Here is a 72,089-nt window from a genome sequence, read left to right as displayed (position 1 = left end):
TATAAGCATTGAATAAAGCAATAGCATTCAATAGATGGTTAATCAAGATAATCAATTACAACATTTTACAGTCTCATAACTCTAATGTCAATGACATGTTCCACTTTCCAACATTATCAATATGGCTCAGAACTTGGCCAAACTTACAACAGTGCATTATAAATATCATATTCACATTCTTCCAATGCCAACAAACAAATGAGACTCAAGCTCAAATCAAAACACTTCATACTTCCAGATTGATACACATTTTAGTGCTGTATCAATAAAACACTTCTATATAATAAGCACGCATAAAAGTGATGCTAATGGAGTCCATCCCCTATCTCCTCCCAAACAAAATCCGGTTTAGAGGTCCATCCCCTATCTTCCCCTAAACCGTGGAGTACATCCCCTATCTCCTCCCACACAAAACAATGTATGCAAATGCAATGCTCAAACAATACACATATTTTCTGTATCAATGCAATAGTCAAAATTAATGACTTAACCAATGTGATTAGTTTCAGTTATTCCTAATCCACATGCAATGTCTACAACAATCACGACTATCCTCCACCGATAGCCCAAAACAGTTATTTCTAAACTGAAAATAACTATGTCAACAATTCAATAGACAAATGATTCAAATTATCCAACTACGCCATTTAAACAATGAATTCCCCAATTTCATGAATTTAACCATCTTTTCCCAATTCCATGAATTAATTATACAAATTAATTTAATAATACAATTAGGGTTTTTCCCAAAATTTACCAAAGTATCCCCAACATATCGAAATACCAAAACTTAGAACAAAACCTATAAAATGGAGTAGGAAATCCCTACCTCGAAGAAAACAACCCAAATGGTGAAGACAGAGATGAGTGCCCAAATACCAATGTGCTCCAAATCACCAAATGTTCAGATTAAATGGAAGCCCTCGACTCCCTCTATCTTTTTAATAAAGCAACTAGGGTAGAAACACACTCTAAATAGATCAAACCTAAGAGAGAATATGAGTAGGGAGAGAGAAAAGTCGGACCTTAGGGTTTGGAATCTAAAAAGATGATAAAAAACTGATTAAAACCCGCTGCTACGTATATAAACTGGACAGGCTCGCTCGAGCGAAGACTTGGTCGCTCGAGCGACCAGACACAGAGAAGCTATGCTCGAGCCAAGGAAGCCTTGCTCGAGCCAACAACCCAAAAGCTCGCTCGAGCGAAAGAAAACTTGATCGAGTGAAGAACTCAGACCTTCAGGTCTGTAACCAGACTCACGCTCGAGCGAAGGAACTATTGCTCGAGCGAAGAACGAACTAACTCGCTCGAGCGAAGAAAAGCTCGCTCGAGCCAAGAATGCAAAGCTACAGGTCCAAACCAGACGCAAACTCTCGCTCGAGCTACCAAACCCCGGCTCGAGCGAAGAACCAAAACAACATCTCGCTCGAGCGACAAACTCCTCGCTCGAGCGAAGATCCAAAATTCTGGACAGCAACACTTGGTTTCTAAACCCAACCAACCTGAAACAAACCTGCCCAACACATCCTATAAGTCCAAATGAGCAAATAAGGGACAACAACAACAATTATACAATGACAGAATCTACGGAACCTAAGTCCGGATACAATAATCAAATGGGAGAAGACCGGGGTCGCTATATTGGTGGTGGAGGAGCAAAACCTCCACCCATCCCAGGTCCTCCGATTCCAGGCACTGGTGGTGAAGGCAAAGCAAGAGGTAGCAACTGAGCGTACATATTCTGCAGCCAAAGTAATTAAAGTTAACATGACCGTGTTACCATCTCAGGTATTGCAGCAGAAAAAGTGATGGCACATATTTCGATTATGTCAAAAATATATTCATGCAAGTATATTACATCTAACAGACTATCAGGAAACACGTATGTAACCTCAATAAATTATGCAGATCAAGCTTGACAAATGCCTTGGGCTATCATGTTATGTATATTCCTCTCTTACTATAATTTGTCTTTACAATTTGTACCTATATTAAAGAGCGTCTATTGCACACTCAACTTATGGTGGCCACGTGTATAATGTAAAATTCTCTTGGGGGAAAAAAAAGTGGCACTTCAAGTCATGCTCATCTTGTTCCTGCGAGTGTTGAACATGGTTCCAACCAAGATGCATTTACGTTACACAGGTCATTTGTTGAGGATTGTGCTAGATGTATGTCAAGCGTCCCAAACATGAAATTTATATTTGAATTATGGACACTTCCTCACATTGTGTCATACACGGCTTTACAAGTGAAGCAGTGTTTCACTTGTGTGGGTAGCCAACACGTCACCTTGTACAAAGAGGCCATATAATTCTTAAAAGTCGGTTTTGTTTTACACCATGAAGCATAAACATGGACATGGGAAACGGATGTGATCTATCGTAGTCATAGATAGATAAAATTGCAATGAAAACACAGAAATGCAAGAAAATGTAATCACCCTGAAAAATAAAACAGATGTGATCTATCGTAGTCATAGATAGATAAAATTGCAATGAAAACACAGAAATGCAAGAAAATGTAACATGAAAACACAATAATACTAAATGTTCTCCAAATATTTAGCATTCCTAACACTGTTGTATTCAGTTGCGCACTACTCTCTCCACTTTCACCCATGACCTTCCAGGGCAATTTCAATTACACACGTTAGTGTGCACAAGGCTTCTAGTATATATATACACGAAAAATTTATGATATAGTTGGCAAAAGAAAGGAATTAAATGAAAAAGAGGAGAGGGAGAGGGAGAGGGGCCTTGGTAACAGCATTGCAGACAAATTTGCAGCCAAGAACAATGTGATTGAGCAAGATTGTGAAGTCGCCGTGAGCTTCAGGGTGCTTCGACTGCTCATTAAGAACATGTCTAGTAATCGTCATTAGGTCTGTCCTCTGTGCTTCGCCTGCGTGATCCATTAATCATGCTTCATTACTGCATCTACGAACAGGTTCCAAAGAAAGGAAAGATCTATTCAACAAATGAAGGAAATGCCCAGTATTGGGATGAACCAACCACAAAGTAAATGTAGCTAAATTTGGCAATTGTCATCTTTCTATTACCTTTAAAAGGCTAATAAATTTTCTTATATTCATTTAATTTCAGGTATGTTGAAAATAGCAAGTTCCCTAAGGATGGTTCATCACCAAAGTCCCTAAGATACATTGGAAGGTATACAGTTTTTTGGCATTACAAGTTTTATCGCCATGTCAGCATGTCAATCTTGTGTCACGTCTCCTTGTCTTTGTTACTTAGTTTCCCAACCTACATAATAGTCTTAAATGAATTCTATCGCATGAGGAACTTTTTCTTCTTTTTCCTTTTCCTTTCACTATTTCTTTTTCTTTTTTTTTCTTCTCATTCCCCCCCCCCCGGGAACCATATCAAACTAGTAAACTTTCCTCACTTTATGGGACTCGTAAAGTTTTTAGTAAATTGCTCAACTTCATGCAGTATGGTAGCAGATGTTCACCGTACTCTGCTTTATGGAGGAATCTTCTTGTACCCGGCTGACAAGAAAAGCCCAAATGGGAAGTTGCGGTATGCCACCTTTAAGATTAACCAACTTGTTTTTGTTTCCATTTTTCAAAATTTTTTAAAACAAAAAACAGAAAAACAAAAGACATTACCAAATAGGCCCTATTTCCACATGAGAAGTTACGTTTTTGGTAGGATAAATTAGATTTTACCGTCTCCGCAAACACAATTCTTTCAAGTGATCCTTTTGAGAAGGCAGTACACCTTGAATTGCGGCAAGCCTGCAAGAATGTTCAGTTATTATCTGATATGTTGCTACATAATGTCTTGAAAGCATTTAAATTAGCCTACAAAAGACATATCATTTAACCCAACTCCATAATGTCTTGAAAGCATTTAAATTAGCCTACATGTTTTTCTTAGGCTTCAAAAAATGGAGAAAAACTCCCTACTTAAGCACTCAAAAACTACGTAGGCATAGAAAACTGTTTATGTCAATGTGTTGAGTGTGAGTATTTTCTGAGACAAGTCAAGTAGCTAAGCTGTCCAAATTCTGAAAGCCAGATAGGAATGGAGTGATCTGATTTAGGAAAGTTCAAAATCAGGTGCAGTATTAACATCCCTAAATTTTCCTTTTATCTTCTTTAATCTCTTGGAACTTCTTTTTTGATGACGAGGAACCCCGACACCAATCTTCGATGAGACCTGAGGTAAAACCCCAAATATGTGCAACCACCTGCTACTCTAGGATCTTCTTTGCACTCACACAGGTTTGTCTGTTGTTGTTATGAGAATTTGGACCATGAATTAGAGTGTCTAAATGAGAAAAGACATTTAACACTCCCATAATTGTCGACTTTTTGATGCATGAAAAACAAATTATTATTTCCTTCAATTTTTAAAAAGAGACTCAAAATTCTCATTAAAGTGCTATAAAAATAGTTTTAGGAGCTGTTGGTCAAGATAAAATCATGAGAACTCAAAAGCAACATCCAAAAGCTTCTTATTGAAGAAGAGGGGGAAAAAGGATTCCAAACAAACTGAAGAGATAGACACAATATTACCTTGACATGATTCTTGAAATAATGCCGAATTGATGGATCAAAGAAGAATGAATCATTCAAAGAGTTCAAACCTATACCTTCTTCCCATGCCCACTTGACATATTGAGTCTTCCCACCATATGCCTGCAAGTTATTAACTAAGCTAAGTAGCAGCCGAACTCCGTGTTGCCTGGCTTCCGCAATGACATGATCCAATGCCTGCCATACTCTTTTGTCATTAAAATGAAAAAAAGAAATTTGGGACAATAATAATAAATGATCATGCAACATGATGATATTAACCAAAGTAAAAGAATTCAAGTATTGGCAACAGTTTGGCAATTTTATTTAATCTGGGATAAATTAAACAGATTCAACAATCCATGGGCCATTGGGCCATGTTCATGACTCGGTACAATTTAAGAAATACTTGAATGAATGAATGCTGAGATTTATTGTGTGATACGTCAACAAAGTTCAGTAAGTTTTACGGATTTACAGGATTGATGGGTGAAACCAGAAAAAATGAAAAAAAAAAAAAAAAAAAAAACTAAAATTAAAAAAAAAACAAAAAAAGCAATGTGCCAACAAACCAAATTGTTCTCAACGATTTATCAAGAGGGCTACTAAATGGCCCCATCATATTAATTTGAAACCCCCACTTCTTTGGAACCCCATGACCAAAATTGATCCCCACCATTTTTTCCGAGAACACCCACCATAATCCCAATCTTACCCTTCTTTCTTAGACCTCCACCCCTACCATGTCCGTCCTCTGGCAGCCTCCTTTCCATAAGCCTCTCCCTGCCACTTCTCCACCTCCAACAGTCGCTTCCTAGCTACCCCCCTCTCTAAATGCCTCTACAATATTTGTTGAATTTATTGGGATGGTTGTTTAGTAGTATCTATATCTAAATCTTACTGATGCAGCACTACAATGGTAAGCCTGACAAACCAAGACAGTGCTATTGTACTCTTATATATGACTCGACCTGAATGTGTGGAAAATCATAAAGCATGGAAAGAAGAGATAAATTCCCCAATGATTGAATGCAATGGGGATGGAATTTATAGAACTAATGTGATCAAAAACTCAAAATGTACATATTCAACTCCACGAGACATCCAAATCAAACACCAGTTTCGAGCTAGAGAGAAACTACAGCCAAACTAATAGCATGTAAAAATGCAGTCAAACGAAAGGACAATTTGTCGACATGAACAAACCGAGAAGAGAGAGAGAGAGAGTACCGATTAAAGTTCAGAAACAAAGTAGACTATTCGCCGCCATCGGAGCTTGAAATACGAGTAATCGAGGGGTCAGAGTTCAGATCTGAGCTTCTGGAAATCACTGAATCTCTGTAAATGAGATGGTGGAGCTCGCTACCTCGCCGGTTCAGCTTCAAAATCGCTTCGGTGTAGCTTCGATCTGAATCTTCGATGGAGATTCGAAATCGCTTTGATCTGAATCTTTGATGGAGCTCAAAATCGCTTCGATCTGAATCTTCGATGGATCTCGAAATCGCTTCGATCTGAGTCTTCGAAATCACTGAGAGAGAGAGATGTGTGGCTTCAATCTTCAAAATGTTGAGAGATGTGTGGCTTCAATCTTCGATCTGAATTTATAGAACTAACCATTTTGAAGATGGTTTGTAAGAATACGCTTCGATCTGAATGTTGAGAGAGATAGATCTGAATCTTCGTTTTGTGTAATATGCTGTAATATGCTTAGAGAGGGTCCCGATTCAAAATAAAGTTTCACAAAACGAGGCGCGTGCGGCTACCGCATTTGGAGGCATTTCCTATTATAAAACGGTGCCGTTTTGTGTAATAGAATATGCGGTGTTTATAAAACGCCGTTAAATGTTAATAACAGTGACGTTTAAGAAAACGTCGTTAAAAAAACGCCACTATAACCCTTTTTTCCTGTAGTGTTAAGGCCAAAATATATTCAATTCACATCCAACATCTATATAAAAAAAATAAAACAAAGTTCTGAGACATTTAAACTTCAAAATCTCCCACCAAATATCCCAAAATCTGTCTCAACCGTTCTAAATTATCCAAACAAAATTCTAAAAACCTTCAATTTGAATCCTCAAAACAAAAACTACAAAGTGGATCCCCATGTCAATTTTTTGGAGGCGGTTGGGAATAAATAGAAAAATCAAAAGAACTCTCATTTCTAAATTCGGTCTCCATTAGATTATGCCCCACTGGATTAAGTGATATTCCCTATAAAAAAAAAAAAGAAAAGAAAAGAAAGAAAATTCATTAGAATAAATTTTATGGACTAAATTACATTACAAACATATATATATATATATATATATATTACTTACTTGAGAACTTTGTGGACTATGTGATGCTTGGAAAGACAAAGGTTGTGATTGTAGATACCTTGGTGAGTATGAATTAGTATCATGTGTGAGAAGATTATGCCCATAAGTTATCAATTGTGGCCAATAGAAACTCCCACCATCCTACTCCATAAAACACCATGAAAAGTAAATACACTAATACAATGTAGTCTAAAAAATAAACAAAATAACATAAAACAAGAGCTAACCTGTGGTTGACTTAAAGATGAATTTTGAACATTTGTGATATTGCTTGATTGACCAATAATCTACATAAGTTGTTAAATTTATCAATACATTACACAATTTATAAAAAAAAAATAATAATAAATAAATAAATAACATAAAACAATAGCTAACCTGTTGTTGGCTTGAGGATGAATTTTGAACATTTGTAGTGTTGATTGATTGACCAATAGTCTAAAGAAATTCAAAAAGTTATCAATACTTTACATAATTTATAAAAATAAATGCATGTCATTTGAAATTTCAAAAGTACGTAGGTAATACCTTACTAAGGTGGGTAGGTTGTGAAATAACTTTTGTCTTCTTATTCATCATCTCATGCCAAGGTTTTAATCTACCCCTCCCTTTGTGTCCAACATCTTTCTTCTTTATGCCCTTAACTTGTGCAATGTTGGGGTCGTCCACATCTAATTCATTGGTACCAAAACTTCCAACTCCCTTCATCATATTATTTACTTTTACACACAATTCCTTAATTCCTTCATCAACCAATTGATAGGCAGGTTTGTGCATAGATGCTTGAGTTGCTAGTTTCACCATTCTTGGACAAAGATCTCTATAACATGCTAATATTAACAACTTCGGATCATCCTCATCCATTACAACATTTTTCTCTTCAACTTCACAATCTTTTGCATCCAATCTCCATCGGCCTAATATATACCTTTCGGGAATTTTCATAACATTCATTCTATCAAGTGCTTTGATTGCATGACTACATAAAATTCCAAAGTTCTCAAATTTCTTACAAGTACAATGTATTTCTTGACAGCTTTTTTCTCCTCTTAGCCCAATAACTTCCACCCTACCCTCCACAATATACTCTTTACCATTACCATACAAGCCAATCACACACCTAACTTCTCCTTCTAACTCATGGAATTGCTTCACTTGACAACAAAGGGACGTATCCAACTCACAATGAAATAAATCAAAGATAGGAGGGGTGTACAAACTCGCAACTTGGATTAAAATGGGACACTTTTTCAATTTCATTCTTGGCAACTTTTGTCTAGAATCATATATTGCGGAAATTTCCTCATACCGCTTATCTACAATAATCCGATTGAAGTGAGTAAAGAATTGAACAATGTTATGATCACCCTTCAAATATCCCCTTAATGTTCCATTTAGACTTTCACTAAGTTGTGTGCTTCGCATTCCTCCAGTAAATACCCACTTCATATACACATGCGCCCACTGCTCTCTTTTTCTCCAAGTTCTTTTCATCCACTCATTCTCTTGCAAGTTGTATTTATCAATCAAAGAATTCCAAACTTCAATTAATTCATGCTCATTCTCGTAGTCATAAATGCAAGCTTTTAAATCGCTACTAAATTTTGAACCACTCTTGAACAAGTAACCTAAATGTTTCAAAGCATTTTGCATTAGGTGAAAAGTGCACAACCCATGAAAAACCTCAGGCATGATTTGTGAAATTGCCTTAGCCATTGCTTGATCTTGATCTGTGAAAACACTAACAGGTTTTTTTCCTGACATTGCATCCAAAAATGTTTCAAATAACCATTCAAATGACTCTGCAGTTTCATCATATAATAATGCTACACCAAAAATCACTGTCATTCTAAAGTGGTTAAAGCCACAAAATAAAGCAAGTGGACGGTACTCCTTATTTGTTCGAAAAGTTGTGTCAAATGACACCGCATCACCGAAAAGCCCATAATCTGTTATCATCTGATGATCAGCCCAAAAAATATTAGTAATCATCTCATCTACATCCAACTGAATGGCATAGTAAAAATATGGATTTTCTGCCACTTGCTGCTGGAAATATCTTAACAAACTCCCCGCTTCACCATACTGCAAGTTTCGCTGTCTTTTTGCACGTAAGTAGGTTTTCTGATCCTCTCGCGTGAACCCTACAAATTCCTTCCCTCCTGCTATAGCACTAATAAGATCATGTGAAGCCTTAAGAGATATTCCATTCTCATCAGCTATGTCAATATTTATACCCTGAGCATCACATACCTTTCTCTGAGATGGCATCAAATGAGTACATTGAGGAAGATGCAAAGGGTGGTTGTGGTTGCTATCAAACTTCGACACAATCCACTTCGACAAGTCCCGCTTAAAAGATATATGCATAAATGCTTTACAATTTGTTCTTGTCTCACTTCGAGGATTTTTTATCATCGTGTACCGTTTATCTTTTTCCCTCTCTCCCTCCTTACAACAAACAAACTTTCTACTAGTCATAACACCATCTTTCTGACTTTTGGTACAATAATCTCTTCTAATACTAAACCCCACAATTCTTCCGTATTCATTATAAAACTCATATGCAGCTTCTTCTGATGGAAACTCCATACCAAGATATGGTGATTTATCCTTGGCCAACTCTCCCATTTCTTCGATGCATCCCTCAAGTCCACCATCATCCATTATACTATTCTCCATTTCAACACTAACAAATATGGGGGAAAAATATATATATATATATATATATATATATTAAACGAAACAAGAATTTGAGTTAAAAAGTTATTAATTAATTTTAAATGCTGAGTAATTAAACAATTCAATGAAATCTAATAAATCAATTAATAATGTAAATTAATTAAAAGGATAGGGGAGAGGGAAAAAAAAGATGTGTAATTTGTACAATAACATTGGAAATTTATTGTATCTGAGTAGATTATAATATACAATTGCAAAATTATATTAGAATTAGTATATTATATAATATAGGGAATCTTTTGGCAGACACGCTTAAAGATGTGAATCATATGCCCTCTTATTATATAAATTTTTGATATATGTTTTGTATTTTTGTTACAAATGTTATGTCATCATTTATTGAGTTATAACAATTTATGATTAAAAAATTAAATTCGCATTTTATAGTAAGATTAGAGATTTTTTTATTGAAACTTTTTTTAGACCACAAAATGCATAACATTATTACAAAAATAAATAACATTGTTATAAAAATGTGTAATATTTCCACAAAAATACATAACATTGCTATAAAAAAAATAATTATGAATTACAAATTATCGTAACTCCTTAAAAAAATTATATAATATTTATACAAAAATACATAATATGTACAAAACAAATTACATAATAAAAATTTTTTTCTTGTAATATACAATTGTGTTTCTCAATCCATTCACAAAAAAAAACCAAACTATTATACTTGTTCAACCCACTAACATACTGTACAAAACAAAATACAAAACATATATACATATAATATATATAGATATACACACCAGTTTGTTGAACAATAATGGTCTGTAAATCCAGCAGAAGAACGGTGAAGCAAAAATAAAGAACACTGTTCAATCTGTTTGAGAGAAGACAAAAATGTTAGAAAATAAAAAAATAAAAAATAAAAGCTAACTTTTAGAAAATAAAAAAATAAAAAATAAAAACTAACTTTTCAATCCATGTCAATAGAGACTTTTGCTAACCGTGAAGATGGCGTCGGCCCTGTACAAAAATGTTTTGGCAGACAAATAAAAATAAAATAAATAAAAACTAACCTTTCAATCCATGTCAATAGAGAACCTTTGCTTACGGATTAGACGGCGGCGGCCCTAGGTTTATTGTTTTGTTTGTTATAGTGAGAGAAGAATTAATAAACCCTCAGATTAATTAAAAAAAAAAAAAAAAACATTAAAACGGTGGCGTTTTACGTCACAGCAGTCACGGCTGTGGATTCTCCATAGCAGGGACCCCCAATCCTGGTTGACAATGTTCAACGATGGTGGTGACTGTGGTCATTAAAGCGGCGGTGTTGCAATGGTGGACGATAACCGTCGTGACCAAACCGACGGCGGTGCAATGGCTCTGGCGGTGTAAGTCAGAGGTACTGGGCAAAATAACAATAACAGAGAGAGAATATGTGAGGGAAAATGAAGGGCTTGTTTTGTTTGTATCTCAAAATATAGGGTGTGTTTGGTTTGATTTTGTGAGATAATTTTTATAAAAAAAAATCTTAAAGAAAGAGTTTAGAAATTTTTTTTGATTTATTTGGTTGTATATTTTGAAAATAGTTTTGGAGTATGGGAGTTTAAGATGATCTGATATTTTGTTGTAGTTGAGTAGATGTGTGTGAAAAAAAAAGTGATTGAGAAAGAGAGAGGGGAGAGAAAAAGTAATCGATTGATGTATAGGAGAAAGAAAGTGGTTTTGAAAACATTTTAAAAAAATTTCTAGCCAAACAAAATTTTAATTTTTTATTTTCAAAAATTATATTTTGAGAGTTAAACCAAACAAGGACATAATTTTTGAGAAAAATTTTCAAAATTTTGTTTAGTTCAAATTTTTTGAAAAAAAAATTCAAAATTACTTTCTCTCTTTCAAATCAATCAATCACTTTTTCTTCCTCCTCTCACATTTTCAATCACTTTTTCTCTCAGATACATCTACTCAATTACAACAAATATAAAATCATCCCAACTCCCAAATTTCAAAACTATTTTCAAAATATATAACCAAATGAACTAAAAAAATTTCTAAACTCACTCCTCAATTTTTATTTTTTTTTGAAAATTTATCTCAAAACACAAACCAAACACACCCGAAATGTCTAATTTTCTTTGTTTCTTCATATAGTGATCCCGATTTTGACCCGACCTTTGTTGTATTCCGGACTTGGGCCTCGTGGCTTAGTATTGCATCCATGTCTTGCTTTCCTTCTTTAACTCTTTGAATTCGAGTTTTGGAATATGTTGGGCGTGTTTGGAATAAGTTGGTTGCTAGTTGGTTTAGATTGTTGCTGCCTAGATTTTGGCTTCTTCACTCAAACGAGGCTTCTTGCGCTCAAGCGAGCCTTGTGTAATTTGCTTCTTCGCTCGAGCAAGGTTTCTTGCGCTCGAGCAAGTATTGACGGTTCTTAAGTTTCCTTTCCAGATGCAGCATTTCTGGGAAGATGAAGCTCTTCGCTCGAGCAAGGCTTCTTGCGCTTGAGCAAGGGTATGCGTCTGTGAAATACCTGAAGGTATGTATTCTACGCTCGGGTGACACTTCTTGCGCTCGAGCGAGGTCACTTCTTGTGTCTTGTCACTCGAGCGACCATTCCTTCGATCGAGCGAGGATCGCGTATATCAGTTCACGGTAGAGCTTGTCTGTATCACTTTTTGTATTTCTTTTCACTCAAAACACTAATCGGACACTCTCTCTCACTAAAACTCTCTCTCTCTCTCTCTCTCTACAAATACTCTTTGATCTAAGGGTCTCTCCACCCTAGTCCCTTTGTTAAAGAGTTAGAGCATTTTGTGGGCTTCCTTTCTATCCGAGCAAAGCTAGGTTTTGTGCACTTTTGAAGATCTCTTTCTTCTCCTTTGAGCTTCTATACTTGAGGTAGGAATATTCTACAGCTTGTTATGATTTTTAACCTAAGTATTTTTCATTTTGTATAAATGGAGGGATTTGGTGAGATTTGAGAAGGTTTGGTGAAGTTAGGGTTTGGATTCAAAATTGAAAGAGGGGTTTTTATGTTGGGTTCCATGAATATATATGTGGGGTATTGAATATGAGATTACATGGGTTAAAATGATAAAATTTGGACTTGGGTTTGAGATTTGGAAAAGGGGGAAAATTGCCCTAATTTGTGTTAAATAATTATTTTGTATAAATAATGAAATTGATATGGGGAATATGAAATTGGGAGGATGTGTGAATGAATGGTGTAGTTGGATTTGATAAATCACTCACCTATGAAAATTTGATAATTTATCTGTTGATAGATTGTATACCTGTTTTGGGCTATCGGTAGATGATAGCTATGATTGTTGTAGAAATTGTATGAGGACTAGGTGAATCAAAACAGATCATTTGAATTATGTTATTGAATATGACTGTTTGATTAAACCATTGGATATGTGAGTTGGATAGTCATTGTATATGACAACGTTTTTAAATACATTGTATATGTATCATTGTTTGGGAGCAGATAGAGGACGGACTCCATTTTAAATTAAGTTGGCTGGAGTGTCCAGAGTGAAAGTCCTGAAACCTTATATGTGTATCTTTGGGTGCTGATTCCTCTGGACAAGAATCCGTAAAATGGAAAGAAGATTAAAGTGTTTGAATAATGAATGTTATTGAATTGTGAATGAATGAGTTGTAGTCTAATTTGGGATGGTTTAGATGATAAGGAACTATACTTATGCATTGATTGAAATGAATGAATGGAAATGGATTAAGATGTGGTTATTAATATTGAATGGTAATGGAAAGTATGTAAGTTGGTCACGAATGTTAAACATTTAACTGATGCATATATCTTAGTTAAACTTCATATATTGTGTTAGTATATCTCTACTGGGCTTTGACTCACCCTATTTGGGAAAACTATTTTCAGGTATAGGTGACATGCCTCCTCCAAGAGGGTAGCTTGGGAGGACTTAGAGGCTGGAGGCTTTGTTTTGTTAATTTTGTGTTTAAATGTTAATTCAAGCCAAGGGCTTTAAATGTATAGAGCTTAGGACTCTTTTGTTGTAACCAAGTGATATCTTGGAAAGATGTAAGCCCGTAGCCCGTAGCCCGTAGCGCGTTTATTTTGTTGTAATCACTTAGTGTTACATGCTGTAGTTTCAGAATGAACATTTTTGAAAGTATAATGAATGTAATATCTCTTGTAATATAAACTCGGATGAATGAAAGTATAACATTTTCTATTATGCTCATGAATCTCTTGGGTTGATTTATCCTCTTTATTTTGAGGGTGTTAAAACTTGGTATCAGAGCGTACCGGGTTTAAATACTTTGGGTACGTAGGAAGTGGTTAGTACCACATTGGGTTTGTCTCACTTGTTAGAGACTTAACTATGGATGCTATGTGTTTATATGATAACATGCTTATGTGACTATATGGGTATGAGATTTAATTTCTCGAATGTTGATCGGGTCCATGGGTTTCTGGGAGTCCTGTTGGAAAGGCACTTGATCACTGCCGTTTCTAACTAGAACTCTAGCAACGCCACGGGACGGTCATTATCTGGAAATAAAATTCATATGTATTTATGTTATTATATGCTTACGTGGAGTGAATTACTATTGTTCACCGTATTAGGACGCGAGTAAATTAGCTTCGGCACATTTGTAAATGTGCTAATCTCTTTGTTATCTTTATTAGGATGTCAGGACGAGGTCATGGTGGTAGGCGGGGTAGGCTTCGGAGGCATGAGATGCCCATACTGGATGAAATTTTGGCGCAAGAGGAACGAGTTTGTCAGGCCAATGTGGCCGAACCGGTTAGTCAACAGGCCATGGGCGCCTTAGCCCTTGAAATGACCGGAGCATTGAAGGAATCTATGGACATTCTCAGAGCTGAGAATCAAGTCCAGGCCCAGGTGGCTAAAGTTGGGCCGTCCTTTCTGAAGAGGGAGTTCTTCCGGTCGAATCCGGACGAGTTTTTAGGTGACCCTAAAGAGCCAGCGAAGGCTGATGAGTGGCTAGAACAGACGACGATGACGTTTAAGATGCTCGGCATCGAAGACGAAGGTTTGAGAGTGAACTTGGCGTCTTTCTAGTTGAAGAGAGACACGGGTCAGTGGTGGAAATATGCGCGGGGGCGCATTGGAGGGACTTGGGAAGCCTTCGTTGAAACTTTCCAGGACAAGTACGTACCTACTACAGTAATGAAGAAGTTGAGAGATCAGTTCTCCAAGTTGGTGCCGTTGAATACACCAGTGGCTGTGTTTGAAGCCATATTCACTAGTTTGTCGAGGTTTGCACCGGAATTAGTGGCGACCGAAGAGCACTGAAGTTTGGAGTTTGAGAAGAGGTTGCGGTCCGGACTCATATTTAGAGTGGCCGGGTCTATGATTAGGGACTATGGGCGCCTTATGGAGGCTGCAGCCCATCTTGAGACCATCATGCATGCGAAGGAGGAGAGGATGAGGGGCTCTAGGAGGAGTCAGGATGGACAGGGGGACAATAAGAGGCAGGGAGGTTCTAACCCTCAGTAGTCCCAGGAAGCACATTCGAGGTCTACCTTTCTAGTGCCGAGTTCGGGTTCTGGGAGAGGTGGTTAAGGAGACATCACTTGTTTCAAGTGTGGCTAGCTGGGCCACAAGTCTCCAGCTTGCCCATAGAGGGAAGGAGGGCAGTGAGCAGTATCATCTTCTGCTCGTTCTCAAGGCTAGAGTAAGGGCAGAGGCCAGCCACCCACTTGTTATCAATGCGGGTAGGCGGGGCACCTGAAGAGGTTTTGCCCACAATTGGGTGGCACATCTGGTGCGTATGGTTCGAGGCAGACACAGAGTCACCAACCAACGCAGTCAGTACAGGCCTCGAGGACCAATCAAGGAGCCTCTTCGGCTCAGTCAGTGCAAAGGTCTTATGCTCTGAGGGGTGAGCATGTAGATCAGAGACCTACGGGGTGCGTATATGCTGTTACCGCGCCAGATCTTGTACCGGCTCCATCTGTTGTGAGAGGTACCTTTTTGTTTTGCAACTTGGTTGCTAATGTGTTGATTAATACGGATGCATCCCATTCATTTATTTCGTTTGCATTTGCATCTATTTTAGGGTTGGAGTTGGCACAATTAGCATCTCCTATACGTGTTGTGTCACTTATTGGGGTTGAGATGATTTTGAAGCAGGGGTGTCGGGGCTGTGACATAGAGGTCGCCGACCGCCGACTTTCTTTTTCTTTTGTATTGATGGACATGTCTGGTTTTGATGTTATTTTGGGTATGGACTGGTTATCGTCATACTTGGGCTGTTATAGATTGCTTCCGTCAGAGGGTTATTATGTATACCTTGAGCAGTGATTGTTTTACTTCTTGGGGGACCGGATAAGTAGAGTCTTATCACCGGTGTACGACCTGCATAGGCGGAGTGAACTTTGCTATCTTCTTGCTAGCTTTCTAAGTAGTGAATGTGATGAGGCCCGGGTTGAGTTGCCAAGAGTGGTTTGTGAGTACTCCGATGTCTTTTCCGAGGATCTTGTTAGTTTACCACCTCACCGAGAGATCGAGTTCTCTATTGATCTAGTGCTTGGCACGGCACCAATTTCTATGGCACCGTATCGGTTTGCGCCAGCTGAGTTGAGTAAGTTAAAGATTTAGCTCCTAGAACTACTAGATGAGGGCTTTATTCGCCCTAAGTACCGGCCCTCTTTGCTAAAAAGAAAGATGGAGCCTTGTGACTTTGTATTGATTATCGAAAGTTGAACCGGGTTACAGTTAAGAACAAGTATCCAATGCCCCGTATAGATGACCTGTTTGATCAGTTGAAAGGGTCTCGTTGTTTCTCCAAGATAGACTTAAGATCGGGTTACCACTAGTTGAGGGTCAGGGAGGAGGATATCCTGAAGATGGCATTCCGTACGCCGTATGGCCATTATGAGTTTCTAGTGATGCCTTTTAGGCTAACCAACGCCCCAACTGTGTTTATGGACCTGATGCACCGAATCTTCCGAGAATTTTTAGACCGTTTTGTGGTTGTCTTTGTGGACGATATTTTGATTTACTCACCCTCTAAGGATGAGCACGAGGAACACTTGCGAGTGGTGCTTGAGTTGCTTAGAGCCCCTAAGCTGTATGCTAAGTTCGGGAAGTATGAGTTCTGGCTAAGAGAGGTTAAGTTCTTAGGCCATATAGTATCTGGGGAAGGGGTGACTGTAGATTCATCCAAAATTGAGGCAGTGCAAAATTGGGCACAACCTATGAATGCTTTCGAAATTCGTAGTTTCTTGGGGTTGGCAAGGTATTACCATCGGTTTGTGAAGGATTTCTCTAGATTAGCTTCGCCTTTGACTAAATTGACAAGGAAAGGGGTCAAATTTGTGTGGAGTTAGACTTATGAAAAGTCGTTCCAAGAGCTTAAGGTTAGACTTACCACCGCTCCAGTCTTGATTATTCCAAAGAGGGGTTTGGGCTATTTAGTGTATTGTGATGCCTCACGAGAGGGTTTAGGTTGTGTATTGATGCAAGAAGGGAAAGTATTAGCCCATGGCTCATGGCAGTTGAAAACACACGAGAGGAACTACCCTACCCACGATTTAGAGTTAGCAGCTGTGATTTTTGCCTTAAAGATTTGGAGGCACTATCTGTATAGTGAGAGATTTGAGGTGTTTTCTGATCATAAGAGTCTGAAGTATATGTTTACATAGAAGGACTTGAATTTCAGGCAGAGAAGGTGGATGGAGTTCATAGGGGATTATGACTTCAAGTTACATTACCATCCGGGAAAGGCCAATGTTGTGGCCGATGCCCTAAGTAGGAAATCCATCAACAGTGTAGCTTGTATTGCTATCCGGGAATGAGAGATGTTAGGTGCCCTTGGTGAATTTGACTTGCATCTGGGCGAGTCTATTGAGTCCGCAACCTTGTTTTCTGTAGTTGTACAACCTACACTGTGAACCGAGTGTTAGAAGCACAGAAGGGTGACTTTGAGGTATAATCCCTCCGGGAGAAGATCTCCAGTGGGAAGGTAGAGAACGGTTTGACTGTGTATCCCAACCTGAGTGTATGATATCGTAATTTTTGTTTGTGCCAGAGTCTTACCGAGAGGAAGTACTCCGAGGGTTTCACCATTCATGTCTTGCGGTGCATACAGGAGGCACAAAGATGTATTATGACCTTAGTCGCCAGTTTTGGTATAGGGGTATGAAAAAGGATATGGCAGTGTTTGTATCGAGGTGCCTTACTTGTCAGTAAGTGAAGCCTGAACATCAGAGGCCAGCGGGTTTGTTGCAACCCTTGCCTACAGCTGAGTGGAAGTGGGAGCATGTCACGATGGATTTTGTTGTGGGCTTTCCGAGGGCTCAACGGGGAAGTGATGCCATTTGGGTGGTAGTTGACAGATTGACTTAGTCGACGCATTTTATTCCTATGCGCGTAAGAGATTCGATAGATTACCTTGCTGACTCATATATTCGAGACATAGTAAGGTTACACGGGGTCCCTGTGACAATTGTTTCGGATGGAGATCCGTGTTTCACTACTCAGTTATGGCAAAATTTGCAGAGTGCCTTGGGCACTAGATTGACCTTTAGTACTGCTTACCATCCTCAGACTAACGGGCAGTCCGAGCGTACCATCCAGATTCTTTAGGATATGCTTCGAGGCTGTGTCTTTGACTTTAAGAGGTCATGGGAGAGACACTTACCCTTAGTGGAGCTTGCCTACAATAATAGCTTCCAATCAAGTATTGGCATGGCACCATTTGAGGCCTTGTATGGCCGACCGTGTAGTGTTGGGCCGAGGTGGGTGATGCACCTTTGTTGGGCCCAGAGTTGGTGCGGGAAACAATGGAGAAGGTGGCACTTATCTGTAAGAGGTTGGCTACAGCCTAGAGTCGTCAAAAGAGTTATGTCGATCGTAGGAGGAGACCTTTGTCTTTCGAGGTGGGTGATCATCTCTTTTTAAAAATATCACCTAGACGGGGTTTGATGAGATTTGGGAAGAGTGGGAAGTTATCCCCTCGGTTTATTGGCCCTTTTGAGATCCTTGAGCGGATTGGGGAGGTTACCTATCGTTTAGCATTACTGCCATAACTTTTTGGAGCTCATGACGTATTTCATGTTAGTATGCTTCAGAAGTATAAGCTGTATCCATCACATGTGTTGGATTGGACCAACTTAGAGGTAGACGAGGATGTCTCGTATGAGGAGAGACCGGTGAGAGTCTTGGATAGGCGAGACCAAGTCATGCAAGGCAAGACAATTCCCTTGGTCAAAGTATTGTGGAAACATCATGGGGTTGAGGAAGCAGCTTGGGAGCGTGAATTGCAAGTCCGAGAGAAATATCCAGACTTATTTGTTGATGTTTGAGTATATGTTGAAATTTTAGTTCTGTTTGTAAACTATAAAAACATCGTATATGTTTTGGATTATGAAAGCATTGTAAATGTTGAATATGTTTCAGAAATGCAAGTTTAATTTGAACATTGTATATGTTGTTTAAGTTTTGGAAATGTAAACTTGTCATAAGCGTTGAATTTGTTTTGGAAACATGAGATATATGTATTGAAATTAGTTAAATTTCGAAAGATGCATATTGCTAATATATGTTGAGCGATATGTTGTGGATTTGTTCTCTTGTGAAAAGATTGAATGACCGGTGGGTGGGTCATGATGATGAGAATTGAATTGTGAACTTTTGAAAATTAGATAATCATGGTTTTGAAACTTGTTCTAAAATTTCGGGGATGAAATTCTCTAAGGGAGGGAGGTTATAGTCATCTCGGTTTTGACCCGACCTTTGTTGTATTCCAGACTCGGGTCTTGTGGTTTAGTATTGCATCCATGTCATGTTTTTCTCCTTCAACTCTTTGAATTCGAGTTTTGGAGTATGTTGGGCGTGTTTGGAACAGGTTGGTTGCTAGTTTGTCTAGATTGTTGATGTCCAGATTTTGGCTTCTTCGCTTGAGTGAGGCTTCTTGCGCTCGAGCGAGCCTTGTGTAATTTTCTTCTTCGCTCGAGCAAGGTTTTTTGCGCTCGTGCGAGTTTTGAGGGTTCTCAGGCTTCCTTCCCAGATGCAGCATTTCTAGGAAGATGAAGTTCTTCGCTAGAGCGAGACTTCTTGCGCTTGAACAAGGGTGTGCATTTGTGAAATACCTGAAGGTATGTATTCTACGCTCGAGTGACACTTCTTGCACTCGAGCGAGGTCATTTGTTGTCCTTCACTCGAGCGAGGATCGCGTGTATCAGTTCGCAGCAAAGCTTGTCTGTATCACTTTTTGTATTTCTTTTCACTCAAAAGACTAATCGGACACTTTCTCTCACTAAAACTCTCTCTCTCTCTCTCTCTCTCTCTACAAATACTCTTTGATCTAAGGGTCTCTCCACCCTAGTCCCTTTGTTAAAGAGTTAGAGCATTTTGTGGGCTTCCTTTCTATCCGAGCAAAGCTAGGTTTTGTGCACTTTTGAAGATCTCTTTCTTCTCCTTTGAGCTTCTACACTTGAGGTAGGAATATTCTACACCTTGTTATGATTTTTAACCTAAGTATTTTTCATTTTGTATAAATGGAGGGATTTGGTGGGATTTGAGAAGGTTTGGTGAAGTTAGGGTTTGGATTCAAAATTGAAAGAAGGGTTTTAATGTTGGGTTCCATGAATATATATGTGGGGTATTGAATATGAGATTACATGGGTTAAAATGATTAAATTTGGACTTGGGTTTGAGATTTGGAAAAGGGGGAAAATTGCCCTAATTTGTGTTAAATAATTATTTTGTATAAATAATGAAATTGATATGGGGAATATGAAATTAGGAGGATGTGTGAATGAATGGTGTAGTTGGATTTGATAAATCACTCACCTATGGAAATCTGATAATTTATTTGTTGACATATTGTATATTTGTTTTAGGCTATCGGTGGATGATAGCTATGATTGTTGTAGAAATTGTATGAGGACTAGGTGAATCGAAACTGGTCATTTGAATTATGTCATTGAATATGACTGTTTGATTAAACCATTGGATATGTGATTTCGATAGGCATTGTATATGACAACGTTTTTAAATACATTGTATGTGTATCATTGTTTGGGAGAAGATAGGGGATGTACTCCATTGTTTGCGAGGAGATATAGGATAGACTCTATTCTAAATTAAGTTGGTCAGAGTGTCCAGGGTGAAAGTCCCGAAACCTTATATTTGTATATTTGGGTGCCAATTCCTTCAGACGAGAATCCGTAAAATGGCAAGAAGATTGAAGTGTTTTGTCACGCCCCAAATTTTTAATTACTTGTAACACGTCCGCGAGGGACCCCGCTACAGTTCGGACTCTCGAGTTTGTGTCACGGTTCTTAATCTGAACCAAAGAGTCCAAATCCGGCCAATCGTTTTGAGAAACATATTTTTTTTTGAAAGAAGTGCCAAACATGGACTGCTTTGCCAGATACAGAGTCGCCACCTAAATATTTTTTTTAATGGGGAAATTTAGGAAATCCTGACTCGGTGCCGAAGGCCACATGTCCGTCATCATCGGAGTTGTCTCGGCTCGGGAGCTTGGGTACGATTGGGGAAGGTCAGCTATGAGCACCCCCTTTCGCCCGGTCCGAAGACCGGCCTCTACTAACCGTGATATTCACTTTTGAAAACGTTATGTGCTCTTATTCCGATTATTAGCCTAGAATTACTATGTTATGCGCACAGCAAACAAGTATAGACTAGATTGCCTGATTTGGAAATAAGCATCGCATATCCGTTTGTTTTGAAAAAAACGTTTTGGATTTTGCTACTCGCAAGTAGGCTAAAACACGGATTTCAACGAGTTTTTCCAACTCAAACAATCCAACCTTCACCCACAGGCATTCAAACAGCTTATCTCACATAAGCATCTAGCCACATGGTAAGCATGCTGTCATGATAGCATTCACACTCATGCAATATGCTAAAGCGAAAACACTTACATCGTACTCCGTGCCAAAACAATAAACTAGTTAGCAAACATGCATGTCCTAGCTCATGTTAAATTGCCTAATGCAACACATACAGGGTCCAATCAAAGTAGGCTCGGCTAACCTAAACATGGCATATGAAATGCGATCAATTGATGCACGTATTCAATTTGGAATTGAAGTACAAATGCAGTTAGCGTGATGTACCGAGCCTGGTGCATGTAATACGAATGCAAGAATGCACGCATGCATAGCATATGGTATGCTAATCTTAAAAATGCCCTAGTCTACCATCATAAGCAGGTAAATAAAAGGGAAGAAAGATGTGAGGTTGGAAGACATACACACACTCACGCACACTTATTACATAATTGCCCTCGCTCGGAGGGACCAAATAAATATTACAGTCCAAATAATAAGCAAATAAATTATTACAGAATTTCTAATTAATTAATAGAAAGAATGCAAAAGAAAGAAGAGGATGGCCGCAGCCTTTGCCTCGGGATGCGCGAATGATGCGTGCTCGAAACCCGGCTCGCCTGGAAAACCCGTACCATACCTCTGCCACCTCTGTTTATACTGCCCTGTCTCTCTAAAAAATGCCAAAGCCCTAGGAGAGGCTCCTTGCATGCTGCAGAGTACCACCGATCGGCTGTTTTTGGATTTACCGGCCATTCAAAGATTGCCGGTCGGCACTGAATTCTGCCGGTCGGCAGAAGCTTCCTGCAGAAGACAGTTTTGACAGCAACAGGGAACAGATAGTATACGGCATGGGATTTTCAGGCACATGTGAGCATGGTCATGCTTCCCATCATGCTTTGAACTCAGGGATGCATGGCCCTCGATCCCCGAGCCATCAATGATGCATGATAGCCCAAGGGATCAAGTTTGCCACTTGATGTAAAGATGCATGCAACCATACAAATGAGGACCAAGACCCTATCATGCCGAAGTCAAGGGTCCCGGTGACCGAGAATCAAGGCACATTACATCACTTGTAGTATGAATGTTCCTTGATCCTCACACTTGGTTTGACACCCCAAACCAAGTAATGTAATGCATGTTATGCAAACATGGCTCAAAATGCAACAATGAAATGGAAATGCAAGGCATGCCAAATGTTATGCAACTAATATGGCAAGTATGCAATGCTAGGCATGCAAGATGTAAATGTAATGCAAACATGGACCATTTGAGCAATGGGATCAACATATTACAAGGCTTGATGAAGCAATCATGCAATGGACATGAGACAAGCATGCAAGAGGGCCTTGAACCATGAAGGGGCAGACCTTGATCCACCCCAAAACAGTGGCCAAAAGTGCCTAGAAAGGTGGACAAAACTCATGCCAACAAGCAAACCAATGGTCCCAAAGTTAAGGCACAAAAGGAGGGCTTTTCACTTCCACCAACAAGACCACTCATGGCATGATTAAGACAAGTAAAAACAGAATTTTTACAGGCAAAATGGGACTCCAAACCCTCCTAATATGGCAGCTTAAATGGCTCCAAAGGGATGCATGCACCAAAGTTCGTATCTAGGCATAAAAGGCCCAACTCTCAAGGCATGAAAGAGATCACACATACACACATATAAAATGATTTAGGGACTGAAGTATGGTCCTAAATGATGCCAAAATCATGAAGATGGTTCAAGCTACACATGTTAGAGGTCAAAATGCTCAAAGCTTACAAGCCAAAACACAAAGAGATGACATCAAACAAGGCAAGCATGACTGAAATGAATGGCCAACAGACCTTAAACATGGTAAAATAGTGCCAACACCTTCATGGAACTAAACCAACACATGCAAGAATTATGGCCTAAACATGAGATACATTTCTAGGCCAAATAGGGGGATATAAAGCAAGTATATTAAGCATGCAAATGGGTACAAATCCGGCCAAAAACGGGGATCACATATGACCCAAAACACCCAAAAAAACTTCTGAAACGGGGGCAAAAACGATCAAGCATGCATGTTACCCTTTTGAGCCAAAATGCAAAGAAACAAGACAATGAAGGGAGAGGGGTGTCCCTCCCCTATGCAAGACTTCAAACCACCTCCCTCACCACTGAAAATCCACTGGTTTTCAGTGGTGAGAAGACCAAAACACTTAAGCAAACAAGGCCTTACCAAAGGGGCAACAAAAAAGGCCAAATGAGGCCTAAGAGGGTGAGTTTGAACTCAAACCACTAAAGACTCTTAATGAAAGTTCTAAAGAATGAAAATATAAGTCTTTTTTATGTTATGCACAAAAACTAAAACAATAAGCAAGATAGGTAAAAAACTAGTGCAAGTTTGGGGAAACTAAAGCAAGATGCTCACCCTTGAAGCACACCTCAAGAACAGCCAATGCAACCCTCTTCTTCTGATCAAAAACAGCCCTAAAACTCAAGAATCAACCCTCAAAGTCCCTCAAACTCAAAGCAAGGTGTAATAGTGTGTGTATTAGTGCAAAAGTAAGGTAAAATCACACTTTTAGGCCAAGAAACACACACAAAGGAGGAGAGAGAGGGAAGTATAGAGAGAGGGTGTATCTATATGTGTAAGCTCTGGCTTTTGCCTTCAAAGTTTCTAACCTAGAACAAGGAGAAGGCTCCTCCTCTTATAGAAGTCCCTCTTGCAAAGCTTATACAACAAGCTTGCTTAGAGGGAGATCCCTCCATACACGTGTATGGAGGGAAGCAGAGTTGGTGCCAACTATCACAGCTGGCACAAAATATCTACATAAAGTAGATGAACAGTGGTCGACTGCCCAAAAATGTCATTTTGACAAAAAAGAGTGCCGGCCGGCAACAAAATGTGCCGACCGGCAGAAAAGATTGCCGATGGAAGCAAAAACCAGCCGGTGGCCTCTAGCCACTGCCGGTGGTGTGTGGGGATGCCTCACAAGGCATTCCCTGCCCTTTCAAGGCAAAACACAAGTGTTTGGTGCAAAACTGGACACTAAACGGTCGAATTCGGAGATCCTGAGGCAAGGCGCGTAGCCGAGATCTCTGGGAACTCCAAACGAACACAAACATGGATGATCACCGAGTGTTCAAACGGTGACGTCCAAGTCTTGAGGACGGTCAAAAATGGGGTGTCTACATTACTCGAAAACATTACCAAGAGCCTAAAATTTAGGTCTATTTATTTATTTATTATTTTTTTTAAAAAGAACTATTACCCTTCAGTAATAGAAACATAATAGTACATGTTCTCTCTCATGATGAGTACAACAATAATAATAATACATTCCAAGCTCCCTCTACGGAGTTACAAATAAATGATTACAAACATCAAAGCACATTGAGATTACACATAAGAGATACATGAACTTCCTAATCCTTCAACCAATCAATCTGAAATTCTCTTCCTGTAAAAAAGATGAAACGACAAGGGGTGAGAACAATTGCCCAGTAGAAATCTCATAGTTCTAAAGCAATAACCATCCTATAGATAGAAATGATCATGTATACAGGGTGATATCATATAGTAAAGTAATGTTTTGTAATTTCAAAATATCATACGTAGAGTACATTTTTCTCAAAATTTATTTGAACATTTAAGGAAAACCTTTAACCATCAAAAACTATCCTTTTTATCAGAAAATCAAAAATCCTTTTTGGAAACAAACATGTTTAAAGAACCACATCATTTTATATTTATTAAACCATTCCAAAATATTCCTTATTAAATTTCCATCTTAACATTCCTCCTTTTTATTCCCATTCTCCCTTTTTACTAGTTACATTTATTATAACTCCATACCTCATGTTCATGTTCCCGTAATAGTCAAAACAACTCTCATACACTCCATTCCCACCTGTTAATCCTTTATTGCTATAACTCTTTAACATAGAAATCCAAAAACAATTACATCACATTCACATTTGCATTAACAGTTATAACTCAATACATCACAAGGATAATAAACCCTTTTTAATTCAATTTCTCAATTAATCACAAAGCAAAACTCTGAATCTTTCCTTATAGATACAAACAACCCGGTGAGTTCTTTATCAGTAACCCTTTATCCAATTACCATTTCATTATCCATTCTTTTCAAATAATTTCTATATGCATTTCCATTCCATACCAATTTACACATCAAATGGTAATTTCACAAGTTCATCACAAGTCACATATATCATCACTGACCTCAATACACTTCACAACACATTCCACCTTTTGTCGGCTTGATACGGCGGGATAGTGGGCACCCAATTCATAGCACATTCCACCTTTTGCCGGCTATTATACGGCGGGAAGTGAACTCCCAAAAATCATTTTCTCAAAAACCATATCTTATTCCGAAAACCATTTTCAACTTTTTAAAACCATACCCCACATTTGCCGGCTATTATACGACAGGACGTGGGCACCCAAAGCATTTTCGAAAACCATCAATTTTTCCACTTTTTTTTGGCTACAATACGGCAGGACTATGTGGACACCCAAAAATCATTTTTCCACTTTCGCTGACTATAATATGACAGGAATGTGTGGACACCCAAAAACACTTTTCCCACATTCGTCCAGTGATAAGCCTAGACAAGGCAATTGGGTATCTTGAATTCAAACCACCACCACATTTACCGGCTATTATACAGACGGTTGTGGGTACCGAAAAACCATTTTTCAATTTTTAAAACCATCCCCCACATTTACCGGCTATGATACGGACGGTTGTGGGCACCGAAAAACCATTTTTCAACTCCTCGCGCGGGTACCAACCCCAACCCAATCCAACACAACTCAACTCAACTCAACACAACTCAACTCCACACAACACAACTCAACACAACATAACCCAATACAATTCACAAAACACACAACAAGATTCAAGACAACCATTTCAACACAAAGCTCATATCATCCATACCATTAGTAATTTCCTTTCCCCCAAGTTTGGTTCACATCATAACATAATTTAAGACATCAGCATTATGAGTTCAATCGCAACTTTTACATACATTTCTCAAATTCTTTAAAATTTCAATTAAACTTGTACATGTGTAATTTAACACCTTAATTTCATGATTCTACTATTAATTGAAGCAAAACCATTAACCATCTTCATGAGCCAAACTAGGGTTTTTAAGAGAAGTTTTAAATAAAACACATTTTTTTCCAACCCTTCTATTACTTTTACACCCAAACTCATGACTGAAGATCATAACCCAACAAATAAACTCAACTCTCTTCAAACCCTAACCCCTAAACTCATGATTCATCACAATATGCATAAAAATATAAACTTTTGTATTTGTATAAAGAAAATACCACAAATCTATCCATAAATGAGGGTATTGAAAGAGAACTAGAAATCCCTACCTCTTGAAGCCAAGAGATGATGGCCCAAAAATCAAAGGCAACGAAACCATGAACCATTTGTACCAAAAGGATGCCCTTGACGAGATCTACACTTTTTCTCAAAGGACCATGGTGGAAAGATCACTCTAAGTGAGTAGATCTAGAGGTCTTAGTGCCAAAAGCTTGAGTTTAGAGAGAGAGAGAGAGAGAGAGAGGAAAACTCACGGTTTGAGAGAGAGGAAAGAGGATAAAAAGTGAAATGGAATATGTTTGGAGCTTATTTATAGTAGTAGAAAAGTAGCCCTAAGGTCAATAAAATAATAGGCCCAAAACCCCCACAGGTAGGGCCTATTCGAACCCCAAAATCTGAAGAAGAAAAAAACACGCAGGGGTTGACCCTTCGGGCAGGGGGGTCGACCCTTTAGGTAGAAAAGACAATCTGGCACAAGCAAGGGGGTCAACCCTTAGACAGGAGGGGGTCGACCTTATTTTCCAGCAACTAACGCACAGATTCTGCAATACAAGAGGGTCAACCCTTTCCAGACTGGTGTCGACCCTATATTCCATCAACACTTCCAGAAACTTCACCAACAGGTAAGGGTCGACCCTTAGGAAGGCTTTTGTCAACCCCAGAATAGAATTTCTAAGTTCCCAAGGAACTTTTTGACGAGAACAAGTGCAAACAAACAAACCCAACGAGTTTAAATCGGATCATACTCCTCTAAAACCAACATTCAACAACTCCAAAAACTCCCAAAAAGAAAATAATGGAATTAAATACATTCTCCAATGGATTAAAGGATGTGGGTGTTACATGTTTGAATAATGAATGTTATTGAATTGTGAATGAATGAGTTGTAGTCTCATTTGGAATGGTTTAGATGATAGGAACTATACTTATGCATTGATTGAAATGAATGATTGGAAATGGATTAAGATGTGGTTATTAATATTGAATCATAATGAAAAGTATGTAAGTTGGTCATGGATGTTGAACATTTAACTGATGCATATATCTTAGTTAAACTTTATGTCACGACCCAAACCCGCCCCTATGGGTTTAGCACCGTAACCGGCCAGTAATCCAAGATTACCGAAGGCCTGCTTAACAGTAATACAGTAAAACAGAGTACAAGGGCTTGACGGAAGCCAAAACAGTAAATAAACAATGTCCAATGAGCTGTGACAGTCTGTATGCCAAAAAGACTTTTCATACAGATATATACAGTCGGACAAAACAGTATGTACATATATACAATCATTCAGTTCAGGGACCTAATCCCTATTAAAAGTACAGTACAGTAAACAAAATAGTTACAGAGATAGAAGGGGGAACTAAAACACCCCTAAGCCATAGCTTGACAGGCTCGGAACCTCGTAGTGAGGCACAGTGGTTGGCTTGACAAAACTGGAGCTTACCCCGACACTTCTAACCACGGTCTGGTTCCTGTACACCTACATACATATATATATATATATATGAGCAGTGAGCTAAAGCCCAGTGAATAACGTAATGCGTAAAGAGGTTAAGAATGAATGTCCTTACAGTAATGAAAATAGTTTGTTAATTTAGTATATCAGTCATTCAGTCATATGTGGTACATCCATTAGCATAACAGTACAGTAAACAGTAGGTCTTAAAAGACTGAACAGTAAATGATGGCCATCAATCAGTAAACAGTAGTGGTTCCAACAAGGGAACCGACAGAGATCTCTGTAACAGTAATAGTAAACAGTAGTTGCTAAGGATGCCACAGTACAGTTCAGAATATAGGACATACATTCATTCAATTAACAGTATCAGTTCAAAAAGCAGTACAGTTCAATTGTTCAGAAGATAATCATTTTGAACATATCTTTACACAGTTGTTACTCACAGAGTTCTGGCCACAGTAAAGCTAGAGCGCGTCCCCAGTCGCCAACCCTACACAGTTACAGATTGAACACACACTAAGCTACACAGTTGGAAAAGATAATAACTTAATCCCTAATTTGCCTCGGTGTGTTCTACATCTATATCCTCGTTAAGATGCCTTAAACTAGGCCTAATAATGCCTAGGATGAGATGAGGATTTAAAGATGCACTGTAAAAGCATTTTCAGAATTTTCAGAAAACAGGGGTCACGCTCAAGCGTAGGTTACTCCGCTCGAGCGAACATGCAAACAAAGGTTTCCGCTCGAGTGTAGAATTACCCGCTCGAGCGTTCAGCAAAACAGTCAAAAGTGCTGGATAGGTGAAAATCACGCTCGATTGGGCGCTCGACACCCGCTCGAGCATGAGACACAATGTCCCGCTCGAGCGGACTTCAAAACAGTGCAAAGTACTGGGAGCACGAATTTCACGCTCAAGTGCCAGTCACCCCGCTCGAGCGTGAGTCCAAATTCTAGAAATTCCATATTTGAACCTCAAGCTCAAAACCAATCCTCTTGGGCTAATTTTCCAGAAAACTCCTCAAAACTCATAGTTTAACATGATTCCAAAGCTCAATTGTAAAATCAAAGCCCAATGGTGTTTCAAACAACTCAATTTCAAACCAATTTTCAAGAATATGAAAAACATGCAAACATGCATGAACTTAAATCATTTCAAAGCTTTAAATACAAGCTCAAATGAGCTAACTCTTACAAAAACATGATGAAACCATGGACTATCACACTATTATGAATATGCATGCACCAATTGCCATGAAATCAACATCAAAATGCAAGGATAAACACATGCATGCCTGTTACAAGCTTTAATCCAACATTACAAGACCAATTCTTGACTTAGCTCATTAAACTATCATGATCCATGCTAGATAGAGCTTAAATATACAATTTAGAGGATGAAATTCATACCTAGGTTCCTCAATGACAAGTCTAGAGGTTCAATTTGCCAATTTACTCTTCAATTCTTCAAGTTCTCTAGCCAAACTCTCAAGAACAACTCAACTCTCTCTCACTCTCTATCTTGGTCGGTTGTAGGCAGCAAAAAAAAGTTGATGGGAGTGTTTTGATCAAGTGTACAAAGGCTCTAATATGTTTAGCCTACATGACCCACTAACAATGGCATTATGGTGATTAAGTCAAACTATGCAATTATCAATATTTAGTCTAGTTTAATCATACCAAATCAATTTTCAATTAAATATACCATAAAATCATATAAATTCCAATGATCTCAAAACATCAATCAATTTCTGGTTTGGCCGCCGATAAGGCCTTCAATTTGCAGTTTAAACACAAAAACATGAACAGATCAATTAACAATCAACAGATAGAAAATGCATTTAAATAGATACAGTCAATCAATCAGCTTCGGATTTCAGTCAGTCAGTTCAGTATTTCGATCAATTCAATTATCAGTCATAATCAGTCTTAGTTTAGCAGTAATCAGTGGTTAATTGGTAAACAGTGACAAGGGTTGTTACACTTCATATATTGTGTTAGTATATCTCTACTGGGCTTTGGCTCACCCTACTTGGGAAACCAATATCAATTACATGTGGCATGCCTCCTCCAAGAGGATAGCCTAGGAGGACTTAGAGGTTGGAGGCTTTGTTTTTTTAATTTTGTGTTTAAATGTTAATTGAAGCCAAGGGCTTTACATGTATAGAGCTTAGGACTCTTTTGTTGTAACCAAGTGATATCTTGGAAAGATGTAAGCCCGTAGGGCGTTTATTTTGTTTTAATCACTTAGTGTTACATGCTGTAGTTTCAGAATGAACATTTATGAAAGTATAATGCATGTAATATCTCTTGTAATATAAACTCTGATGAATGAAAGTATAACATTTTCTATTATGCTCATGAATCTCTTGGGTTGATTTATCGTCGTTATTTTGAGGGCGCTACATTTCAAATCCAAAAATTTTGAAATTTTAGTTTTAAGTGGGAATCTATCTATCTATATATTATATAAGGAAAATGGGGTTTCTATCCTACAAGCCTTGTGGGAGCTCCAATATCTCAATCTTAATTTCCTAATTTTTTGATTTAAAAAAAAAACAGCACTTATTGACTTCTCCCAAACTTTTTCGACTTCTCCTATACATAGTATTTTCAACTTCATACCTATTGTAACCTTTTCCACTTCTATCAGTAGCACATCTATCTATCTATAACACATAATTCTTCACTTATTTTTTATACCAGAAGAACAAACCAAGTCAGCGCAAACCGAGATAAAAGAGAAAGTTTCAAAGCCTATAGGTAATCTTTTCATTTATTTTTCAATGATTCTTTTTTTTCATTTATTTATTTTTATTATGAGAAATAGAAAGTTTTAAAGTCTGTAAGTAATCTTCTCATTTATTTTTCAATGGTTATTTTTTTTTCATTTATTTTTTTTATTATGAAAAAAATGTGATTGTAGTTAGATAAACATGAATAGTCACAAAGATATCATAACAACTGTAAAACAACCAAACTTAAACCCAAATACTCAACCATTCTTTCCAAGTGTTCGGCATATCTACAACCCCTAAAAAAATTGCGATTTGTATTTTGTCTAGCAAAAAATAATTTATAATTTGATTTTTTAACTCATTGTGTTTTTTTAATATTGTGTTTTTCAACTATCAATTGACTTAATTTGTGATCTGATTTTCAACTTACTGTGTTTTTTGGGAAAAGAATGGATTGTATTCATTAGGTTCACATAAAGTACCAATTATTGATGATGATTAGATTGCATTTTTTTTTAACTCATTGTGTTTTTTAACTATCAATTGACTTAATTTGTGATTTGCTTTTTAACTCACTGTATTTTTTGAAAAAAAAAAATGGATTGTATTCATTAGGTTCACATAAAATACCCATTATTGATGATGAATTATTGATGATGATTAGATTGTATTTTGAAAAAAAAAAATTGTAATTGATCATTTTAACTGTGTTTTTTAAAAAATAAATTATTGTGTTTTTTAATTATCAATTAACTTAATTTGTGATTGGGTTTTTAACTCAATATGTTTTTTTTTTTTTTTATGAGCAAAAATATGATTGTATTTTTAACTACCAATTGACTTAATTTGTGGTGGGGTTTTAATTCATTGTGTTTTTTGAAAAAAAAAAATGATTGTATTTTTTAACTATCAATTAATTTAATTTGTGATTGGGTTTTAACTCAAAGTGTTTTTTGAAGAAAAAAAAATTGTAAATGATTGTGTTTTTTAAACATCAATTAAAAAATTTTGTATTTTGTCTGGCAAAAAAAATTTATAATTTGATTTTTTAACTCACTGTGGTTTTTGAAAAAAAAAAATGATTGTGTTTTTTAACTATCTATTGACTTCATTGCGTTTTTTTGTTATGAACAAAAATGTTATTGTGTTTCCTTGTACTCCATTTTGATCACATTTTTTAACTGATTGTATTTTTTTACACTCCATTTCGATCACATGATCAGAAAAATTGTTTGGGTTGTGACGATCTCTGTGTTGTTTGGGTTGTGACAATCTCTGTGTTTTAACTATCAATTGAGTTAATTCATTTATTAATTTGATTTTTAACTCATTGTGTTTTTTGAAAATAAAAATGGATTGTATTCATTAGGTTCACATAACATATCCATTCTTGATGATGATCAGATTGTATTTTGGGAAAAAAAAAAATTTGTAATTGAGTTTTTTAACTCACTGTATTTTTTGAAAAGAAATTATTGTGTTTTTTAACTATCAATTGTCCTAATTTGTGATTTGATTTTTAACTCATTGTGATTTTTGAAAAAAAAAAAAAAGGATTATATTCATTAGGTTCACATAAAGTACCCATCATTAATGATGATTGGATTGTAGTTTGAAAAAAAAAACAAAAATTGTAATTGATTTTTTTAATTCATTGTGTTTTTTTTTTTAAAAAAAAAATGATTTTGTTTTTCAACTATCAATTGGCTTCGGAGAAGTCAATGTGTTTTTAATCCATAAGTTTTGTGAGAGCTCCAATATCCCAATCTTAATTTCCTAATTTTTTGATTTAAAAAAAAAAAAACCTCAGCACTTATTGACATCTCCCAAGCCTTTTTGACTTCTCTCATACATAGCATTTCAACTCTCCCATACCTATTGCAACCTTTTTCCATTTCCACTGGCAGCACATCTATCTATCTATAACACATAATTATTCAATTATCTGTTATACTAGAAGGACAAACCAAGATAGAGAGAGTTTCAAAACCTATAAGCAATCTTTTCATTTATTTTCCAGTGGATCTTTTTTTTTTCATTTATTTATTTTTATTATGAGAAAAATGTGATTGTGGTTAGATAAACTTAAACAGTCACAAAGAGAAAGTTTCAAAACTTGTAAGTAATCTTTTTATTTATTTTTTAGTGGTTCTTTTTTTTCATTTATTTTTTTTTATTATGAGAAAATATGATTGTAATTAGATTAGATAAATGTAAACAACTACAAAGATAGCATAACAATTGTAAAACAACCAAACTTAAACCCAAATACTCAACCATTCTTTCCAAGTGTTTGGCAGATCTAAACCAAAAAAAAAAAAAGAAGAAAGGAAAAAAAGAAAAAAAAATTGTGATTTGTATTTTGTCTAACAAAAAAAAATTATAATTTCATTTTTTAACTGATTGCGTTTTTTTTTTCAAAAAAAAAAATTTATTGTGTTTTTTAACTATCAATTGACTTAATTTGTGACTTGATTTTTAACTCTCTGTGCTTTTTGGAAAAAAATGGATTGTATTCACTAGGTTCACATAAAGTATCCATTATTGATGATGATTAGATTGTATTTTGGAAAAAAAAATATAATTGGTTTTTTAACTCATTGTGTTTTTTGAAAAAAAAAAATTGTATTTTTTAACTATCAATTAACCTAATTTCTTATTTAATTTTTAACTCACTGTATTTTTTGAAAAAAAAAATGGATTGTATTCATTAGGTTCACATAAAGTACCCATTATTGATGATGATTAGATTGTATTTTGAAAAAAAAAAATTTGTAATTGCTTTTTTTTAACTCACTGTGTTTTTTGAAAAAAAAATTAATTGTGTTTTTTAACTATCAATTGACTTAACATTGTGGTCAAAGACAGGACTTGTCACAATCCAAATCCGCTCCTATGCGTTTAGCATCGTAATTGGCCAGTAATCCTAAGATTATCAAAGGCCTCTAAACAAAATAACAAAATATAAGGGGTTGCGGAAGCAAATATATAAAATACAATGTCCATACAGCTGTGTAGACGTACATGGGACAGAAAATTTAAAACTTATTTATATATATAATGTCAAACTTCCATACGTCATGCATCACCATACAGATAGTATCATAAAAGACTTAACCCAATGTACAAATAGACAAAAACATAACAAAAATGTCATTTATACGATACACAAAACTTGACTTCGTAGACAGAAACCTCCCCAGGAGGCACGGTGGCTGACTGACCCAAAACTCTTCAAGCAACAACTTAGGCCTAGTCACATGCCTGCTCACCTACATACATAATATAAATAGGGAGTAAAAGCCTAGTGAATAATAACAAAGTAAATGGTTAAATGAATGATGTCTCATAACAGATTCAGAAAGTAGAAACAGAGTCATAATTCGTATTCTTGTCCAAAATCATATACAGAAATCAGAATTCATTCTTAATCATACATGGTATATCCATTAGCACTAACAGATCAAATACAGAGCATTAACGGTCATTCTTGACCAGTTCCATAAAAGAACCTCCAGTACCGGGAACAGATAACATGCTTAAGCCACGATATTGTTACCCCCGGGCGAGGGCCATGTGACCACGGTATTATTACCCCCGGGCAAGGGCCATATGCTAAGGATGCTACAAATACTTGTTAGAAATTGGACAATCATTCATTGTACAGAATATAACATTTCAGAAAATAGATCTTATTTCATCATATAGAAAATAGATAAAGTTGAACATAACTTTACTAAGTTATTACTCACAGAGGGCTCCACTTGCAGAACAGGTAGAGCAAATAAATCAAATAACTTGTGGCGTGTGACCTACACAAACATAACTGACACACACATTGGAACACACATCCGGATAATGCTTAACTTGTTTTATTTCGTTTTTAGTGTGTTTCTAAGTCTTACCCTCATTGTTGTGTCTTAATCATGGCCTAGGAATGCCTAGGATGCAATGAGGATGCCAAAATGCACTTTGACACACTTAGCAAAATTGCTGAAAATAGGGCCTTCGCTCGAGCGCAGCTTCTCTCGCTCAAGTGGAGGTTCAAAAATGTGAGTGGTCGCTCGAGCGCAACTTCCTTCGCTGAAGCGGTCTGTAAACTCTGCAAAAGTACTGGTTGCTTGATTTCTCTGCTCGACGGCCACTCGAGTATGAGACTGAGGTCTTTACTCGAGCGATACTCCTGTCGCTCGAGCAGTCTACAAAAATGTGTAAACTTCTAGGAGCATACATTTTAAGCTTGAGCCAACTTTTGGTCACTCCAGCGGAGGTACAAAACACAGAGTGGTCACTCGAGCACAGAATTTGTCGCTCAAGCGGAGGAGTAGAATTTTGGAATTTCCAAATTTGCTCTCAAGCTCAAAACTCGAATTCAAAGCTAAAATTCATGATCTTTAGGGCCAAAAACTGAAGGAAACTTGTATAAACTTGTCAAACTTCATGAATTCAAAACCATTTCGCAAAATCAAAGACCAAAAGCAAGTGAATTCTTCAAAACAAACCAGGAATTTTATGTATACATATCATGCATGTATTCACTTAGGTTCAAAGTTTCTAAGACATGTACAAATGAAGTGGTAGAGTACAAAACCACAATGAGCTCCCAAAATTGAGTAAAAATAAGTCCTTGCATATGAGAATTAGTTGAAATCAACGCTTGAAATCCATAGATTATGCATGGATGTATAAGATGAGTTGCATTCCTTGATTTTTACTCAATTCTCATGCTTAAACACTTCATTATCTAGAATTCTTGCACTAAAGTCTTGATTACAAAGCTTAAGAACAAAAATTCTTACCTAGAGTCTGAAATTCACAAGTGTAGAAGCTGAACCTTCCAAATTCTCTTCAAGTCTCCACCAATTCCTAGCAAGTATCATTTTTCTAGCCTTTGATCTCAATTTTCTTCCTTCTCTCTCTCTCCCAGGTTTTGTGCTTAAAGAGTATGAAGTGAAGGTGTAAAATGAACTAATGGAGTCAAATTAGCCTTATATAAGCTCAATTAAGAAGGCTTAATTAAGTTAATCAAATTAACATTACTTATTCTGATTTAATTCGCTCCGAATCGAACTTCAATTAAATCTACCACAATTTTATACAAATCGCAAATAACACATAAACCAAATCAATTTCATGATCGGATGCCAATAAGGCCGTCAATTCACAAAACAAAACGAAAACACAAACAGATATTTTTATGATAAACAAATAGAAACACATATAATGCAATATACATGCAATTAATGTAGAATTTCTTCTTAATTACTTCTTTGGCATCCTTAATCACGGTTTAATAGTTAATTATAGGTCGGGGTTGTTACAGGATTGGTTCAATAAATCTCACCATTCAAGAAAATTGGCAGAGTTTATTTTGCGATGTCAACCATCATATTTGAAGAATATGAGATCAAAGGCAGGAAATTATAAAATTTATTATAACAAAACTTATTCTTACCTATTCAAACACAATGTTATAATTCCAAAATTTTATAGGATAATGGAGTTAGAATGATTAAAGATTATATTGCCTCATGCCAAGACCGTGCCTATGCATTTATCATACATGTACTAACAATTCTACGTCAACTAGATTGAGCATCGTGCTTGACCTTTATTTTAAATATAGATTGATCTGAAGACTGTCTATACCTTTTAGAAAGTAAAAAAAAAATATATAATATGTAAGTATAACATTTTATAAATACATAATATATGTGTTGTTTATCAATTATAATACTAATTATCATGTTGACAATGCAAGAATACTGATAGAAGACTCACAACAATTTAGATTTTAGTTATAATATATTTTATTTATTCAGTGAATTTTGAACAAATGTAATAAATTTTTATTTTATTATTTCAATTATAAAATGTCAATATTTGCTTTCAAAATTATGTATATTTTATGCTAATAATTTAAAAATATGTTTGACATAATCATAAATAAATTTTTAAATTTTGGGACATCCCATCTCACAACTAAGCCCATATACCCAGTACATCATGAATTAGGGTTTATGAGAGCACCCACCTTCATCACCACCCATCCATCTTTCCCAAATCCCACCTTCAAAACCTACCTACCCTCAAAACATTGAAAATTCGTTGGCGGCAATATTCTGGTGGTAACGGTGGCAACCATCTGATTACCTATCCTTCTCCAGCAATAATAATGAGTGAAATTTTTTTCGACAACCACAACTCTATGAGATGAGAGGAGTACAACAATAAAAGCTCAGAGGAGGTTCATAACTTTGATGGTGTTTTTAGCTCAGAGGAGATTGGCCTTATAATGGTAAGTTTCTTAAAAAAAATGGCAAAAATAATAATAACTATTCGTCATTTTTTTAGGACTGAACTCCAGAATATATGACCGAAATTTGAGAATACAGGCCCGAATATTATTTATTTGTTCGGGAGCAGGTAACCAAACACTTCTTATTTGTTTGGGAGCAGATAACCAACTTTGACAATACTCAAACCGAAGAAAAGGATGAGGCGGCAGAGATCACAACCCATGCCAGTCTTGTCAGGACAATTGACAATAATCACACTTGGCTCTTCTTCTTCTTTCTCAAGCACAAAATGTGAGAACCCGATAAATAAATAATAATAATAATAATAATAATTTTACAAGTCTCAAACATTTGGGCGGTAAATATCAAAGTGCAAATTAAATATTATTAGAGAATATTTTAATTAATTTTAAACTATGAATAAATTTGTTATGGAAGTCCATAATTCTAAAAGCTAATAATAATAATAAATAAAAGAAAAGAAAAAGGAAAAGAGAGTTATTTTGTATAAATAAAAGAAAAGGAAAAGGAAAAGAGATTATATGAAGTGTGTGGGTAATCCTAAACTCTCGTAATATTGAACTAGCATCCATGAAGTCCAGAGAGAAGAGGAGATAGGCGCAGCTTTTGGTGAAAATTGAAGAACTATAGTTTGGTGGTTGAATAATTCCATCTCCAAGGTAGAAACTAATATTCTGTAAATATAGTTATTTTGTATATATGTTTTTGTGCATTCATTGGAAGAAGGAATGAAAGGTTAACAGACTAGGTGGCTTGAATATCTATCAGGTTAATAGTTGGTGTGGAATAGTTAATGGGTATAGTGGATGTGTGAAAAACAAGTATATGGCATGGGTTATAATCAATGAGTGTTTTTGCTTGTAATGGTAGACCTTGTGAGTGAAACGTGGGATAGGTAGGAGTACTTGGCCACCACTGTTTGTGAATGTCTTTTTTTTTTTTTTTAATGTAGTTTAAGGAATTAAACGGGTACATAAAGTTGAGGGTGCAATTTATAAGTGTGAAATTCTGAACATAACTATAAACTTAAAAATCAAGAAAATATAGTAAGCAAATGAATTTTAAATTGAAATTTTTATAGTAGCTTAATTAAATATTGAATTTCATATCAGATTTATTTTATAATTTTTGAGAGTCAAAATCTATATAAACTGATGTGTTCAAATCTGTCTAGAAAACTAGTACAAAACAGTAACTTTGAAAGCGTCGTTCTCTTTGGGTATAAATCTGAAAATTATGAGTCATTAGAACTGGTTATGAGTCTAGTTTCTTAAATTTTGGCCTTGCATTGATTGCTCATGTATACTAAGAGAACCATTAATTTCTTTAAAATGCTGCAGAAAACAACTTGTTTGGATATAATTAATTGTAAATATTTATTTTGATAAGCAAATCAAGTAAAACCAATTGGGTTTGCAACTTAGGATATATTAGTTGATATCTGGAGGGTTTTGGAATTTTTTGAATAGCGTGGAGTGGGTTTTTAATTTACAAAGTTAGCAAATAAATCGAGAAAACTTGTTTAAAATTCTATTTTTATCTTAAAGTTACTTTTAATTAAGTTTCGATCTGAACCCATGTCTTGGGTAATTTTAGACCTTGAAGAACATGAACTTAGGTATTATTTAAGAGTAATGGTGAATGGGGTTGAGCTGTGTTAGTGCGCTTTAGTCTATGATACTTAGTTTGTTATTCTTTTTAGTATTTTTGCATTAGTAGTGACGTGTAGTTTTCATACTTGGTTCAGGGTACTAGTTGGATTTTCATACTCTATTCTAGGATTACATTATTCCGTTTTCAAGTAGTTGCATGCTACATATTTTTGTAAATGTTCCCTTATCCTTAACTGTTGGAAAGTTAAATTGTTGTTTCAGGACTAAACTGTTTTGACAAATTATTATATTATCAATGGAATCAAATTATTTCTGAAACATATTTAAACTTGGCATACTATAACTATTTGTTATGGTCTCATGTTCATAATGGTGAACTACCATGTTTTGCGAAACTAAATTGTATTGATTATTGGGACCATTTGCATATAAAAGTCCAAGGAAATTATTCCACTATATATGGTGACTTTGGCCACTAGGGAACAGATCTGGGTTGGGCTGTGATGACTGTAGTGCTCAACGATTATAAGGAAAAGACCCGGGCTAGGCTAGGTAACCTTCAATCGGATCGTCTTAGAGAAAAAACCCAGGTTGCCACCTCGAGGATGACTCTTGGTTCGATATTGGATCCAATGGGCTTATTGCCTTAAGAACTTTGTGGCTTGTTACCTGCTATTCTTGATACCCAAAAAATTATTGATGATCATGTTGTAATCTGTTTTAAGTGGGGAATGTCATTTGTTATATTCTTGAGAGACATAAGTATTTTAATTGTTGAACTGTGGAATCTTCTTTTTGAAACAAATTATCTTTATCAAAATTGTATGTCAATCTAATTTCTGTGATATATATCTTATTTTGGAATTGAACCATGTTTTCAAAACTATATTTACTATCTATGTTTCTACTCACTGCGTATAGCGACCCCGGTCTTTTCCCATTTGATTATTGTATCCGGACTTAGGTTCCGTAGCTCCTGCCATTGTATTATGATTGTTACCGTCCTTTAATTTCCTATTTCTGAGTTGGGGGATGCAATGGGCAGGTTTGTAGCAGGTTGGTTGAGCTTGGGAGCAAAGAGTTGCTGCCCAGAATTTTGACCCTTCGCTCGAGCGAGCAGTTCTTCGCTCGAGCGAGCTCTTTGTTTTGGTCCGTCGCTCGAGCCAGGGTTTCTTCGATCGAGCGAGGATTGCGTTTTGAAGTAAGACCTGAGAGCAGAGGTTTTTGGCTCGAGCGAGCTTTTCTTCGCTTGAGCGAGTTAGTTCGTTCTTCGCTCGAGCGAGAGTTCCTTCGCTCGAGCGTGTGTCTGGTTATAGACCTGAGGGTTTGAGTTCTTCGCTCGAGCGAGATTTCTTTCGCTCGAGCGAGCTTTTGGGTTGTTGGCTCGAGCAAGGCTTCCTTGGCTCGAGCGTAGCTTTTCTGTGTCTGGTCGCTCGAGCGACCAAGTCTTCGCTCGAGCGAGCCTGTCAGGTTTAAATAGGCAGCAGCGTGTTTCAGATCAGTTTTTCATCCACTTTCAGATTCCAAAACCCTAGGTACGAGTTCTCTCTCCCTCTACACACCTTCTCTCTTAGGATTGATCTACTTAGAGTGAGTTTCTACCTTAGATCCTTTATTAAAAAGATAGAGTGGGTCGAGGGCTTCCATTTAATCTGAATTGTTGGTAGTTTAGAGCACTTTGAAGTTTGGGTCTTCATCTCCACCTTCTCTTTTGGGGCTATTTCTTCGAGGTAGGGATTTCCTACTCCATTTTATAAGTTTTGTTCTAAGTTTTGGTATATTGATATGTTGGGGTTACTTTGATAATTTTGGGAAAAACCCTAGTTGTATTAATTAATTAATTTGTATAATTAATTTAAGGGAATTGGGGAATTTGGTTAAATTCATGAAATTGGGAAATTTATTGATTAAATGGTGTAGTTGGATAATTTATATCACTCACCTAATGAATTGTTGGTATATTTGTTTCCAAGTCTAGAAATAACTGTGTTGGGCTATCGGTGGAGGATAGTCGTGCTTGTTGTAGACACTGCATGTGGAAAAGGAATAACTGAAACTAATCATTGATTAAGTCATCAATTTTGACTGCTGAATTGATACAGACATTATGTGTATTGATTGTGTGTTGTATATGATATGTGTTTGCATACATTGTTTTGTGTGGGAGGAGATAGGGGATGTACTCCACGGTTTAGGGGAAGATAGGGGATGGACCTCTAAACCAGATTTTGTTTGGGAGGAGATAGGGGATGGACTCCATTAGCATCACTTTTATGTGTGCTTATTTATATTGAAGTGTTTTATTGATACAGCACTAAAATGTGTATCAAACTGGAAGTATGAAGTGTTTTGATTTGAGCCTGAGTCTCAATTGTTTGTTGACATTGGAAGAATGTGAATATGATATCTATATAGTTCACTGTTGTAAGTTTGGCCAGGTTCTGAGCCGTATTGATAATGTTGGAAAGTAAAACGAGTTTAGACATTAGTGTCATGAGACTGTTTGATGATGTAATTGATTATCCTGGTTAACCATCTATTAAATACTGATGCTTTATTCAATGTTTATATTTGGTTTAGTATATTTCTACTGGGCTGTGGCTCACCCTTTATGGGAACATCATTTTCAGGTCCAGGTGATAAGCTACCTCCCAGGACTTAGCTTGGAAGGATTTGGATTGTGAAGACTATCTTTAGTTGTTTGTTTTTATTTGATAAATAATCAAGCCTAGGGCTTTATTTGTATTTGAGTTAGAACTCATATTTTGTGTCCAAGTGTTGGCTTGGAAAGATGTAAGCCCATAGGGCATTTAATTTGATGTTACATGTAATGTTTTTATTTAGTAATATTCTGATGAATGAATTAATAAATTGTTTTCTTTAAATAATGCATGTCGATGATATACATATAATGGGTTTATTTTGAGGGCGTTACACTGCACTATCAACTGACTTAGTTGTTTATCATTTTCAGGTGATAGAAGGACTTAGAGTGGACTCATGGCATAGTGGGGACTCAATTACATGGATCTCTAGGACATAAATTTTTTTTATGTTTATTTTTTAGATTGTTATGTCAAGTTTGTGCATATTTTTTTGTTGAGGTTCATTTAGAATTATTCTATTATGTGGGGGCTGTTTATATCTCATTGGTTTGGATGGTATTGATTAGGGTTGGTTTTGCCGTTTATACTTGTGACTTGTAACTGGATTGAGTTTTGATTTATTTATTTTTGGACTATAGTTACATTTATTCTTTGGAATATTGGATTCGTGTTTAGGCTTACGTGTGCCTTGGGCTAAGTTCCTGTGGGCTACGGCCGATCATGCCTGGATTTGGGGTGTGACACAAAAACCCCAACCCAATTCATTGCTGATATATTCTAAGGATTAAAGATTAAAAACCCTACATTTATTTTCTCATGTCATGAACAAGTATGTGGAAATGAAATAGTAATCACTTACATGGGTTTTGTTAGGATTTTTAGGAGAGATTTTTTGGGCGTGGGGGTGTGCATTCAATTGAACGGATGGAATGTTTTCACAAGGATAATTTTGATATTATTTAGGGAAAGATATTATAAGTGAGAATCCAAAAAAATGGATTCCAAAATAATTAATGGGGCTAATAGCAACACTCTTTTACGGAGCACCCAATTGCAGCGTATCACACCGTCTATATCCGGAGAGCAAGTCAGCAACTAGAACAGAGTATGTCAGCGCCAATGGGCATTGGAGCTCCAAAGGGTCTTCTTCAAACGATGACAACAATGGAAAGATTGGTAACTACAGCAAATTTTTCTTCTGGAATAAGTAATCGCAAAGCTGCTAATGTTAGGTTGAACAATTACAACAATGTTATCAAAATTGAGATTGGTAAAAAACAAATAAAAAATTAAAACACTCCATTATTTTTTCATTTCGTTTTATCAAATTTACTTTCAAAACTTTTCAAAAATCAGATTTTAAAAACTCAAAACTAGCAACAACTCCCTCTTTGTGTCAAAACTTTGTTCCACCATCATTGTATGCTCAACAAGACCCACTCTGCTTCATGCAAGCTCATCCAAAATGACAAGATATAGGTATGAGGCACTTCGGTAGCTGTAGTAGCCCCAATCCGCCTGCAATTCCTTTACTCTCTCTTGGGTTTGATTTGGTTTATGTAAGACATTGATTTGGTTTTGATTTTATTTACCGTGAATGGTAGGACTAGGCTGGTGTTTGGTGGGAGTGTTGAGTGGTGCCATGGGTGGCTGGTGGCTGTTAAACCACCCGGTTAACTCAATATGAATAGACTTAGTGGGTTTGTTCAGAGATTGCTTGTGAATTATCTATTTTGTCATAAAAAACGATCATTTGATTTGCACATGATTATTTTCCATCCAAAACTTTAACCACTGTTATCGATTGTCCTTTATTGACACAAATTATAAAATGTAGGGTCAAATGCGTTATAATTGAAATGATAGGGAATAAACTGACACAAGAACCAAACTTGAGGGATCACCGGTGTAATTTATTCTTTTTTTTTTTTTACTTTTTAACTATTTTAATCAATTGAGAATAAACAGATCTCGTGACATTTGAAAATAATATAACAAATCATATAAATTTGACATAATTATATTGAACACTTCTAAAATTTTAGTTTATATAACACTTAGTGTTTTTTTTATTTTGGTCAATAATACGTTAGTCATATGAATAGAAAAAAAATGATGTTGCTTTCCCTTTTTCATTGAAATGCAAATTTTATTTTATTTATCATTACATCTTTATATCATTTGCATTATTCCCACCCCTTAACCCAAACTAAAAGGGAAGTCAGTATAATATGCTAAAAATATCAGACTTGTTGTATTTTCTCTAATTCTAAGAGAGATCAGTGTAATTTACACCTTTTTATTGGGAAAAAAAAAGGCAGCGCCATTCAAAACTAATCATCATCAATTTATTTCAATGGTAAAGTTCATGTAATTGTTTCTAAAATTTTAAGTTTCTAGTGTCGAAAATATTTTAGAGTTTCAAATTTAAGCAAATAAATGTATTCTTTTAAAACGAAGGGATGTGTCCCTAATAAAAATACACTACAATGTCTATATAAGAGAATTAACTTTCAACATGTTAATTTGGGTTTCTTCTCTTGTTTTTTTATTTATTATTTTCATATATATTTCTGGTCATATTAACCTTTTTCTATGTGCATAAACGTTGTAAGTACCAGTAGTAATTTAGCTTGTATTTTGGAGTTGTCCATTATCTATTAATACGTTAATACGTTCGCGTGGGTTGGTAATAACAACTTTAAAAAAGCGATTATGTGTCTCGCATAATGACAAGCCAAGATTTATTTAATTTACTTTTGATTTACATATTTATAGTAATATTCATGGTTTATTGTATAAAATTTCCCCCAACATCTTGTAACAAAGCACAGATGACAGAAATGAATGGAGTAGCAGAGAGTAGTGGCCAACAACTTCTAGTGTTGTTGGTACAGGTGGAATTGACAAGTACACCGTCTAACTTTTTCCATCCACAAAGGATTTCCAATACCATGACACCTTCCCCTCGCATTTCAATAATGAGTTTTTTCTTTCTTTCTTTCTTTCATTTTTTTTTCTTTTGAAAAAGTTATTTGTATTTTATAACCTGTAAGTAGAAACTGCACTAAATACTCTTACACGAACTTTCAATATAAAAAAGAGAACTATAAACAGCTCCATAAGTTGCACCAAATAGTCCAATTCATAAACTAAAAGTCGGTGATTTCTCGACACAATGTTCCACAAATCTCACCAAGTTCAGATGGTGAGTGCTACCTATTATCTAGACTTGTTTAGCCATGAAAAAGACTTATTGACATGGCCTAAGCCAATATCATCCTTGCCAAAGTTTCCTTTTGAAGTTATATTAGTCAGTGACTTTGAGCTCACAGTAAGAGAATCTCATGGACATTTCCTGCACTTCTTGATCTAATAATCCTCCTCGGTTTCATCAGTTCCTCTTTTCTAACTTGAAAAGGAAAACACAAATGGAAATTATAATAAAGGGACCAGAAATGTAACGCCCAAATTTCTAGCCCAAATGATAATACAACAATCATGGCTCTTTCAAAGAAAATCGAATATAAATCTCCAAACTTACATTACATGATACAATAGTTCTTTATGCAACAATACATTAATCCAACAACAAGTAAATAAACAAATCAATACCTCCAAGGGTTTACAAGTTTTCAAGGTTACACAAAACGGTTATTTAAACTTACACACATATAGCACTTGGCTTACACACAGAGTCACAGCAAAATGAGAGTCTCGTCCTCTCAACACACATTTCCTCGCCTTTAGTTAGGCGGCATCACCACATCTTTTCTTGCACAAAAATTCCGTAGGGTGAGCATAAAGCCCAGTAGAAAATCCTTAACAAAATATATACATTTTATACAAGTCTCAAGAGATGAAATGCACATACTATGCTATGCTCTTTTGAAAGAAAACCACATCTTCATCTTTGAAAACCATCCTGCTCAATGATGTCATGGAATTTCAATTCTTCAAAACTTAACAATTCATTTCAAGAGTGGTAAATACGACTTTGGTAATCCCTAGGTCGGTGTCTGCATGTAGACTATATAAGTACTACCAATTTGTCATTTTTACTAGCATTGACTGGAAGGCTCGACACCTATAATCTATCATTTTTACCAGTATTAACTAGAAGGCTCGACACCTATATATAACTCTAAGAAAATTCCTACCTCAAGTTTTGAAGAAGAAATGAGATGAAACCTCCAAAATCAGCGGTGTCGAAACTCGATCTTCACCGCACACAATGAAGCCCTCGAGAAGTTAACCAACTTTGATGAAGAACTTATGGCAGAACTCTAATGGATCTTGAGAAATCAAGGTTTTGATCCAATTTGGCGTAGGGAAATGTAGAGAGAAGGGAGATGAAAGGGTTTTTCAAGAGAGAGAGATATACAAAAGTGATATGAAATATCAGATTCACGAATTAATATAACATGGTCCGCTTGAGCGTGGAAAGCCCTGCTCGAGCGCCAAATACACTTTCCCAGTACTTTTGCAAACAGGTTAAACTTCTGAAACCAAACATTCTTCGCTCGAGCGCATAAACGGCCGCTTGAGCGGACAAGCAACTTCTAATGCATTTTGCATTTTTGCTTCGGCGGCGCTGCCCCTCAACCCCGCTAGGGCACTGCCCTGGGACCCGCCAAGAGGCGCTACCCCTTGGACCCCCGTGAGCTGACCGGGCAGCTCGATCCCCGCCAGGGCGCTGCCCTTGACCCGCCAAGGAGTGTTGCCCCTTGGACCCCCGCGAGCTGACCGGGCAGCTCGATTCCCGCCATGGCGCTGCCATTGGACTCGCCAAGGGGTGCTGCCCCCTGGACCCCCGCTAGCTGACCGGGCAGCTCAATCCCCGACATACTCAGCGAAATGGCAAAACTGGGATCGCTACAGGAAAAATGCTCCAAGGTTGGATACCAGTTTAATTACAAATCTGATTATTGACTTAACCTGCGCTTTATATTGACCTTTATTGAGATGATCTCTGTTAGTATATATAGAGCATTTTCCACTCGAATTTTTATTGGGTACTTCACTTGAACGAAACAGAGCAGCTTTGCAGTAGCAACTACTTAAACAAGCTTAACTTCCAACAACACTCTTCATGCCTGTGTATTCATAGTATTTGAGTTGTCCGCCTTCACAATGAAGTAAGTAAAATTCTTTAACTTTATGACCTTGTGATATTTTGAAGCTTTGCAAGACAAGGGAGTAATTTCAGAACATCCAAAATTATGATGCTTATCATTTATTTGCTTAATATAGCTTGCTTGTGTTGCTGTTAGCCACTTTTGGGCAACTGCAGTCCGTACTTGCCAGGCTATCATACCATATCTATTGCAAACTAATGGTGGCTCAAGGGTTAGACAACTTAGGCGCTCGATTAGGCCCCTGAGTAGAAGAGGGCCTACTTATTGCATATTCATTATACAATATGTGTATACATCAAAGAAATTATAGTCAAAATAATTCTCCACAATAAAAGAGTAACAAAAAATTTCTTCGTAAAAAAATAAAAATGGTTAAATCATAAATTATCAAACAAGAATACCACTTCATGAGTTATCTCAGACTATCAGTCAAATCATAAAGATGGAAAACAACCTCTCTTACTAGAGGACATTTACATTACACCTCTTGCATTCTCTAGTCAAGACAACAAAAAATAATAATTATAAATAAAAGGCTTTTTTATCAAAATTATTTTGATTGCAAAGGTTAGGGAATTTTTATGAATTTTAAATAAAGATTACAAAAAAATAAAGGGCCCCAATTAGATTTAGCCATTGAATGCACAATAGGTTGGGCATTAATCAAATGCACAGAATCGATGTAAAACATGATACAAGAAAAATATTGCAACTCAGATTTTAGTTTCTCCATTTGCTGTTACAGTTCAGTAGGTTCTGGAAAAGCAAAGGGGGGGAAATATGGCAAGTAGAATGTGAATTTTTTGTTCATCATGTCACGCTCTTTTTGTTTTCCTAGTTAGGCACAAAGTGAAGGAAAAAAAATTTCACATTCTGCAGACTAACTGATGTACAATATGTTTTTCTTTCCCAGTAATTCAAGAACACAACCCTTTAACCAAATTAATTAGTTATAAACTAGCTCTAAATTTGTCAAAAATATAAGCCGGCTTTGTTCCTTCTTCAAACTTAATTAACTATTCATTGACACATCTTTTGGAGAAGAAACTTTGAATTGTAACCCACTAATTTGATGTTGACTTGTTTTACTTGAATCATGAGAAAACTCGCATACTCTCACAAAATATCTATCTTCTTTCCCTTCACAACAGAACTAGAGAATGTTTAAATTAAAACTATGGGAAATCTAATCTTGCTCACTACATTCATGTGGTTTTTGTATGTACTATGGAAATGATGATGCAAGAACTTAAAGAAATAAAAAGGGCAAATATTATTGAGAGAGTTGAAATTTTATCGACACTACCTAAAACACCAGTTTGTTTGGTTCTGATTTTCAGAAAATAATTCTGAAAAAATCCTATTTTTTTATTTTCCGTATTTTAATGTCTTCAATGAATTTTTTTAATATTTTAAGCAATTTTTTTTTTTAATTTTTAGACACACTTAACATAAATACACTTGAAAAGTATAATATTTGTGAAAAAAAATATTTAAAATACACTAAATACCAAAAAATACAACCAAAAAAAAAAACAAAAACAAAAACAAAAACAAAATTCAATACATTTTTCATATTTTTGTGTATTTATTAATTTTAAAAAATATTTTTTCACAAATATTTTACTATTTAGATACATCTAAGTAAGGTGCATCTAAAAAAGTAAAAAAATTGCTTAAAATTTAAAAAATATTATCTAAAAACAAAAAAAAAATACGAAAAACAAAAAACACAATTTTCAGAAAACTGAATTCAGAAAACTAAAATCAAACACATTAATCTTGGTATCATGGAGTGTGATGTGCACAAATAAAAATCCTAGATTATAATTCCCTACATAAGAAAAGGAATACAAAAACTTTAAACAAATCAGCTGTAATTTGCTTGCTGGAGTCTACTTTCTTTACCTTGGCCCTAATAAAGTTGATGCCAATAATGCAGTAGCAGCACCAATGGCATTCACTTGGTGACCAGAACTGCAATTGCTCTTGGTACCACAGGAGTTGTGAAGCTATAATCCAAATTGTTTTCAACTTCAACTGAACCCTCCAAGACCTTAACCACCACTGACATGGAAGGCCTTCTCAAAAAATCACTTTGTAGACACCACACAGCAACCCTCATCATTTCCACGACTTCTGCTCTATTTGTCTGCATGTCATCATTGTATTTGTCAACGATATCCATAAGTTGTTCCTCTTCTACTTTCCTCTTAAATAGACCTAGTAAATACATATCTTCTTCAGGCTGAGATCTATCCAAATTTCTTTGCCCACACAACATTTCCAAGACTACGACACCAAAGCTATAGACATCTACTTTCTCAGTGATAATTGAGCTCAACCATTCCGGAGCCAAATAGCCTGGTGTTCCCCTCATCATTGTTACAACTTGGCTTTGGTCCTTATCAATTAGTTTTGACAATCCAAAATCAGAAATTTTAGAATGTTTTGGGGTTCGATATCTAAGCAAAATATTTTTTGCCAACATTCCTCATGGAGATAGGTTAGCCCTTTGGCTATATCCATGATGATGTTTTTTCTAGATTGCCACCCAAGTGTGAGCTCTTGGTGCCTTTGGAAGATCCATGCATCCAAGGATCCTTTGGACATGTACTCATAAACTAGAAGACGATACGATTTTTTAGCACAAAATCCAATTAGTCTCACCAAATTGACATGGTGAGTGGTGCCTATTGTCTCAACTTCAGCTAAGAATGACTTTTTAACCTGACCAAAACCATCGAGATGCTTCACTGCTACATTGGTGACATCACATAGTGTCCCTTGAAACACTGACCCAAATCCTCCTTTGCCAAGCTTATTATCGAAATTGCCTGTCATGACTCTCAATTCTTCGTAAGAGAATCTGGTAGGCATGCCTGGTAGTTGATCAATATAGAACTCATCAAGTTCCTCGGATTCTCCTTTATTTCTAATAAGGAAAAGGAAAAGGCAAAAAGCAATTACAAAAAATACACTAAAGAAAGCTGCGAGACTAGATCCCAATATGATTTTGACATGCCTTGATTTCTTCTGTGGAGAATCTGTTGGTAAAGGAGTAGGATACTCTGCAGCCAGAGATTTTTGCACTTTAAGAAACACAGCAATATTCTGATACCGTCCCTCATTATTCGTAAGAGTAAAGACTTCCGACAGTAGAAAACAACCTGTATATGCAAACATAGCAGCTTTGCATGAACAGATTTTTAAGCAACTCTTCTTGCAGTCCTCTAATAATATGTTTTCAACCAAGTAATCATTGTTTAAATTGAAGTAAAAGTAACTAGTATTGTTAAGCTCCAAAAGGGTGTGATACTGAGAATTGTTACAAGAAATGGGTGTAACAAGGGAACATCCAAGGCTGGGTTGCCTATAATTTATTTGCCTGAAAGTGCTGTTGCCGGTGGCTTCCTCAAGACAACTGCACTGTCCAGTTGAAGAACAGATGCTGTAATTGCCACACACCATGGGATAACCACAGTCACCAATAGATGATGTCAGCAGATCAGCCACCACATTCCAATTCGATCCACCCCACTCATAAGCCTTCAAATGGCCATCAGGCTCCAACCTCATGAACTGAGCTGACAATGATTGATGCAACAGGGATTTTCTGCCCCAAAAAGCTTTCACTCTCGAATTTAAGATATTTCACATCTAAATAAGATTGAAAATAGGGCAAGGGTGGATTGGATTCTACAGAAGCCACCAGAGTGTTATCCTCCTGAACCGTAAAAGAATACAAACCTGGAGTCGAGTTGGATGAGGATGTGGTGGAGGTGAGGTTCTGGCCAGGAAACAAAGTCTGGCCAACAAGTAAGGAGTCAGTTGGATGATCAAATGACTGCCAAACCGTTGCATTGTTTCGATCAAAGAGCACCAAGTTTCCCAATTCGGTGACTTTCAGATGTTGGCGTCTTCCAATCTCAAATCTCCATCTCGAGTGAGTTGTAAAGTGGCGTTAATTTGAACAGGACGGTCCCGGTTAGCTGACCAAACAAGTTGAGGGTAATTTATAAGGGAAAAGTTGCCGAAATGCAGAAAACTTGTATTTTGGAAGATTACAACACCGAAGAGGCATGATGATGGCTGAATTTGTTGTGTAGAAGGGCAATAGAAGCCACACATCATTTGTGAGGCATTGGATGGTGATGTTTGGAGGACTGGAGTGAGATTTGAACCCTGAATATCGGAGGAATTAATGTAAATTGAGGGGTTATTGATCCAAGAAGTAGATAACTTAGCTATTGGAGATGGAGATGGAGATTGGGCATTGTTGAAGAAGGGTAGAGAGGCAATGAAAAAGGTGAAACCAGCAGGAAGAAGATAACAAATAGAGCAAGACAGAGCTATTGGTGGTGGTGGTGGTGGTGGTGGTCTATCCATTAGAGCTCTGTTTCTTCTACGGAAGAAGAAAGCGGTGAGTTGCAAAGTCTCGAGGATTTAATGCACAGCCCAATAATGATAGAGAAACTCACAAAACCTAACCCCATACCTCTCAAAATGTTTTAAATCATTTATGTTACTGTCAAACATAATTCTTAAAAAAATTTAAACACATTAAATGATCAATACATCTATGGGAGTCCTCCTTTGTGGGGGTCTCAAACACTTTCCATTGCACAACCGAGGGGCAACGCAAAAAGCGGTGCATTTGTGCTGTATATATGAAAAATATTATGTAAATTAGTGTTATATATTATATAAAGGCTTAATAATTTGTTAGAATATTTTTCAATCCGCCTAAAATCGTTTAAATCGCAATTTGTCAATCCGTCAATTAATTTACTTTCAAACTGTCCGAATCATACCATGCACATCTACTTGAGTAAGTGTGTGTGTTTGGGGGTATGTTTTTTTATTAGTTTTTCAGTTAGTTTATTTTCATCTTTAGTTTAAAAAAAAAAATTTAAAAATGAAAGTTCTAGATTTTTGGTTTTTACTTGACCAGATGAATTGAAATTTTTTTAAAAATTTTAAAAAAATGTCGAGAAAGTACAGAAATCAATGTGTTTGGTTTCAGTTTTCTGAATTCAGTTTTTGAAAATTAAGTTTTTTATTTTTCGTATTTTTTTGTTTTTAGTAAATATTTTTAAAATTTTAAGCCTTTTTTTTTAATTTTTTAAATTCAGCTTACTTAGATGTTTTTTTTTTTTTTTGTATTTTTGGTATTTAGTGAATTTTTTAAAGATTTTTTAACAAAAATTATACTTTTTAAGTGTATTTATGTTTAAGTGTGTCTAAAAATTAAAAAAAATTAATTAAAATATTAAAAAATCAGTAAAAACCAAAAAAAAAAAAAATTACAAAAAAACAAGAAAGTAGAATTTTCTGAAAAATGTTTTTAAAAAACTGAAAACAAACATTTTTTTTTTTTTGGGGGGGGGGGGAGGGGCCTTATTATGGCTTATCCAATTCTTTTTGTAATTTTTTTCTAAAAAAATTACTTTTTAAGCTTGTCTACACAGATTCGGAAAGTAAAAAATTTTAATCAGTGTGTTTGGTTTGAGTTTTTTGAATTATGTTTTTTAAAAACTCAATTTTTTGGTTTTCGTATTTTTTTGTTTTTAATGAATATTTTTAAAATTTTAAACATTTTTTTTTTTACTTTTTTAGATGCACCTTACTTAGATGTATCTAAAAAGTAAAAAATTTATGAAAAAATATTTTAAAATTTTAATAAATGCATAAAAATATAAAAAATGTATTGAATTCTCATTTTTTTTTTTATATTTTTGGTATTTAGTGAATTTTTAAAATATTTTTTTCACAATTTTTTTACTTTTTAGGTATATTTATGTTAGGCATGTCTAAAAAATAAAAAAAAAAATTGCTTAAAATATTAAAAAAATTCAGTAAAAACAAAAAATACGGAAAATAAGAAAGTAGAATTTTCTAAAAAGGTGTTTTTGAAAAAACACAACCAAGCAAGCTGATCAGATTTGAAAAAATATCACCAAAGACCCAAAAAAAAAAAAAAAAAAAAAATTGTTTATTTGGAAGTTCCCAAACAAAAAACTGTGGAGGATTAGTTTTTCTTTAGTGATAGACACATGGCAATTCGTGGATAATGGGACAAAGGATTGGGATCTGGACAGAGGCTTGGGACAAGTAAAGGAGACAAAGGATCTTGACTCAACAATTACTAATGTTTGGGTCACTGAGCACAAGGTTTCCCTCTTTTGTTTTAGTTTAATTCATGTTCGTGGTGAATTAAACAAAAAAAAAAAAAAAAAAAAAGAACTAAGCTGAATCAAATCATAAAATTAACTGTCCAACAAGTATAAAAAGAACTTCACATCTCATACTTGCCATCGATACCTTAATGCATATTTATGAAGTATAGTTGAAGGGAGGTCTACTGTGGTCTATCCTACCAAAAGGGAGAACAAATTAATGTTACAACTTACAACTAGTATGTTGATTGGAGTAAACACCCTAATCAAGTTTTCGAAGGCAGGTGCATTAATTGAAGTGGTTCCAAAGAAAATTTATTTGGTGATCCTGAGGTATTGTCAGGTGATGCCTTAGAAATATTGTCAGGAATGTTGTGATTAGTGAAAAAAGTGTAGCTCGCGAATTTATATTAGGACATGGAAAAACAATAAGAGATTTGATATTTGGTGATTGGTACACGTGACAACTGATACCACTAAATAATTTTTCCTCCAAAGAGGATCAATTCATAATCATATCTGCCCCAAGGTGTCCCACCCAGGCTAGCCACATGCCCAATTGACTGCTATATATCATGCACCAAGAGGGTAACATTTCAAATTATTGGAATATAACCAACTACACACAAATTATTGAACAAGGATAAAATGATGTTAGTTTTACAGCTAATTTAAATGTAAATTATATTTAAATGTCAGAGTGTCTTGACCAATTTTGTGTCATCATGATATGGCATCTAGCTTCTTTGTTACTTACTCCTGCTTTCACCATCATCACTCTCTTTGCTATTCAATTCATCCAAATCCAATCATTTGGAATGAAGATGTTCTGAATGAATGAATGTAATCATTATGCTCTTTCATCCAATCAGATCAAAGCAAAGTTGCTTGATCACCATGCACCTCAATTGCTGGAAAAATTATTTCGTCATTCAGCGCAGCACGTAGTTGTACTTTTGACCAATCGCAAACCATCATGACCTCTGTTGCTGTTTCCTAAACAACCACCACAAATCGCAAACCACCAAGCCCACAGTTGTTTCCTAAACACCTAATACAAAATCATGAACCCTACACATTCTGTTGGAGAAAAGAGTTAAAAACAGTGATTGATTAAGAAGAATGAGTAAATAAAAGTAGTGAAAAGAAAAATTATTGAAAAAAATAGAGTATGAAACGTGGAGGCACGAAACTTAATCCATTGTCCTTTAGTAAATATAAACAGTGCGGAGGCAGGTTAGAACAGGAAAGGAGAAGCAAAATCCGTCCACACCCTACTTTCTCATCGGAGCAAAGAAAATCTATGCGAAATGGGACAGGAAATACGGGGTGGGAGTAGGGCGAGAGAAAATGACCATTCCCGCCATCAACACCTTAATGCATATTTATGGAATTTAGTTGAAAAGTGGTTTACCGTTGTCTGTGCTGTGCTGCCAAAAGAGGACCAAATAAATGTGACAACTTGTATATTGATTGGAGCAAAGACCCTAATCAATCAAGTTCTGAAGAGAGGTGTACTGCCTCCAAAGAGGACCAATTCAATCTTATATGTCCCAAGGTGACCCACCCAGGCTAGCCATATGCCCAATTGACTGCTATATATCATGGACCAAGAGGATTACATTCCAAATTATTGGAATATAATGGACTAAACAAAATTAATCATCGAACAAGTATAAAATATTGTTAGTTCTATGAATAATTTTATATGTGAATTATGTTTAACATGTCAAAGAGTTTCTTAACGGATTTTGTGTCATCATGATATGGGCATCTATGTCTTCTTTGAGACTGCTTTCACCATCGTCATACTCTTTGCCATTCAATTCATGAAAAACCAATCATTTGGAATGAAGATGTTCTTCTGAATGAATATAATCATTAGATCAAAGCAGAGTTGCTTGATTATACCTCACTTGATGTGTAATTCCAAGGTCATCAAATTTTCACAGATAAACTTGAGGAATTTCTCATGCTCAAACCTCTCAACCTTAAAGAACAAATCATTTATTTTTTCAATTTTTGGATGAATCACTAAAATTTTGAAAAAATAAATAATAAATAATAATAATAATAAAGAGATTAATGGCAAGGCAACAAGATGAAACTGGTTCCCCTATGCTGAAAGTTTGCATGAAGCTGATTGAAACCTCTCTTGAGGAAAAGCTACAGCAATATAATGACAGCATTGCAGCACCCAGGAAAATGAGGCATTACAAAGAGTTTCCTGGATTGTTTGAGCATAAATGTGAAGCTAAAATAAGACTAGGTGAAGTGATAAAAAATGAAGAAGAAGAAGAAGAAGAAGAAGAAAGAAAAGCGCACATACACAAACGAATGAAAGCATCGAGACTGGATCTCTTTATAAACACAAAGACATTGGCATACCATCCCTCATTAGTTGTAAAAGAAAAGACTTCCGACAGTAATAAGCAACCTCCCCTTGAAAAGATTATTAGCCATTTGATATGCAAATAATAAAGCTCCTTTACATGAACAGTTCTTCAAACAAGTCTTCTTGCAATCCTCCAACTCGGTTTTTCCAAGCCAACCTTGTTTCCCCACCATAGGGAACTGACTATAATATAAAGTATTTGGTATCTTTGAGCTTCAGAAGACTATGATATTGATGGTCATAAGAAGTGCTTGTTTAAAGAGGAATTGTGCAGCCGTTGAAGCTTCCATTCTCGAATTTGACAAATGGATTTCCTTCTGAAGCAGATTCAAAATATGATTGGGGCAGATTTAATGCTCAACAAGCTGGGCATTGTTCAAAAGTGCTGAATCGAACATGAAGGAAAGAAAATTAGTGCAGTACAGATTCGGTTTTTTTCTTTTTCTGTTACTGATCAGTAGGTTATGAAAAAACAAAGGGTAAAAACCATGGCAAGTGCATGCCACTCTCTTCTTGTTTTCCTAGTCAAGTTCAAGGTGAGGGGGGAAAAATGCACATTCTGCCGACTTAACAGATTTACAAAATGTTTTCTTTCCAAGCAATTCAAGAATATATCCCATCAACCAAATGAATTAGCCATAAAAATGGCTTTGAATTTGTCCAAAATATAAGCTGGCTTTGTTCCTTCTTCAAAATTAATTTACACTTCTTTTGGATAGAAAGTTTGAAAAACCAATTAATTGGCACTCTTGTTTTACTTGAGTCATGAGAAACTCACATCTTCTCACAAAATACCTATCTTTATCTTCCCCCGTTACTTTGGAAATTGAGAATGTTTGAATTTTAAGTATGGGAAATCAAATTTCGCTCACTACATTCATGTGGTTCTGTAGGTTTCACTATGGCAATGATGATGGAAGAAACTTCAAGAAAGATAAGAAGGAAGAACATTATTGAGAGTTGAAATTTTATTGCTGGAAGGAGACAATATCTAATACACCATTAATCTTTGTATCTTAGGGCGTGATTTGCACAGATAAAAATCTTAGAATATAGTTAACTACATAAAGAACAAAATACAAAAAACTTTTAACAATCGGCTGTAATCTATATGTTGGAGTCTACTTTCGTTACCTTTGTCCTGATAAAGCTAATGGAAATAATGGAGTAGCATCACCAATGGCATCCTCTTGGTGACCAGTGGCTGTGATCGCTCTTGGTACCACAGGAGTTGTAATGTTATAATCCAAATTGTTTTCAACATCTACAAAACCCTCCAAGACCTTAACCACCACCGACATTGAAGGCCTCCTAGAAAAATCACTTTGTAAACACCACATAGCAACACCCATCATCTCCACGACTTCTGCTCTATGTGTCTGCATGTCATCATTGTATTTATCAACGATATCCAAAAGTTGTTCCGCCTTTGCTTTCCTCTTAAATAGACCTAGTAAATGCATATCTTCCTCAGGCTGAGACCTATCCAAAATTTTCCGCCCACACAACATTTCCAAGACTACGACACCAAAGCTATAGACATCTACTTTCTCAGTGATAATTGAGCTCAACCATTCAGGAGCCAAATAGCCAGGTGTTCCCTTCATCATTGTTACAACTTGGCTTTGGTCCTTATCAATTAGTTTTGACAATCCAAAATCTGAAATTTTCGCATTGAAGTGTTCATCTAAGAGGATGTTTTGGGGTTTGATATCCAGGTGAAATATTTTTTGCCTACATTCCTCGTGGAGATAGGTTAGTCCCTTGGCTATATCCATGATGATCTTTTTCCTGGATTGCCACCCAAGTGTCAGCTCTTGGTGCCTTTGAAAGATCCATTTATCCATGGATCCATTGGACATGTACTCATAAACTAAAAGCCGATATGACTTTTCAGCACAAAATCCAACCAATCTCACCAAATTGACATGGTGAATGTTACCTATTGTCTCAACTTCAGTTAAGAATGACTGCTTAACATGACCAAAACCATTGAGACGCTTCACCGCCACTTTGGTACCATCGCTTAATGTCCCATGAAACACCGTCCCAAATCCTCCTTCCCCGAGCTTATCGTTGAAATTGCTTGTCATGACTCTCAATTCTTCATAAGATAATCTAGTAGGACTCCCCGGTACTTGATCGACGAAGAATTCGTCAAGTTCCTCGGATTCTCGTTTCTTCGTTAGTATGAAAAAGCAAGAGGTAACCACAAAAAATACACCAAAGAAAGTTCCGAGACTGGAACCCAGCATGATTGTGACTTGCCTTGATTTCTTTGAAGGAGAATTTGTTGGTGCAGTCGAAGAGGGATATTCTGCCCGTTGAAGCTTCCATTGTCGTATTTCACATAATTTATGAAACCTAATCCGGATTGAAAATAGGGCAAGGGTGGATTGGATTCTACATAACCCAACAGCCTGTAATCCTGAACTGTAAGAGAAAACAAAGCTGGAGTCGAGTTCCATGAGGATGTGCTGGAGGTGAGCTTCTGGCCAGGAAACAAAGTCTGTCCAACAAGTAAGGAGTCAGTTGGGTGATCAAATGACTGCCAAACCGTCGCATCGTTTCTGTCAAAGAGCACAAGGTTTCCGGATACGGTGAATTTCAAGCCAAAGACAGACTTTCCTGATGTGTTGGTAGACCATACGAAAGTGCCATCGGCGTCTCGCAATATCAAATCTCCATTTCCAGTGAGTTGTAAGGTGGCATTAATTTGAACAGGACGATCCCGATTAGCAGACCACACTAGTTGTGGGTCATTTACCGTGAACGAGTAGAAGGGGGAAAATAAATTATTCCAATTGAAGATTACAACACCAAAGAGGCATGCATTAATATCAGGGCAATAGAAGCCACACATCAAACGTGAGTCAATGGATCCATTGAAGACGGGTGTCAATTTTAAGATAACTTCGCTGGAATTAATTAAAATTGAGGGGGTGTTGATCCAAGAAGTGGATAAGTTCGCCACTGGAGATGGAGATGGAGGTTGGGCATTGTTCAAAGGTGCATACGTTATGAAAAAGGTGATAGCAGCAACAAGATAATAATAAATAGAGCAACAATACAGACAATAAGGTCTATCCATTATCTGTTTCTTCTTCTTCATCAGTTGGTTTTCGTTCTGGTTTTTGCAAAAGCAAAAGGGGAAGACGGTTGAAGATGAAAGGTGCGCTGCAAACTCCAGATTTTGTGTCGGCAAATGCACATTGAGAATATAATATTAATAAAAAATAATTATAAACTTTTAAATGAGTTGATAATCAACAATTTAATATAATATCATAACATATAATAGATTGATGAGCTGCCGGATAACAATCCAATTAGGGGCGGAGAATGCAAAACGACACATAAAGTGCATTTCAAATGTTGTTTACCACGCCTAACACTTTTTTAGTTTTTGTTTCATGGGTGAACACAAATTTTGTTAGCTATATCTATGGGCACAATTTTTTTCTGCTGAGCCATTAAGGCACCTGGAGACCCCATTTTCAATTTTATTTTATTTTTTATTATGTATACGTATATTTTATTAAAAACTTAGAAATCTCCCGCTTAGTTTATCAAAGATGTAGAGACTCAAAACATGATTTGGTGTCATTTTTTCAAACCAATAATTTTACAATATAATCATATATTGTATTTTATTTCACGGTGAATTACACTAACAATTCCTATAGTTTAGGACTCATGTCATTTTGGTCTCTGAATTTTCAATTGTGACACATTTGACACTGAATTTTGAATCTTGTTTCAAATAAGAACAATTGAAGATACTATTGCTCAATTTCAAGAACAAAGTCGTCAATTTGATAAAATATAAACTAATTTGACAAAAATAAATGTCAAAAAAATATTTTTGAATTTTTAAAAATAATTTCTATCCACCAAAAATAAAATTATGTAAAATTGATAAATCTTTTAGACATTTAATTTTTTTTACCATTAATTTTTACTATGTGTTTGGATTATGTAATGGGTGGTTGTTAGAGTTTTAATGTGTAATTCGATATATTTAATATATGAAATATTTTTAGTTTTGAATTTTTTGATTTAATGAATTGGGTTAATAATGATATCAAAGTTGTCGCCATATTTGACTTTTAGAAAAATAGAAACTAATTTTATGAAAATAAAACAACTACCCATTACATGATTATCATCCAAACACATAATAAAAATTAATTTGTTAACAAAATAAATCAATGTCTAAAAAATTTATCAATTTTATATAATTTTATCTTTAGTGGGTAGAAATAATTTTTAAAAATTTAAAAATATTTTTTTACATTTACTTTTGTTAAATTAATTTATATTTTATCAAATTAATAACTTTGCCCTTGAAATCGAACAATGGTATCTTCAATTGTCCTTATTTGTAACAAGATTCAAAATTCATGGTCAAATGTGTTACAATTAAAAAGTCTGGGATCAAAGTGACACAAGACCCAAACTATAGGGACCGTTAGTGTAATTCGCCCTTTATTTTAAATGGTTATCATCATTTTATTGATTTAATGAGTTCTACCACACATGTAGGTTATCATATTGTGCGACACGGATAGAGAAATTACAATGAAATTTAGTTATCTTGACTTTCCAATTTTGTATATTAAAAGGAAAATTGTATTGAAATTTAGTTTTAAATCAAATTTAAATGATTTTCAAAATTTAAAATAGCATCAAATTACATTTTGATTATAATAAAGTTAAAAGTGAAATTAAATTTCTTTTGTTCATATTTTGTTAAGGGAGAATAATTTTTATTTTTCATAAAGAAACGTATTGTATAATCTTACACTTCTAATGTATTTTGACTCAAATTTTACTTTTGTCTCTATAGTTTCAAATTGAACAAGTTTGACCCATACACTTTATATCCAATTATAATTTAGTCAATCCGTCTACATCTTCATTAATTTTTCTTATATGTACACTTTAAAAGATTGATAAGTGTCCCAAAAATAATTAACTTTAACCTCTAAGTTTTCTAACAATAATATTTATGATTTGTTGTATAAAATTTCCCCCAACATAACAAAGCATATGACAGCAATGGAGTGAGTAGCAGAGCACCGGCCAACATCCTCCAAATTTTTCCATAAAGGATTTTGAATACCATGACACCTTGCACTTGCGTCTTAATAAAACTCTATATTTTTTTTTCTATCTTATTTAAACTATTTTTTCTAACTTATTTAAACTATTTTTATCTCATAAATTATAAGTAGAAACTATACCAAACACTCTAATAAAAACTTTCGACATAAAAAAGGGAGAGCTATAAACAGCACCATAAGCTGCACCAAACAGCGGCATTCATAAATTAAAAATCCATGATTTCTTGTCACGATGTTCCACCAATCTTAACAAGTTCAGATGGTGAGTGCTGCCTATTATCTTGACTTGCTCAGCCAAGAAAAAGACTTCTTGACGTGGCCTAAGCCATTAAGATGCTTCACTGCAACTTTGTTGCCATTGCTTAGAAGAGAGTTCCTTTAAAGACCTATATCCATATCATCCTTGCCAAAGTTTCCTTTTGAAGTCATATCAGTCAGTGACTTTGAGCTCAATCCCAAGAGAATCTCATGGGCATTCCCAGAAATTTTTTATCTAAATAATCTTCCTCGCTTTCATCAGTTCCTCTCTTCTTCCTTGAAAAAGAAAAACACATACGGAAACTATCTATGATACATAGACTGGGGAAAAAATGCTCCAAGGCTGGATACCAGTTTGATTGTAAATCTGATTGTTGACTTAAACTGCACTTTATACTGCCTTCATTGAGATAATCTATGTTAGTATATATAGAGCGTTTTCCACATGAATTTTAATTGGACACTTCACTTAAACAAAACAGAGCAGCCTTGCAAGAGCAGTTACTTAAAACAGGTTGCTTGCAACTATTCTTCATGTCTGTGTATTCATGGTATTTGACCTGTCAGCCTTGACAGTGAAGTAGGTAACAATGCTCAGCTCTACAAGCTTGTGATATTTTGAAGCTTTTCAGGACAAGGGAGTAATTTCAGAACATCCAAGATTATGATGCTTATCATTTATCTGCTTAAAATAGGGCAAGTGCAGTCCACGCTATGGTACCATATCTACTGCAAATTAGTAGTGGTTCAAAGGGTATGCAACAGACACTCGATTAGGCACTCTGAGTAGAAGAGGGCCCTAATTACGGGTCTGTTTGGTAACGTTTACGTTTTCAGTTTATATTTACAAAAATTTTATAAACTGGTTTTTATTTTTTTTTTATTTATTTTTAGAAAAACATAAACTACAAATGTGTTTGGTAATTGACAAAATGTTTAAAAAAATTTAAAAATATAAAAAAGTGTGAGAAATGGCAAGTGGTGGCAAGTGGTGGCAAGTGGCGGCGGAAGACGGTGGTGGAAAGTGGTGACGGTGGGTGGTGGGTAGCGGGTAGTGGCGGATGGTGGCGGGTGGGTGGTGGTGGTGGTGGGTGGGTGGGTGATGGTGGCGGGTGGTGGGTGGTGGGTGGTAGCGAGTGGGTGGTGGTGGTGGTGGTGGTGGGTGGCGGGTGGCGGGTGGTGGTGGCAGGTGGGTGGCGGATGGCGGGTGATGGTGGGTGGTGGCGGGTAGGTGGCGAGTGGTGGTGGTGGGTGGGTGGGTGACGGTGGGGGGTGGTGGGTGGTAGCAAGTGAGTGGTGGTGGTGGTGGTGGTGGTGGCAGGTGGGTGACGGATGGCGGGTGGTGGCAGGTGGGTGGTGGTAGCGGGTAGGTGGCAGGTGGTTATGGTGGGTGGGTGAGTGACGGTGGTGGGTGGTAGCGAGTGGGTGGTGATGGTGGTGGTAGCGGATGGCGGGTGGTGGCGGGTAGGTGACAGGTGGCGATGGTGGTGGGTGGGTGGGTGACAGGTGGCGATGGTGGTGGGTGGGTGGGTGACGGTGGCGGGTGGTAGCGAGTGAGTGGTGGGGGTGGTGGGTAGTGGTGGCAGGTAGGTGGCGGGTGGGTGGTGGGTGATGGTGGTGGTGGCGGGTGGTGGGTGGTGGTGGCAGGTGGGTGGTGAGTGGTGGTGGCAGGTAGGTGGCGGGCGGTAGATGGTAGTGGCGGGTGGCAAGTGGTGGGTGGTGGCGGGTGGATGGCAAGTAGGCGGCGGCGGCGGCGAGGAGTGGGTGGTGGTGGCGAGTGGGTGGCAGGTGGGTGGTGGCTGGTCGGTGGCAGGTGGGTGGTGGTGGCAGGTGGGTGGTGAGTGGTGGCGGCAGGTGGTGGTGAGGGGTGGGTGGTGGGTGGTGGTGGTAGAAGACGGTGGTGGAAAATGGTGGCGGGTGTTGGCTAGTGTTGGGTGGTAAAAAAAAAAAAAAACTCAAAACAGAAACACATTTTTTGAGTTTACATTTTTTGGTCAAATTTATAAACTGAGACCACTGATTTATAAATCAAAAATTTACCAAATAAGTTTTTATTTGAGTTTTTAAATTTTTTGTAAATATAAACAGAAAACTAAAAACATAAGTGTTACCAAACGACACATATTATATATACATAAAAGACCTTTTAGTCAAAATAATTCTAAAAAAACTCTCAATGGAAACAAATAAAAATAATTAAATATTAAATTATCAAACAAGAATACCACTTCATAAGTTATCATAGACTATTGGTCAAATCATAAAGATAGAAATACTTCGAATCAAAAAAAATAAAGATAGAAATACAAAAATGCATTCTCTTACTCAAGACAAAAAAAAAAAAAAAAAAAAAAAAAAAAAAAAAAAAGAAAAAGAAAAAAAAAATTGAGTCCTTAATTATCTTGATTGCAAAGGTTAGGAACATTGTTATGAATTTTAAATAAAATTTATAATAAAAAATTTCCCAGTATAAAAAAATTATAAAAGGCTCCAATTACATTTTTCTGCCTTGCCCTCAAATAGGCTTGCCTGAGGAACTCAGGTGTCCGTCCCCAAATGGTCTGATTTGGTCAACACTAATTATAAAGAGAGCAAAACTTCCACTAGGTAGCATAGCATAATTCGTGATGTACTTCCAGAAATAAAGATATATTTGGAATACGATTTAGGGGGTCAGTGGCTTAGGGAAGTGTCTTCCAAAACAAATTATCTGCTTTGGAGCAAGAGGACTCCCAAGAGGCCCGCAGTTTCATGCCACAGACAAACTGTGAGCCAATGAATCCTCAAAGAAGGACGGGTGCCAATCTACACTTCATTGGAATTAATGAAAGTTGAGGGGCTGTTGATCCATGTAGTGAACAGTTTAGCGGTTGAATGCTCAACAGGCTGCACATTGATAAAATGTGCAGAATCGATGTAAAATGCAATAGCAAGAAAAATAGCAACACAGCTTTCAATTTATCCATTTGCTGTTATAGATCAGTAGGTTCCGGGAAAGCAAGGGGAAAAGCATGTCAAGTAGAATGTGAATTTTTTTTGTTCATCATGTCACACTCTTTTTGTTTTCCCAGTCAGGCTCAAGGTGAGAAAAAAAAAAAAATGCACATTCGGCTGACTAACAGACGTACAAAATGTTTTCTTTCCAAGCAATTCAAGAACATTTCCCATCAACCAAATTAATTAGTCATAAAATGGCTCTGAATTTGTCCAAAATATAGGCTAGATTTGTTCCTTCTTCAAACTTAATTTACTATTTATTCACACATCTTTTAGAGAATAAAGTTTGAATGGTAACCCACTAATTGATGTTCTCTTGTTTTACTTGAATCATGGGAAACTCACATGCTCTCACAAAATATCTATCTTCTTCCCCTTCACTACAAAACTTGAGAATGTTTGAATTAAAACTATGGGAAATCTAATACTGCTCAATACATTCATGAAGTTCTATATGTTCGGTGGCAATGATGATGGAAGAACTTGAAGAAAGATAAAAAGGAAGAATATTGAAAGAACTGAAATTTTATCAGTGGAAGAAGACACTTTCTAAAACACCATTAATCCTAGAATCGTGGGGTGTGATTTGCACAAATAAAAATCTTAGATTATAGTTCACTAAATATTGGGCTTCAGAGGATCTGGGTGTGTAAACATGCAATTTTACCGTGGCCTTTGACCAAATTAAGCAGAAATAACGACAACCAGCTTGTAAGATTTACTAGTGAAATTTGTACAAGACTTCTAATTAAGAATGGTGTGAACAGGGAATTTTGCAAAGCCTTCATGACATGTTTGGACAGCTTCTTCCCTTGTATTGCAATGTTTCTAGAGTAAATCGAAATCCTAAAACATTCAGTCCAAGAAAGAAAAAAGAAAAAAAGGAGAGAAAGAAATAGAAAAAATTTAAACAATCAACTGTAATTTGTTCGTAGTCTACTTTCTTTACCTCGGTCCTAATAAAGCTGATTGGAAATAAAGGAGTAGCAGCACCAATGCCATCCTCTTGGTGACCAGCAACTGTGATTGCTCTTGGTACCACAGCGGTTGTGAAGCTATAATCCAAATTGCTTCCAACATCTACAGAACCCTCCAAGACCTTAACCGCCACCGACATGGAAGGCCTAATGGAAAAATCACTTTGTAGACACTACACAGAAACCCTCATCATCTCCACAACTTCTGCTCTATGTGTCAGCATGTCATCATTGTATTTATCTACAATATCCAAAAGTCGTTTCTCTTCTGCTTTCCTCTTAAACAGACCTAGTAAATGCATATCTTCCTCAGGATGAAAGCTATCCAAATTTTTGCGCCCACACAACATTTCCAAGACCACCACACCAAAGCTATAGATATCTACTTTCTCGGCGATAATTGAGCTCAACCATTCGGGAGCCAAATAACCTGGTGTTCCCCTCATCATTGTTACAATTTGGCTTTGGTCCTTATCAATTAGTTTTGACAATCCAAAATCAGAAATATTTGCATTGAAGTATTCGTCTAAGAGGATGTTTTGGGGTTTGATATCCAAGTGAAAACATAGTATAAACTGAAGGAAGCTCTACAAGTTCCTTCACTAAAAGTTCACAAACAAATCAACAATAATTCAACATACTTGAAAGAAACTTTACAAACAACAATCAACATACTCAATGAAGGTGCTTTCGGTCCTATTCGAAGAGTTGATTCATAATCAATTGACCTATTTTTCGCCTTCTGCTTTGTTGTGTTTTGAAGAATTGTATATAGTTTTTCAGCGAGTCAAGATTTTGATTGAAGATTGTTCCAGCAAAATCAAGATGGGGCTTCTCATGCAAACCAAATCGATTTCCAATACTGTTCACGAACTTACAGTTGATTTATCGACTTTGCTAGATATTTTTCCTGCGAAGGATATGAATTTGAATGAAGATGTTGAAGAATTAGTTTCTCTTATCAAAAAAATATTCAATGATGAAGACAATTTTAGATCCTTCTAATGATAATCTCATGAGTGAAGTATTAAAAATGCTTGAAGGGGTTCCCAAATAAGATCTTCCCAATGGACATCTCAAGCTTCACCCAAATCAACACAACTCACTAGCTGCTCGACGTGAACACCTTCATCAGGAATTTCCTCTATCTCTCTGTTACGTATATATGGAAGGGCAAGATTGTCCAAAAAGAAAAAAAAATGTTTATGTGTCCTCCATCAAGTATGGGCCTCTAGGTGAGGAGGTTTATGAAGGAAAAATTTATTGACTGTCGTTTTCACCAAAGAAGGGCCAATAGAGAGGGGTTTTCCAAATTTTCCAAAAAAAAAAAAAATACATAATATTGTGGTGTCAATTAATAAGTGAAAATGTGACACAACATAATCTTGACGACATGACGTACCCTATCTAAAATAGGCTTCTGGGTATAATATTGATTACCGTTAAAAATAAAAGTGAAGATGTCTTTAACACATCGACTAGAGGTTTTAAATATATTGTAAAATTGCATGAATCTTGAGAAAGAACCTTATCAAGTCACAAAATATAGTACACCCTGGCTTTTCAAGATCACTTTAATATTTGAATTTTGAAATATAAGTTTTAACTGTAAGGGGTCCAAAATGAACAGTAATAATAATATCACTTAGAGAGGCAAAGCTATGTCAATGAGTCAATAATCTGGGTTGACTAGAGAGTGGATAGCCAGGTGAGGGCAGAGCAAGTGATCGAAAAAAAGGAAATAGCAATGCAATAAAAAATAGGCAGCACATTCCCCTAATCTCGAAAACATTCTCTTTTAAACCTTGGGAATTGGGCTTTATTTATCGATTTTTCCTTGATATTAGAATATACCTGTAGACACTCCATTTTTGACCGACCTTAAGACTCAGACGTCATCGATTGAGCGCTCGGTGATGGTGCATGTTGTGCTCGTTTCGAGGTTTTGGAGTTTTCGGCTGAATGCCTTGCCTCCGAACCTCTGAACTCTTTGTGCTTTGGCTCGGTTTGTGGACCAAGCCTTGTTTCTCTTCCTTGGAGGGAGGGAGTGGTCTGTTGACCACCTTTTTGTGGTCGCAAACCACTTTTTGTTCTTGGAGACTAGTTTATGGATTTCGGAGCCTTCGGCCGCACGTCTTGTCTCGGAACCGCTTAATGTTCTCCGTTTGGCATGGTTTTCGAACCATGCCTTGTTGCCTTGGCCTAGAGGGCCACTGTGGTCTGGGAGACCACTTTTGGTGCCCGTAGACTAGTTTTTGAGGTTCTCGGCTGCGCGCCTTGCCTCCCGGACTCTTGTCTTACATCCGTTTTGGTTTGTTTTTGGTACAAACCTTGTTTTCCTTGTTTGGGAGGTGGTACAAGGGTGGGAGACCAGTTCTTCCCCTTGGAGACCATTTTCCTTCCTGCCAGCCAGTTTTCTGGTCGGCTAACTGGTTTTCTTGGTCTTTGGACCACCTTTTCTGGTCGGCCACCACACCACCGCCTTGCTTTCATGCTGCAGACCATCTCCCCCCATGGCCGATCACTTTCTTCTCTGGTCAACCACTTCCACTGGTCGGCCAACCAGTAGAAATAGCTGGCAGTGGTCGGCAGCTTTCCATCACCTTTTCGGAGATATTTTTAGGCCAGCAGTAACAGTTGGAGGGCACATAAGTGATCCTCCATACACGTGTATGGAGGGATGGCTTTAGGCCTAAGTTTGTCCAACAAGCTTAACCTTTGGTTCTCTATATAAGAGACCCTCCCCCTCCCTCCTCCAGGTTCAGATTTTGGTGCTTGAGAGTTATGCATGCATCTTTGTATCTATCTTGCATCTTCTCTTCATTTTTGTGTTCAAAAGTGCATTTTCATCATACCATTGCACACGAACACACACTCAAACACCATATTCTTGTTGCTGAGGCTCTTTGAGGTTGGTTTTGGGGTCTTTAGACTGGTTTTGATCAAGGAAAGTTGTTGGAGTTGCAGCTTTAAAGAGGTTCTACAAGGCAAACTGGAAGTATGGCAGCAAAACTGGTCGGCCGACCAGAGAAACTAGCTGGACGATCACTTTTTTTGGTCTACAACAATGGCAAGTGGTCGGCAGGTGGTTGGAAACACCAACAACTGGTCGGCAGCCCTCCCACAGGTCCCCAAGGTGAGTTAGAAGCTTTCTAGAGCTTTGTGCAAGGTTTTGAGAACAATTGCAAACAGAGGCAAGTTGGGGCATCGCGATGGATTTCCGAACGAGGCGACCGAGCATGCATACACTTCTCGCCTTGAGGCTCTTGCTTTACTGCTTTACTTAGCTAATTTGCTTAGCCAGTTTATGCTTTGGTTTTGTACTTAATTAGTTAATGCGTTTAACTATTCAATTTGTGTTGTAATAGCTTAATTAGTTAGCTAGTTTTGTGATGTAATAATTAGTTTAATTAGCTTAGATTAGCTAGTTAGCTTCTTATTCGGACCCTCCTGTGAGAGGGCGTATTGTTGTAATAAGCGTGCGTGTGTGTGATGCATGTCTTCCAACCCCCATTTCTTTCTCCATTTTACTTAACCGCTTACGATGGTTAGTCTTAGGGCATATTTTGATTAGCATCCTTATGCTTGCATGCGTGCATCATTCATCTGTCTTGCATACACCGGGCTCGGCGCATCATACAAACTGCATTGTATTTCAATTCCAATTTGAATACATGTTAACCAAGCTACATTTCCCATTACATTTTAGATAGCTGAGCCTATCTTAGTTGCATTTTTGCATGTGCTGCATTAACCATCTTAAACATGAATTAGGATCATGCATGATTTCTATCTAGTTCTCTGTTTTGGCTCGGAGTACACTGTGAGTGTTTACGCTTTAGCATACTGCATGAGATGTGTATGTTGCCATATTAGCATGCTTGCCATGAGGCTAACTGCTTAGTTGATTAACTATATGAATGCCTGTGGGTGAAGGTTGGATTATTTGAATTGGAACAATTCATCAAAATCCCCGTCTTAGCCTACTTGCGAGTAGCAAACCTTAAACCGTTATCAAACAAACGAACATGCAATGTTTTGTTCCAACTTAGGCGATCTAGTTTATACTTATATGCTGTGCACATCACATAGTAAATTCTAGGTTAATAACCAGAATAAGGACACATGTGTTTTCAAAAACAACATATCATGTTAGTAAAGGCCGATCTTTGATCGGGCGAGCAGGGTGGCTCATTGCATGACCTTCCCCTTTCGTATCCAAGTTCCCGAGCCAAGGTAACTTTGGTGATGACGGACACGTGGCCTTAGGCACGAGTCAGGGTTTCCTAAATTTCCCAAAATAAAACATTTAGGTGGCGACTCTGTATCTGGCAAAGCAGTCCATGTTTGGTAGTTCTTTATAAAAATCAATTTTCCAAAACGATTTGCCAGATTTGGACTCTTTGGTGATTTATCGGTTTCACATTGCACTTTGTGAGATTAGATTCAGAACCGTTACATTGAGTCCGAACTGTAGTAGCTAAAGAACAAACGAATTCGCGCCCTCGTGCACAGAGCCGAGAGTTCTCGGGGCAGTCTACAATACCAAGTGACCAAATAGTGCGGTGATACATGTCGCATGATATTGCATCCTGAACCTCCAGGCCTTGGTAGACACATGTCCTTTGGCATGTACTATTTGTTTGGCACAAAGACTCGGCAAGTGCCATTGTACTATCTGTTTGGCACGAGCCTCAACATATACCTCTTTGGTACGACCCTCAGCAGATGTCCTAGTTTTCGCGACACCTGCCTTCTTAGTTATGTTTTCTAAGACACTTACTCTTAAGACTTACGACCTACTATTAGCCACACTGATGTCTATCTCAGCAACTCCTCCATCCTTAGCCACCTAACCACAAACTCCCTAGTTTCCCAAAGCATGGGCCACAACAAGGGTTGTGCCTCGTACCAAGCCCAAGGGGGCTTCCTTAATCCTACCTGTACAACCGAGATAGGTCCCTAACCTGGGTACATGGAAAGGGAGTCTCTTATTTTCGAGCTACCCTACTCCCATTTTCACGGGGTTTCCATGGTGTACTGGCATCCTTGGTGCCTGTTATCAGCTCCAACCAATAAGCGTTGGGCCCTGCTATCAGCGCCAAACTATATGTGCTTCGGGTCTGCTACCAACCCTTGGCTATTAGTGTCTTGTTATCAGCGCCAAGTGTCTGTGCGTTATCTTGTATGGAGAAGGCCTATCTCGAAGGTTGTTGTGCCTCAGAAGATGGTCACAGAGGTTGGAGTTGCCACGCTCCCCTTCCCTTAACATGGACAAAGGTGGCGCCATTATAAAATGGACAATGCTAAGGTAGGGTCTACCTCAGCAACTAAACCTCGGCATGTAACGCCCCAAAATAATTAACAATCAAACCATCTGTGACATTAATAAATAACATTAGATTTTGAATATATATCAATTCATTCATGTGATTCCGTTGTACAAAAATAACACATGCAATTATACATTCATAAGTCCTACCCTGAATCTATAGCATGTGCCACAATAAGAGACTTAAATCAAAAGATAAACAGATAATTAAATGCCCTAAAGGCTACAACTTTCCAAGATGATGCTTGGTTACAACAAAAGTGAGTCCAAGCTCAATACAATTAAAGCCCTAGGCTTGTACAAAAATAAATAGAACAAATAAACAAAAGAAGCCTTCAGCTCCAAGTCCTCCCAAGTCATGTTCTTGGCGGAGTCATATCATCAACACTTGAAAAATGGGCTTTCCTACATAGGGTGAGCCAAAGCCCAGTAGAGATACTACAACACAATATATGAATCTTGACAAAGCTATAAGGTGAATGCATTGCAATGCTCGTGCCAAAACATTTTATATCTCTTTCCAAAACAATGCAATAACAGGTTATATCAAAATTATGAAATAATTTCATTTATAATAGAAAACAGGGCAATGAATCACAACTCTGGAAATCTCTAAGTACGTGTCTGCAAATAGGCTATACAAGTACTACCAATTGTCATTTTTACCGGTATTAACCGGAAGGCTTGACACTTAACTGCATGGGTTTCTGGACTTTCACCAAGGACACATGGGTCAACATAATAGTATAACTACACCCCCTACCCACATTCACCACAGTATTCACTCTTTTTTCTCAAAACAATAAATATTTTCAAAGTATTAAATATGCAACAATATTCAATGCAAATGGATAAGAAATTAGTTTCAATTTACTTAATTTTCATACAATTTTTACAATAATCATAGCTATCCTCCACCGATAGCCCAAAACATGTATCTCTAAACAGATAAATAAATTTCCAATAAAGATATACTGTCACACCCCAAACTCAGGTATGACCGGCCGTGCCCCATAGGGCGTTAGCCCAAGGCACACGTAAGCCTAAAACATGAATCCATAATCACATTGAACAACTAAACAATAGTCCAAAAAAAATTAACCAAAACTCAATCTAGACATGCCACAATTATAAACGGAAAAATCAACCGTAATCAAAACCATCCAAACTTATGGATATAAACAACACACATATCAAAAATAATCCTAAATGAACTTCAATAAAAATAAATATAAATATGCACAAACTTGACATAACACTCTAAAATAAATGAATGCCCTAGAGGTCCATGCAATCGAGTCCCCGCTATGCCATGAGTTCACTCTAAGTTCATCTAACACCTGAAAATGGTAAACAACTAAGTCAGCTGATAGCTCAGTGAGTAGCAACATGAATAGTAAATACAGTTTTGAAAACAGGGTTCAATTCCAAAATAAGATATATATCACAGAAACTAGATTGACATACAGTTTGGTAAATATAATCTGTTTAAAAAAGAAGGTTCCACAGTTCAACACTTAAAATACTCATGTCTCGCAAGAACATGATAAATGACATTTTCCACTTAAAACAGATTATAATACGAACACCAATAATTTTCTGGGTACCAATAAAAACAAATAATATGCCACACAGTTCTCAAGGTTATAAGCCCCGTTGGATCCAATACCGAACTAAGAGTCATTCTCAGGGTGGCACCTGGGCCTTTTCTCAAAGATGGTCTGATTGAAGGTCACCTAGTTTTTTTTTTTTTTTTTTAATTTTTTTTAAGGTCTTTTCCTTACAATCATTGAGCACTAGAGTCATCACGGCCCAATTCGGATTTGTTCCCTAGTGGCTAGAGTCACCACACACAGTGGAATAATTTCCCTGGACTAAATACACATATGGTCCCAATAATCAATAAACATCAGTTTCGCAAAACATGATAGTTCATCATTATAAACATGAGACCAAAACAAATAGTTTACAGTATGCCAAGTTCACACGTTGTTTCAGAAATAATTTGATTCCATTGATAATATAATAATTTATCAAAGCAGTTTAGTCATGAAACAACAATTTAATTTTCTAATAATTCAGGGTAGGGGAACATTTATAAAAATATGTAGCATGAAATTGCTCACCTGGAAACGAAATAATATAATCCTCGAATAGAGTATGAAAGTCCAACTAGTGCCATGAACAAAGTATTAAAACTACACGTCACTACTAATTTAAAA

General features: G+C 36.5%; 1 protein-coding gene, 1 long non-coding RNA gene and 2 pseudogenes across 2 annotated transcripts; all 4 read right to left on the bottom strand.

The window, feature by feature from the left end:
* Positions 1-3,678: 3,678 nt before the first annotated feature.
* Positions 3,679-6,247, bottom strand: LOC114317687 (uncharacterized). The gene is made up of 3 exons (XR_014337171.1): positions 5,771-6,247; positions 4,618-4,738; positions 3,679-3,757 (listed from the first exon to the last, which is right to left on the bottom strand). It is a non-coding gene; the product is annotated as an uncharacterized LOC114317687 (long non-coding RNA).
* Positions 6,248-6,649: 402 nt separating this feature from the next.
* Positions 6,650-9,528, bottom strand: LOC145798075 (protein FAR1-RELATED SEQUENCE 5-like). The gene is made up of 5 exons (XM_082885541.1): positions 7,390-9,528; positions 7,240-7,299; positions 7,089-7,148; positions 6,862-7,002; positions 6,650-6,754 (listed from the first exon to the last, which is right to left on the bottom strand). The coding sequence occupies exons 1-5, from the start codon at positions 9,526-9,528 to the stop codon at positions 6,650-6,652; spliced, it is 2,505 nt and encodes an 834-aa protein (XP_082741667.1).
* Positions 9,529-48,406: 38,878 nt separating this feature from the next.
* Positions 48,407-64,675, bottom strand: LOC114293373 (G-type lectin S-receptor-like serine/threonine-protein kinase SD2-5; annotated as a pseudogene).
* On the bottom strand, positions 56,207-57,225 carry LOC145797134 (G-type lectin S-receptor-like serine/threonine-protein kinase SD2-5 pseudogene; annotated as a pseudogene).
* Positions 64,676-72,089: the final 7,414 nt, after the last annotated feature.

Source organism: Camellia sinensis, chromosome 8 (genome assembly GCF_055761805.1).
Source record: "Camellia sinensis isolate YWXY chromosome 8, ASM5576180v1, whole genome shotgun sequence".
Classification (NCBI taxonomy): domain Eukaryota; kingdom Viridiplantae; phylum Streptophyta; class Magnoliopsida; order Ericales; family Theaceae; genus Camellia; species Camellia sinensis.
Note: the sequence above shows the minus strand (reverse complement) of the source record. Positions and strands in the feature narration are given on the sequence as shown.

Excerpts from the sequence above, each read along its gene's own strand:
- LOC145798075 (XM_082885541.1), bottom strand. The coding sequence starts at position 9,528 with ATGGATGATGGTGGACTTGAGGGATGCATCGAAGAAATGGGAGAGTTG. Across the intron at positions 7,300-7,389 it reads AACCTACCCACCTTAGTAAG|ACTATTGGTCAATCAATCAA; the intron begins GTATTACCTACG and ends GAATTTCTTTAG. Across the intron at positions 7,003-7,088 it reads CATCTTTAAGTCAACCACAG|GATGGTGGGAGTTTCTATTG; the intron begins GTTAGCTCTTGT and ends TTTATGGAGTAG.